Raw genomic sequence first — 72,089 nt, forward strand, 5'->3', positions numbered from 1 at the left:
GGGTGTTAACGTTGCAGTTTTATAACTAGAGTAAGCATGCCTCTGGCAAGACAGTGATGGAGTGAATGATGAAAGTTTTTCTTTTTCAGGCCACCCTACCTTGGTGGGAAATGGCCAATATGTAAATAAAAATAAATAAGGGGGGAAGCGCTAAACTCATAGGATTATACAGCACCTGTGGGGGATGTGGAAGGTATTCAGGGAACTGGAGCAGATCCAATTCCCTAGATCAAGAGCTCCTCATCAGCATCAAGGAACCTTCTTGGAGAGACTACTCATAGAAAAACAATCAGTTAGGCATCACTTGGGGAATGAATTACTCAGATGGTTGGCAGAACTTATGGATAAGCAGAGGGCCTCACGAGGAAGCTGTATGACCCCTAAAATTTACCTCTTACCCCTTGAACATAGTATATATTTATAGGGAAACACTAAACCCATAGGGGTCATAATGCTTTTGGAATTCTAAGCAGTCGGGTTTGATCCAGGGATAAGAGGTTAAGTCCAGTTCCTTGAATCAAAACTCTCCTTCCTTGAAGGGAGGGCCAAAGAAAAGATACATCCTAAGCATCCTTATATTTATGGGGAGAGCTAAACCCATAGGGCTCAGGGGCATGGGAGACATTCGGGTTCAATCCAAAGAAAAGTCAGGTCCAATTTCTTAGATCAAGAGCCCCTCACAAGCAACAAGGAGAAGGAAGTGCCAAACTGGTAAGGGTCATACAGTGCCTGGGAAACCAGAAGGCATTCAGGCTCAATTCAAGGACTTGAGCTCAGGTCCATTATTATTACTATAAACATAATTAAAGTGCTAAACCCAAGAGGGTCATACAGTGCTGCAGGGTAAGGTGTGCTAAAAGTGTAATACGCTTGATCAGAGACCAGCGAGAGGCAAATGAGTATAACAGAGGTAGAGTTAGTCAGGGAAGCGAGGAGTGCTAAAGGAAATATAATCAAAGTTAGTGTAATAAAGCTGTGGCTGACAAGTCAAGAGGAAATGTGTCAAAGGTGGGGCTGTCAGTGAGGAGGGAAGATAAAGTAATAGCATTAGAGCAGTGACAACGTCAGAGATAAATTCTGCGTGCCTGCTGGTAAACAGGACGGTCTAAGAGAATATGGCAAAATGAAACTGGAATTTAAACAATTCTCACAAAGTGGCACTGGGTGCCTTTCCATGAGTGAAGACGTGTGTGCCCAATGTGAAGACAGGAAAGCGTAGTCTCCTGACCATGAAAACCACAAATCAAAACACTGCTTGACAGAATATAATTTGTTATGAATCAGTGCAAACCAACATTTGCAAAGGTGACTAGATTATTATAATTATGGGGGAGCGCTAAACCTACAGGATTATACAGCACATGTGGGGGGGGGGGATAGAAGGTATTCAGGTTCAATTCAGGGAACTGGAGCACAGATCCAATTCTCTAGATCAAGAGCCCCTCATAAGCATCAAGGAACCTCCCTTGAGGGAAAAGGTGGCTAGAGATTACAGCAAAATAATCTGAGAATGGAATACCCTTACGTATATGAAATGTGGAGGTCATGTACAGTTGACCATGCAGCAAAGTCCACCTGTTCGTTGCCCTGAACATCCACATGACCAGGACCCAGCAGATTATTATTATTATTATAATCAAAAAGAAGCGCTAAGCCACAAGGACTATACAGCGCTGCAGGGCAGGAAGGAAGCGAGGGCATCAGGTGGCAAAAGGGAGATGGATGAGTAATAGGTTACGGATAACAGCGGGGTAGTGGATGGTGAAAGGGTAAAGGGCAGCAAGAGACTGAACTAGAAAGGGCTGAGGGGAGTGCGAAAAGTATCATCAGAGTTTGTGGAGTAAATCAGTCGTTGTCAAGAAGTCAATGAGAGAGTCAGGATTAAAGGAGGGTCCATCAGCTAGAAGGGAAGGTAAAGAGAGAGTAGTAGAACGAAGACGACGACGGAGGTAAATTCTGCGTGCTCGTTGATAGAGAGGGCAGTCTAACAGAATGTGGCTAATCGATACTGGAACTTGACACTGCTCACAGAGAGGAACAGGGTGCCTCTCCATGAGATACCCATGAGTAAGACGAGTGTGGCCAATGCGAAGGCGGGAGAGAGTGGTCTCCCAACCTCGGCACTGATGACAAGAAGACGGCCAGTAACCTATGCTCGGTTTAATAGAATGAAGTTTGTTACCGAGCAGAGTTAACCAACATTGTTGCCAACGGGTGCGAAGGTGGGTAGCTATTGCAGCAAAATAGTCCAGAAATGGAACACCTCGATAGGAAATTGGTAGGTCATGTACTGCTGACCGCGCAGCAGTGTCTGCCTGTTCATTGCCCTGTACGTCAACATGACCAGGGACCCAACAAAAAACAATATCTTTATGTTTGGTAGAGATATGGCGTAGCCAAAGTTGGATACGGAGAACTAGGGGATGAGATGTATCAAATTTTGGTATAGCCTGTAGAGCACTAAGGGAGTCTGAGACTACTACAAATGATGACACAGGCATAGATGCGATACGAATAGTGCTGCAAGAATGGCATACAGTTCAGCAGTGAAAATGCTAGCTGAAGATAGTAAATGCCCCCGCACGACGCTGTCCGGAAACACTGCTGCGAATCCGACGCCATCTGAAGACTTAGAGCCATCTGTGTACACAGCGGTGGCATGAGAATGGGAGTGGAAGTGATCAAGAAAAAGAGAGCGGGAAGCCACCGTAGGCAGTTGAGCTTTCGAGCAAGGGAGTGAGAAAGAACAGACCCGAACAGCTAGAACTTCCCAGGGGGGTAGGGAAAAGTGAGATGCTACATGAACATATAAAGGTGGTAACTGAAGGGAAGACAAGAGTGAATGTAGGCGAAGAGAAAAGGGACGGAGCAAACAGGGGCGGCGAACGAATAAATAATGTCTACTAATATCGGTGACCATTCTATAAATGGAAGGATTGTGTAGATCGTGAGAGCGTACATAGTAGTGAAGGCAATGGGCATCACGGCGATCAGACAAGGATGGAACATTCGCTTCTGTATACAGGCTCTCAACAGGGGAAGAGCGAAAAGCACCAAGGCACAAACGTAATCCTTGGTGATGGATAGAGTTAAGGCTAGAGAGAGTAGCAGGAGAGGCCGCGGAATAAATCTGGTCACCATAATCGAGTTTCGATAAAACGAGGGCTGAATGTAGGCAAAGCAGAGTTCGACGATCAGCTCCCCAGGAAAGATGAGCAAGGGTTTTAAGAAGGTTTAGCCGGCTGTGACAAGTTGCCTTCAGAGAGGTAATGTGAGGTTTCCAGGATAACCTACGTTCGGGGATACGGGACCCATAGAGATACAAAGGATGATCGGAGATAATAGAGCGTCTAGTGAAAGTAATTTGGTGAGTTTTGGTATTTGAAAATTTAAACCCATGCGTGGTGGCCCAAGTGGAAACACGGTCGACCGCATGCTGGAGAGAAACTGCAATAAGATGACAGTCAGCGCCTGCACAAGCAATAGCGAAGTCATCAACATAGAGTGATGACCAAATATTGGGGGGAAGAACAGAGGTCAAATCATTTATAGCAAGGAGAAAAAGTGTTGTGCTTAGAACACATCCCTGAGGGACACCTTCAGCTTGGACGAAGTCCGGGGAAAGAACATTATTGACTCGAACACGGAAATGCCTGTCAGTTAAAAAGTTCTTAAGGAAGGATGGTAGATTGCCTCGGACGCCTAAGGAATGGGCCTGGGCCAAAATATTATACCTCCAAGTTGTGTCATATGCCTTCTCAAGGTCAAAAAATATGGCAATAACTGAGTGATTATTCGCAAAGGCATTACGAACATACGTATCCAAGCGTAGTAAGGGGTCTATGGTAGAACGACCCTTACGAAAGCCATATTGACTAGCGGAGAGACTGTTGTGTCTCTCTAAATACCACATTAAACGTCGATTTACGAGACGTTCCATCACTTTGCAAACTGCACTAGTAAGAGCGATGGGGCGATAGTGGGAGGCATCATGTCCTGTAGTACCCGGTTTGCAGAAAGGGAGAACAATGGCAGATTTCCACAGCTGGGGAAGAACTCCTTGTGCCCAAATAAGATTGAAGAGGTGTAAGAGGACTACAAGGGCTGACCGATGTAAATGTTGTAACATACGAATATGAATGTCGTCAGGCCCAGCTGCCGATGATCGGCAAGCTGAGAGCGTTGCCTCCAGTTCTTGAAGTGTAAAAGGCACATTATACTGTTCTTCTCTGAGAGAAGAAAAGTCCAAGGGTACTAACTCTCTGGCAGACTTTGAGGAAAGAAACGAGGGGCATAGATGGAGCCCTCGGGAAATACGGACCAGATGTGTGCCAAGTTCAATGGCAACGTCGAGAGGGTTTGCTACATCAACACCAGCGTCCCGTAGAACAGGAGCTGGGTCAGGAGAGTATTTACCACTCAATTTCCTCACTTTTTTCCAGACTGCACTCATAGAAGAAGCAGAGGTGATGGTGGAAACATAGTCTCGCCAACAAGTGCATTTAGCTTCATGGATGACACGGCGAGCGATCACACGCTTCTGCTTAAAATCAAGAAGTCTCTCAGCGGTTCTATTGTACCGGTACCTGCCCCATGCAGCACGTTTCAAACGTACTGCACGAGCACAGGCAGGAGACCACCAAGGCACGCACTTCTAAGAATGCCTGCCTGAGGTTTGGGGTATAGAATGAGAAGCTGCGGTATAAACTGACGTCGAGAAGATGTGTAGGAGCTCATCAATGGAGGATGAAGAAGGAACCTCACTAAAAGCAGTGAGGTGTGAGTAAAGATCCCAATTTGCCCGATCAAATTGCCAGCGAGGGCTACGGAAAGGTGGTGAATAGGAAGGAGAAGTAAGAATGATCGGAAAATGATCGCTGTCATGTAAGTCTGGTAGAACAGACCAGGTGAAGTCTAGTGCAGTGGAGGAAGAGCAGACTGATAGATCGATGCAAGAGAGAGTATGAGTACGAGGATCAAAATGGGTGGGAGTACCCGTATTTAAAACATGGAGGGGGTGAGAGGCAAGAAAAGCCTCCAACTGAATGCCACGTGAGTCACAATGAGACCCCCCCCAGAGGAAATGGTGGGCATTAAAATCACCAAGTAACAGAAGTGGTGGTGGTAAGGATGAAACAAGAAAGGCAAAGTCTGGGATAGAAAATGCTCGAGAAGGAGAGAGATATAAAGAACATATTGTAAACCACTTATTCAAGTGGATACGGGCTGCAGTGTAATGCAGCGAGGTATGGACAAATAGTTGACAGTACGGAATATCATTGCGTAGAAGAAGGGCACTTTCATTAAAGGTCCCATCTGAGAAAGGATCCGAAGAATACAATAAATTATAGCCTGAGATAGGTTGGAAAACAGCCGAGTGTAATTTTGGTTCTTGTAAGCAAGCACCAACAGGGGAAAACCTGGAAAGCAACATCTGAAGCTCACCCCGATTACCCCTGAGGCCGCAGATATTCCACTGTAAATAGGCCATGATTGGCGATGAAGAAAATATCAGGAATCTGTAGGTAAAGGCACCTACGGACTAGAGGGGTTAGAAAAGTCAACGTGTGGTGGCATTGGAAGACGTTCAAGTAGCGAAGGAATGGAGCGTTGCGAAGAATGGGGTTGTGAAGATGGAGGAGAGGGAAGAGAAGGAACAGGAAGTGAATCAGTGTCCATTAAGGTTTAGTCTGTGCAATATATTCTGAAATGGCTTCAAGTGTTTCTGAATTCAAAGATGTATGGGAGACCATATTGGAGATAGAAGGAGGAGGGTGAGTAAAGATTGGGACAGTAATGGACTGTACCAAAGTAGAGGGGGAGGGAAGAGTGTAAGGGACTGGAGATGAAGTGTGGGGGGGGACAGAAGAGGCAGAAACCTGGGAGGTGGCAGAAGAGGGAGAAACTTGGGAGGGGACGGGGGTGGAAGGCATAGTACGAGGAGGAGGGTGAATCTCCACACTTGTAATAGAGCCAGAGAGAGGGGAAGAACTAGGTACAGAGACTGGAAAGGTAAAGTGTGGAGGTGGAAGAAGGGAAGGAAGGGGCAAAGAAGATTTGAGCAATGTGGATTTTTTGGACTTCTGAGTAGAGGGGCGATTGGTATTAGGTGTCGTACGAGGTCTTGTGTGAGAACAGACCGAGTTGTAGTCGGGACGTCAGAGCCAAGGACAGCAAAAGGATTAGATGCCGTAGTGGCTATGGGAGGGGTAACAACAGAGGAGGCTGCAGAAGATGGGACCCCAGAAGTGGGGGGATGTTTGGAAACACGAGAATAAGAAACACGGGGTAGTCTCCCTTGGAGGCGGAGATGAGTAACTGCCATAGCATAAGGGAGACCTTCTGCCTCTTTGAGGCAACGGATTTCACGTTCATTTAAGTAGACCTGGCAACGGCGGGAGTACGAAGGGCGAGCTTCATTACAATTAAGGCAAGATGGAGGTTGACTGCAAGATGTATTAGAATGGTCGTTGGCACCACAGACTGGGCATTCGGCCATAGATCTGCAATATTTCGCTGGGTGACCAAAACGCCAGCAATTTCTACATTGTTGTGGTGTAGGTATCACCTTTCGAACTTGTAACCGATGTCCCGCGACATATACAGAGGACGGGAGTTCTCGGCTGTCAAAAGTTAAACTGAGCCACATTGCAAGGGTAACGTCTCCGCCCCTGGGCAGGAAGGACATAAGTGTCTACTTTGAGGATTGGGAGATCCTAGAGTTCCAGCTGTTCAAAAATGTCATTGCCACATGACTGGAAATTCTGTTGGACTATGGTATGGGGCAGAATGACAGTACCACTACAAGAATTGAGAGAAAGATGTTTTTCAATAGTGATAGGAGTAGTATCGATATTCGAAAGGAGAGAAAGATCATGAGCTTGGGTAGCATTCTGGACAGTGACGATGCGCGTACCGCTCAAGAGCATGAAATGAAATATCTCTGCCAACATGACGCAGGAGCGCTTTGCCAATACTATGGTCAGAAAGGTAGGCAGAAGAAGTCGGTCTTAAAGTAAAGAATTTAGTCCATTGTATGGTCCGAAACTGAGCATGGAGAGGGAGTGCTTGACGTGTCGGTCTTTTCCGAGTAGAATGGGAAGGTAACAAAGGAGCATCATCAGGAGATTGACGTTGGCGTTTAGGAGTAGGACCGGAGTTGGTCCGGCGTGAAATGGGCGGGCGATTCGAAAATTGCCGTACCGTAGAGGGAGAAGCCGGAAGCATCGTCAAAGGAGAGCGGAGTTCAGACAAATTGAAGGAGTCAGTCAAAGCCCCAGTACCTGAAGCGGGTGAGGAAACAGCACCAGCAAGAGGTACAGGGGCATCAGGAGTGTCCGAAGAGTGGTCTAAACACAAGGCAGGGTCAGAATGGGGTGCGGTATCAAGAAGGGGCCTGGGGGTAGTGGGTTCATGGACTAGGGCTGCCATGGTTAGGTTACTCCTTCGCTTTTTGTTTTTAAGAAAAAAAAGAAAGAAAAGAAAATAAAAATAAAAGAAAGAATAAAAAAAGGGGGGAGCGGGAGGAATAGTTCCCAGGAGGAATGAAAGGGCTGGAAATCTCCCTCCGCGCCCAAGAGGACCTCAACACCGCTAGTAGCGCAGATGCAGCATGGAACCCGTGCCATACCCTACCCTTCATGCCAGTAAACCAGCAATCCGGGATAGCAACCTCACATCTGCCGAGCTACCTCGGTGGACAAAAGAGAGGGCGGCCGGATATCCGCCACAAAGCATACCTCCTTCGGCCACCACCCCCGGAATCCGAAAGGTGGCTTCCAGAGATACACCCGTCGCCCGAAAGACACCCAAAGCTACTCCGGGATACCGGAGAGGGATCGGGACATCCCCAGGCAATCCAGATTCCATGGCAAACTACGCCACCGCCAAGAACCTCAATGGAATGGGATGGACCCCGGTGTCCTTTCCCCTACCTAGGAACTAGCGCGCCTGTGGGAGAAATCCCAAAGGCCAAAAAGAGGAAGGGCAAAAGGGAGGGGTGAGGAGGAGGAGGAGGAATGGAAAAAAGGGGAGGATGGGGAGGATGGGATAGGGGAGGGGAGAATGGGGGGTAATTAGGTTCGGTCTGAGGAAGAAGACCGACAGGGCTAATTCATCAGACCAAGAGCCTCTTCACCACGCCAAGGAGCCCCCCTTGAAGAGGACATTCACTTTCAAATTACTCTTTTTGACATGGTGCAGCTTCTCTTTCAAAGCTCATGAGAGCACTTGCTTGAAAATTGAGATTTTAACAGTTAATAGTTGAACTATATTTAATGAGAAAAATTAAATCCATGGGGTGATATAGCACCTGAAGGGTATGAGACACAATCAGATTCAATCCAAGGGAGGACCAGGCCAATTACTTGGATCAAGAACCCCTTACTGGCACCAAGGAACTTCCCTTAACCCTTTGAGGGTCGAAAGGCCCTCTCCGAGACTTGTTCTTAGGGTCGGCCAAATTTAAAAAAAAAAAAAAAAAAATTCTTATGAAAAGATAAGAGAATCTTTTCCCAATCATAATGACACCAAAAGTATGAAATTTGATGGAAAATTTACGGAATTATGCTCTCGTGAAGTTAGCGATCTCGACATGTTTACGCATTGGCGATTTTTCCCACTTTGAGCCCTATTTTCGGCCAATTCCTGTGCACTAGTCAACAAAAACCATAACTATTTCTCTAGAACTCCATTTTTTCTGTTGAATGAGTACAAGAAACCACCCATTTACTGATTTTAACTATCCAATACAGTGGTCAGAATTTAGCAATTTTGCCAATTTCACACAAATTTCAAAAGATGCCAATTTCCAAATAGGGTCCAGAATAAACAAGAAAGACATTCCTGGCACTAAAATAACATTTCCTCTGTTTGTTAGTCACATCCCCAGGCCCCTCTTATATTTCTTTGGCTTTCCACTTTCAATTTTTATTCTTACAAAAAATAGAAGATTTACTGTTATGCAGACTACTGCATTAGTGTAGAAATGGTATAAATAATATCAGCGCACTTGTGAAAGAACATTAGACTCACCAGTTGACGTGTATTGGACGCTTGGCATGATTTGTTTACTTTTGAACTTTGATAAAAATCGAACATTTCTGCTACTTTGAGCTCAATTTCAAGGTACTTTTCATTGTAAAACCAGTGAAAATCATCTCAATTTCTGTAATATGTCTTCCATTCTATAAAATGAGACCAAGAAAACTAGAATAATAAATACCATACGAAAATACAGTGCAAAGTCGCTGTTTTATTCCAAAAACACGGTCAGTTTTATTTTTCCTCATTATGCAGTGTGCTGCAGGATTTTTTTTTATACTGCGCACAATGATCATGTAGACCCATTCTTTCATATGTATGCCTACCAGCTTTCTCCCACTAGATTTGAGAGCGCTAGAATTTAGGCGTACTAGTACGTCAAAAACCTTGGGTTGTAAGCCGTACTAGTACGGCCGAAACCCTCAAAGGGTTAAAACCAATTATTTGCACGTTAAACCAGAGTTGTCCAATGCTACAAAACAAGAGGGAAGCCAACATCAGGAGGCCCTTTAAAGGGTTACTTTGATGCTGAAGGCCTCTTGATCCAAATAACTGGAGTTATTCTCTCCTTCCTTATATTTAACCTGCCTACAAAAAAAAAAGCTCCAGAACAAAAAAAAAAAGCTCCAGAACAAAAAAAAAAAAAAAAAATATAACAAGAAGTATCTCAGGTAAATATATAATACCAGTTATGCAAATATCAGACACATTCGTGCACAATTATATTGATATTTAATTACAATAAATATATATGTATTGGGTTAATAAAAACAATAATCACTTTTATTAAAAACTTATTGAGTTCTTGTACAAAACTGCTCCAAGCTAATCTAGATACAAAGCTACACCCCTGCGTATACTAACTTCTCGTGTGGGTACCTGGGTGTGAGGAGTCGCCACAAGACACTGCCAATCTATTAACACTTTACTACTGCACTTTTTTTTCTTTTCAAACCAGTAATACCTCTGACCAAAGCAAAATTTACAGAGTAATGAGTCAGTATTACAGCCCATGGAGTTCTGATTATGCCAATGGAAATCTTTTAAACCACTAACCAAATTAAGGAGAACATGTTCATGTACTAAAGTTGACAGTGCCCTGGGGTGGTCCAAATTTGTATGGCTGGATGACCAGCAGGATAAGTACCATCAGTGAAATTCTGATGAGCTTCCACTAGAATATCTTTCATAGAACTCCAAGTAACCAATGTGTCTTACAAAATGTAGGACTTTCCAAATGATTAGGTCAGTATTAAAGTAAAACACACACACACTAAGCTCATCACTCTTCCATGAATGGTGCATACACTTTGTATTAAAATTGCCCTGTTACTCAGGAGCACATGGGGAGTGTTTTCGGGTTAAGAATTAAATTCCCCAGTCTGGTAGTTTCAATGTCGAATCCTCATGTGTTATCCCCACACAATTAACCATACAGAAACAAATATACTGAATCACCCAACTTACTACATGATAATTTTAGTTTACAAATATCAAAGCTGACCCTCCAGACATTATATTAAGAAATAAATTAATAAAAATATCTGAATTTTATCTGATAAACAATAAAAAATAATATTTACTTATTTGCATATATATATATAACAAAGATCAGAAGATTACTGCTTACATTAAGAAAACAAAACACCATCAGGATATTTAAATACTGCACTCTATTCTTAAACTTCTTACAGATTAAGAAAGGCAACCATGTAAGTTATGACAGAACATGTCATAATTTTTAAATCAAAAGGCATATGAGAGAATATTGATCCAAGTTATACAAGTTAACTAACCATCTTAATCCTCGTGGGATCTAGAGGCAACAGCCATCACAAGAGGAAGTCGCCGTAGTTTTGGCAAGTCCCTCACTATGTCTGAGTAGAGGGGTGTGCTCCCATTTGAGCTACATCTGCTTAGAACAAAGTTGAATGTTTATTTAATATACAGTATATAAATTTATATCTTATTGAAGCTTAATTCTTTAAAATACGAGTCCCCGTGTAACAAGAATTGCAAACTGGAACTCAGTTTTAAAACAAATTCACCGAGTACCCTCTTCAGGCTGTTTGGCCTTCCAGAACAAAAAAAATATTCTAAACCTGATTTAGTATTTTATAATCAATAGCTATTCCCTAAATAATAAAAGCTTGACTGCATTTAACTTGTACAAATTAAAAATTATATAGTGTATCTTGAGCAGAAGCGTCCCTGCTGTTTTTGGTGACTGGGGAAGGGGGGTGAAATTATATTAGGTCCAATACTCTGAAAGCCACTCCTGGTAAAATTTCCTGTTTTATTTAAACCATATAAACATGTGCTTTTTTTTTTTTACCACATTTAAGGACTGCATTATTAAAAAGACTTTAGGATATAACGTATTAGAATAAAATCTTAAAAATGCATTACAGTTTGGGAAAATATGTCTGATATAATATGACACAAAAGAGGGAATGTTTATGAAAATGAAGGCTATAACTAGACCTTATGTAATTTAACCTAGGCAGAAGCAAAAACTGATGGATACATTGACAGCCTCAACAGAAAGGAACTGGTACTTATTGGGGAAGGGGAGGGAACTATTCTTGAGAAAATACTATAAATTAAAAACTAAATACATGTCTGATCAATCACCATTTGTCAACACTGAGCAGTGTCCATTATTGTAATGCCATTTGAGATCATTTTTGCAAAGCAAAGGCAACCATGTAGGTTCATTTAAGAAGTGGTGTACTGTAATTCACTGAACTGCAAATTTAGATAGTGAAGCGAATTATGTACCAATATCAGCAATGTACCTATAAAATAAGATACAGAAGTGTCCTAATTGGGCCAGGAATTTTTTTTAACCCTTTGAGGGTCCAGACCCCCAACCTGAGACTCGTCCACAGGGTCCAAGAATTTAAAAAAAAATTGCTATTTTCTCTCATGAAATGGTGATAATCTTTTTCTGAAGGTAATAAAACAAAGTACAAAATTTGATGGAAAATTTACAAAATTACTCTATCGTGAATTTTGCTGTACCAGCGATATTTACACATTGGTGATTTTGCTCACTTTGATTCTTATCTTAGCCCAATTACATTGTTCCAGTCAACCAAATTATTAGCTATTTCGCTAGTTCAGTAGGGCCCCACTTATGTGGCAGGTTAGGTTCCAGGCTATCGCCGCAAAGCAGACATCGCCAGAAAGCAGAACGTCATTTTTTCCACTTATAAATTCCAGATAACAAGTTTACACTAACATATATTAAGTTAGCAATAGAACTAGGCATTAGACAACAATAAAAAGTAAAATATACACACAGTATACACTCATTATTTACCTCAAAATATTTGCAGTCTTAATGTAGGGTAAAAGGCGAGTAGCAGTTATTGTAAAAAGTCAGGTGTGGTAGGTAGCCCTCCTGGACACCCCACCCACACACAATATACTGTGATGCTTAAAGCTCCCTAGTGATAAAATGGATATACAGTACACTCATTATTTACCTTAAAATATTTGTAGTCTTAATGTAGGGTGAGAGGCGAGTAAGAGAGAAATGAATAAACGAGAGAGAAAGAACGAGTAAGACAGAGCCGCAGAGTACTTATGTAAACAAACGCGTCTGGTTATGGTTGATACACTTTCACACAAACACCTTACATTGTGTACAAGTTGTCTCCACAATGGTATTTTAGAATAAACAAAGACCAACACTTCTGTAGACTAAGCCTGAATGGCTAGTTTTTATAGTTGCCACCAGAGGGCAAGTGTGGTAGGCATGCCACTTCAACCTGCATCAGCCTGCATCACCCTGCCTCGCCCTCACCCTGGCAGCTGACTTTACTCAGTCAACAAGGCCTACTCTCCTCTCCTCCACTGGGCATGACCCTCCTGGGCCAGGTCAATTTAAACACACTACCTGTGTACCCACGATCTCGCAAATAAAGAAGCCTCTGAAGCCTATCATTCATTCCCACTACCAAGTTCACACGTAATCAATCAGAAAACATTATCATTAATCCACCGTTTGATAACCCCACACAACTATTTCATGATAACTGGTGGAAGCAGTGGTCGCAGCAGTTGTTTGCCAGAGAGGAAGAAACATGAAGTTGTCTTCACTTCATCACCCCACACAAGAAACATCAGCCTCTCAACAAGTTATCCTGAAGCTGTGTCTGCAAGTCTCAGTATCCAGACACTGGTACAAGCAAGAACTAGCCCGAAATTTGTCGAATTTCTTTGAGAAATATAAGTGACGTACGTCCTGTGACTCCACAGTGCCCCACGCTCTTCTCAGTCACGCGTTCAGTGTCATCCATACGTTTCTGCTGTTGTTGTTCAGCTCAGAATGGCTATTTCAGCAAGTCAGAGGCGAGTTTGTGGTGCTCTGCATCCAGTGTGGGCGTTTCTCCAAGTGTTCGTGGGCGAGAGGAGGAAGCGGTCAGATACTCCCTCATCTTGCACTCACCTCGCACCACCATACACTACTCTCCTCCATACAGCTCTCTCACTCTTCTCTCTGCTGTTTTTCTGTGAATGTCAGTGTGAATTCTTTGCCAGAGCTGTGTATCCCAGTGCCTGAGGTCACTCGAAGCCACATGGATCACAAAGCTAAGTGTGGATACAACTACGTGGAGCGAACCACATGGGTTACCAAGCCAGTTTGTCTCAAGCCACGTCTGCTGCCTGACATCACCTCACAACGTCACCGCTTCCCGGCATCACCTCGCAATGTCGCCCTGGACGTCTGCCTGACGTCACCTTGCAATGCCGTCACCCACAATGCTGCCCGATGTCACCCATGATGATGCCCGACGTCACCCCATGATGCCTGATGTCACCCTGGACATCTGCTTGATGTCACCTTGCAATATCACCTCACGACATCCCTCATGCCTGACATCACCACATGATGTCACATCAACAGTTAAAGTTCCACAGTGAGCAAATTGTTCAGTATTGTCAAGAAGACAGAGAATATATATGTCACGTGTTAATTAACTCCTCTCAGTCAGTGTTCTCACGTTTGTGAATGGCTTAGTGTCGATTGTTGCGCAGAAAATTGTCATTTGCTAGTGTGAGCCATGTTGAAACGCATGTGGAGTGCAGGTGTAAGTTTTCCACGTGTCCTGTGTGGTCTGAGTATAGCTGTGTGTGCAGACCACAGTATGGTCTGAGCCCTTGACCATTGACCGCTGACATTGGTCAGTCCAGGCATCAGTTATGAGCTTCTGAGTCCCTTGTACAGAAAGCTTTTAATGTTCACCGCTCGTAGATGCCTTGCCAAGTGATACCTACTACAATTCCCCATTGAGATTCATTTCACTCCACCTCCTGGCCATCAGAGTGCAGTTATTTGTAGAAAACCCAGTCTGAGGATGCTTAGACTAACCTCTGCAACGACACCAACTGTCGAGAGGATGACATTGTCAAGCCGTAGTAGCCCTGCCGGTAGGCGACTGTCTGACTCATGTCACAGCTTCAGTGAGCAGCCTGCACAATGATGATGTCACTTTGAATGCTAGCCCACTCACTGCAGTTACGGTGTATGCTGCTACGACTCTCAGATGTTTTGCCCGAGTTGTCTCTGCTACGACTCGCTTGACTCGCTGGCAGTGACATCCCCAGTGACAGCACCAGTTGAGAAATATCTTCCCGAGTCGCTTGCCAGAAAAAGTCCTGCCCAGTTGCCGAGCACTGACGACGCCTCACTCAAGGGTACCAACAGTGTGTGCCCCAGGATGAGTGAACCCAGCAGCGACTACTACGATGACTGCTGCACCATTCCAGAGGAGACCGTACCTTGTTATGTCATAGCTCAGCCACAGTGATGTCTCCTGTCTTGCAGTACATGTCTAGATGCAGGAAGGCGTGCATTGATGCCCATTGAAGCTCACTGCCTTGGACCACAATGCTTTAGCACACCCCACCTTTTTCTTCCCTCCTTGTAGGAAGTTTTTTTTTCCATGTCCATGGCTGACTTGTTAAAAAAAAAAAAAAAAAAAAATTTATATATATATATATATATATATATATATATATATATATATATATATATATATATATATATATATACACACACACCTTGGGGTGACCATAACACCGAGCACATCACCGGAGGCACACATCAACCAAATAACCGCTGCAGCATACGGGCGCCTGGCAAACCTGAGAATAGCGTTCCGATACCTTAATAAGGAATCGTTCAAGACACTGTACACTGTGTATGTTAGGCCCATACTGGAGTATGCAGCACCAGTCTGGAACCCACACCTGGTCAAGCACGTCAAGAAGTTAGAGAAAGTACAAAGGTTTGCAACAAGGCTAGTCCCAGAGCTCAAGGGAATGTCGTACGAGGAAAGGTTAAGGGAAATCGGACTGACGACACTGGAGGACAGAAGGGTCAGGGGAGACATGATAACGACATACAAGATACTGCGGGGAATAGACAAGGTGGACAGAGATAGGATGTTCCAGAGAGGGGACACAGGGACAAGGGGTCACAACTGGAAGCTGAAGACTCAGACGAGTCACAGGGACGTTAGGAAGTATTTCTTCAGTCATAGAGTTGTCAGCAAGTGGAATAGCCTAGCAAGTGAAGTAGTGGAGGCAGGAACCATACATAGTTTTAAGAAGAGGTATGACAAAGCTCAGGAAGCAGAGAGAGAGAGGATCCAGTAGCGATCAGTGAAGAGGCGGGGCCAGGAGCTGAGTCTCGACCCCTGCAACCACAATTAGGTGAGTACACACCCTGCCTTGGTGGGAGACGACCGTCAATTCCCATTTTGAATTTGATTCCCCATAATTTAATCCCACCCCTCTCCCAAACACCCTAGCATTTACTTCCTTTACAACCCCATCTATAAAATAAAACAACCATGGTGACATTACACATCCCTGTCTAAGACCTACTTTTACCGGGAAGTAGTCTCCCTCTCTTCTACACACCCTAACCTGAGCCTCACTATCCTCATAAAAACTCTTTACAGCATTTAATAACTTACCACCTATTCCATATACTTGCAACATCTGCCACATTGCTCCTCTATCCACTCTATCATATGCCTTTTCTAAATCCATAAATGCAATAAAAACTTCCCTATCTTTATCTAAATACTGTTCACATATATGCTTCAATGTAAACACCTGATCTACACATCCCCTACCCACTCTAAAACCTCCTTGCTCATCCGCAATCCTACATTCTGTCTTACCTCTAATTCTTTCAATTATAACCCTACCGTACACTTTTCCTGGTATACTCAGTAAGCTTATTCCTCTATAATTTTTACAGTCTCTTTTGTCCCCTTTCCCTTTATATAAAGGGACTATACATGCTCTCTGCCAATCCCTAGGGGTCGTCCTCGAAAGGGTTGGAGAGAGGGGGTAAAGGAGGTTTTGTGGGTAAGGGGCTTGGACTTCCAGCAAGCGTGCGTGAGCGTGTTAGATAGGAGTGAATGGAGACGAATGGTACTTGGGACCTGACGATCTGTTGGAGTGTGAGCAGGGTAATATTTAGTGAAGGGATTCAGGGAAACCGGTTATTTTCATATAGTCGGACTTGAGTCCTGGAAATGGGAAGTACAATGCCTGCACTTTAAAGGAGGGGTTTGGGATATTGGCAGTTTGGAGGGATATGTTGTGTATCTTTATATGTTTTATGCTTCTAGACTGTTGTATTCTGAGCACCTCTGCAAAAACAGTGATATGTGCGAGTGTGGTGAAAGTGTTGAATGATATGAAAGTATTTTCTTTTTGGGGATTTTCTTTCTTTTTTGGGTATATATATATATTTTTTTTTTTTTTTTTTTTTTTTTTTTCCCAACAAGTCGGCCGTCTCCCACCGAGGCAGGGTGACCCAAAAAAGAAAGAAAATCCCCAAAAAGAAAATACTTTCATCATCATTCAACACTTTCACCACACTCGCACATTATCACTGTTTTTGCAGAGGTGCTCAGAATACAACAGTCTAGAAGCATACACATATAAAGATACACAACATATCCCTCCATACATACATACATACATACATATACTATATACACGTTTTTACTCTGTGCCCTGTTCCTGAGAGAGAGACAGCGAGTTTTTTTTTCTCAGCCAATCATGGTCGAGGACGACCGTTGGTGGTAAAGCGGGGCCCTACTGTATGTCTTCCATTTTACTGAGTACAAGAGACTGCCCAATCAACTACAGTGGAACTTTGGCACTCAAACTTAATTGGTTCTAGAAGGCTGTTCGAGTGCCGATCTGTTTGAGTACAGAACAAATTTTTCCCAACCAATTTTCTTTTTGGCTGGCTGTTATCACTAACCCTCTTAGGCTCCATGGTAACTTGTTTATAAAAAAAAAAAAAAATTCAAAACACGAAATAGTTGACAGTGAAGCTCTGGCAGGTTGTGTTTGTTTTGTCGAGTGCCAAGCACACGGTCAATTAACGAGTGATTTGTTTACCAAAGTGTTCAAATACCAAATTGTTCGAGTACTGATGTTCCACTGTATTTCAACTACTCAATAAAGTGATCAGAAATTGGTAATTTTGCCAATTTCACACAAATTTTAAAAAATTTCAATTTTAAAATAGGGTTCAGAATAAACAGTGCAAGCATTCCTGGCACTAAAATAACATTTTGTTTGTTCATTAGTTACTCACCCATGCTTTACACATGAATTCCATTTTTATTTTTTATTTGCACAAAGAATTTTTATTAAAAAAAAAAATTAAACATGAAATATTGTGATAATTGCATAAATAATATCAGTGCCATTGTGAATGCATATTAGACCTACCAACTAATGTGTATTGGATGCCTGATGTGATTTACTTACTCCTGAACATTGGCAAAAATCAAACATTTCCCCTACATTGAGCTCAGTTTCAAGCTATTTTCAGTCATAATAATCAAAATCATCTCTATTTCTGTAATATATCTTCTAGTTTATCAAACAAGACCAAGAAACTGTGAATACAACCCTAAAAACAATACAAAAAGTACACCGCAAAGTCACTGTTTTACACCAAAAAAGTTTTTCTCAGTATGCACTGCATGCTGCAGCATTTTTTTTTATATGATGCACACTAACCACACAAACCCCTTCTCTTATATCTAGGCCCAAATTTACCACTCACAGCTTATCTGAGTGAGCTGAGCTCACGCCGTAGAAGAGCACAGACCCTGGCTTCAACAGCACAAACCCTCAAGTGGTTAGTATCAATAATCTTAAACATCAAGTTACATATATATTGTTGTTGTTGTTGTTTGTCTGTCGATTTTCCATTTTACAAGACACTGTGGAGCATCAGACACCCTAAATTTGTTTTTAACTATTTTATCAATTTGTGCTATCCTTTCCCTGTACTTTGTTTACTAACAAACCAGCTGAATACTGCAGCATTCTTTGATCACCCACTATATCCACCCTCAAAACTAAAATATGTATGTATTTTTAAACTGCCTGTAAAGTTTTTAAGTGAATCACTGGTAACATATGATAATGTAAACAAATACTGATATTGAACCTACATTAATAATGACCTCAATGGAAAAATGACATTAATTTAAAAATAGTGCCACCTAGTTTGGCTGAAGAGAAATGTCTGGCAACACTTCGAAAGGCACCTCAGTGCCACCTACCCTGGGCATAAATATTGTAAGAGATTACATGTAGCCACATTTTGCTTTAGAATTTAATATACTGCCTACATTTGGGCATTTTTTTTTTTTTTTTTTAGAATTGTAGATTACCTATGAATTTGTGGACAGGAGGGCTGCCATGTGGTTTTGACAAAGTAATACATGTACCATACCTGTTTAATTCTGCTGTGAACAACTTTATACAATATAATGCCTATATACAGAATATAATGACAAATACAAAGAAAATTAAGACCCCCCCCCCCAAACAGCCTTTCAGCTTATTATAACACCCAAACCCCATTAAGTACTGTACTGGTTTTATTAAGCCCTCCAATCACCACAGTCCTGACACCCAACAACAAACATCACTAAATGCAAATGGCTGTAAAAAATACTCTGCATTTCCTTTACGGTTTTAGATGTATTTTCTCATCTTTCCCAAGAAATAATTTTTACGTTGGCCTGAGATGCAGTGCAACTTTTGGACTATTAAAAAATAAGTCTTATGATAGAAACTACAGTATATGTTGTACACATGCACAGCCAATGAATCTAAAAATTTCTGAATAATCAATGAATAATGTGGGGAATGAACTTGGGTCCACTTGACTATAAAGCTCACACACTATCAATCATGCCACTGACAGGTATATAAGCACTGGAATAGATTTTACTACTCCAACTGGATTACAGCAATACCTAATGGCTGCCCCATTATTTTCACATAACATTCCCTTCCCATTTTGATGTCTGGCATTGCGAGCCATAGTCTCCTACATTCCAATACATGCAAACAAATTCACAATGGCATTTATATGCATATATACATTTTTATTTATATGTATGTGTGCATGTGTGTATGTGTGCGTGTGTATATGCATGCATGTACACGAGCCTACATATATGTATGTATATGCATATATATAAATAAAACCAAAACTAGAAATTTTTAACCTTACTCCTTGTGACTAGCAACTCTCTGTACCTATGTTCAGGTAGCAATTCTTCCTGGTATGTCTTACTTGCCAAAGTGATCTCAAGCAACATTCCAGGTGAAACATTTGTATTTATGAACCTAAGATGAAGGAAGGGAAGGGAGGGGGAGGGGGGTAAGAAGACTCAGTTGGAAAGAGTCCTTATTCACAGTAATGCAATCGTACGCTCTATTTAAATGACTATCTTGAGGTTCAAAATTGTAGACCAAGTTACTAAGAAATTGAGCCAAAATGAACTTCTAAGGCTCTAGATGGTCTATCAAGTCACAAGAGTGGCCAGAGAGGCTGGAAAAGCAGGTGTCCTGGTAACTGCAAGAAGTACAGAGGAGTTTGGAGGGAAGTGAGAAGCAGAGGGATGAGGAGACAGCAGAAATGGCTTTGGCTTCTCTGACGACCCGTTTCCCAAGCCTCCCTTGACCTGAAATATAATATATGGTGTATGTATACATAGTTTATACATGTGTATCTGTGTATGCTAGTGTATTTGAATGGCCATATGTAGTTGCAGGAGCAAAACTATTCTTACTGTCCAGTCATCAGTCCTCAGTTTTTGAACATAAGAGCAAGTGTAGTCACATGTGATTACCTATTTGTAGCTGTTAAAAAAAAAAAAAAAGTTCTGAAAACACTATGATCACCCTAAAAGTTTCACTATGAGAATGAGCAGGAAAACTGAAGTACAGTACTGTATTAAACTTGAAAAACTGAACTGAAGCAACTTTCGCTACCGCACACAATGTATACGTTTTGATGATAGGCATCTTGGTAGAATTTTCTCAGGAAAAGATGAACACAAAAGTCAGAGAGATCATGAAATATGCAAAAGAACACTAACACTACTTTAGAAATATATATTCCTTCCATTCAAGTGTGAAATGATGCGACAAACAGCAAACACACTGCAGGAAATTAAAGGAACAGTCATCTAGGAAATTATAAAATTAAAGTAAAATGAGAATGAAGGAAAATACAAACTAGCATAAGCAACCAAAATGTACTGTAATTAAGGAAGAAATGTGAAAACCATTACTAATGATAATCACAGAGGCCTAAACACGTGCTTCCAGATGCTGGGAGAAGACCCAGGGTGAATAAATACACTAGAAAGAATTCCTTTTTTATTATTGGATACCTCATATTAAAAACCAATTAATTATTTTATTGAAGTGAAAAAAATAATTACAGTAAATTATGTTACAAACCTGAGCAGTATTTCAGCGATCTTGCCGTTCATTTTGATTAACTTCGGCTAGACCCTTAACTTTGAGTCTCTCTGCTGTCTTTAGGAAATTTGGGAGGTCAGCCTGAGCCACATTGACTTCACCAGCATACATGTACTCTAGGATGGCTTGCAAATGAGTGAATGGAACATCCTTCAAGATTATGATGGGGTGCTTTGATGGGTTCTCCTGGAAAGCAAAACCTGAGATAAATTTACACAAAGATGCATACACAAACACAAAACACTCACATACACAGAGGTTATTTACCTATACAGTATAGGTCCTTAAATACAAAACTTTAGGGTTCAGAAGTTCTCCCCCCCCCCCCCAACAAGTCGGCTGTCTCCCACCGAGAGAGGGTGATCGAAAAAGTAAGAAAATACCCAAAAAGAAAATACTTTCATCATCATTCAACACTTTCATCTTACTCACATAATCACTGTCTTTGCAGAGGTGCCCAGATACAACAATTTAGAAGCATATATGACATACCCCTCCAAAATGCCACTATCCCAAACCCCTCCTTCAGAAGTATTTAACCCTTTCAGGGTCCGTCCCGTAGATCTACGGCTGGTCGGTGAGTGTCCAAACCGTAGATCTACGCCAAAATTCTAGCGCCGTCAAATTTAGCGCGAAAGCGCTCATAGGCCTACATATGAGAGAATGGGTCTGCGCGGTGGGTGTGCGCCGTAAACAAAAAATCTAGGCGCCTGCATAGCATTGTGGGAACGCCTGCTCAGTCACCCTTGTTCACCATGTCTCGTCGCAAGTCAGCTCTGACTCCCCGGAAAATTGGGACTCTCCTCTTCCTGTCTGATAGTTCTGACACTGATGGAAGTGGAAATGAAGACGAATTCTACGGCTTTGATGAGTTAGTGACCGAAAATAATGACCAGGATATCGATAATAGTGCAGAAAACCCCGACGATCCTCGACCTTCTACCTCTGGTGTGGGCACTCGTGACTCACGGTCGGTTGTTCCTAAACGTAAGAGAAAACTAATATTTTCCCGTGGCCTGGCCTCTGACTTCAGTAATGACGATGATTCTGACGTGGATTGTGATTTTATTGCGCTCGACGATCATTCGAGTAGTGATAGTGAGGAAACATATTCACCAGTGAAGCGTCGGTATGTGCGCCGCCGCATGCGCTCGGGTAGTGTACCCTATGCTATGCCCAGGGGACGGAGTACATCCCGTAGTACATCCCGGAGTACATCCCGTGGCCCTACACCCGTTTTAGGTAGTGATAGTGAGGATGATGTGGCTACACTTGGCATGGATGGGCCACAGACATCAGTGGATGGTGTTAGTGGGGCTGGTGGTGGTAGTGGCACCGCCATGCGTGACTCGCTGTGCCACGCGGGAACCCACACTGCTGACTCGTCAGTTCAAGGACAAAGCGGAGCGTCACCCACCAGCCCGCCACAACCACCCGTACAACCAGCCTATGATGTCCAGTATCCACCAGCAAACCGTATCTGGGATTGGCAGCAAAATCCCAATTTTGTTCCCAGCCCTCACCACTTTGATGACTCGCAAAGTGGAATTCTACCTACCTGTCCCCTTGGAACCACGGCCAATGAACTGGAATTCTTTGAATTATTCTTTGACCAGCCATTGATGGAAACTATTGTCAGGGAAAGTAATAAGTATTTTCAGTACACCATGGCAAATACGATCTTATCACCACAGTCAAGACTACACAGGTGGAAAGAGACGACTGTTGCAGAAATGTATTTGCTTTTTGCAACAATAATGCTTATGCCTCACGTCTATAAGCATAATATAAAAGCATACTGGTCCACAGATCGGCTAATTTGTACCCCATCCTTCAGTGAAATAATACCAGTGAACAGGTTTATCTTACTCTTACGTATGTTGCACTTCTCTGACAAAACCAGGCCTGACAGAAGTGACAGGTTATACAAGATTAGAAATGTTTTCATGTATCTCAAACAAAAGTTCAGGATATACTTTTATCCATTCAAGAATCTTGTAATTGACGAGTCTTTGATTTTGTTCAAAGGTAGACTGTCATTCAAGCAGTATATACCGAGCAAGAGGAACCGCTTTGGTATAAAATTGTTTGTACTCTGTGATTGTGACAGTGGCCTGGTGTTGGATATTGTTGTATACACGGGTAGTAAAACATTGAAAGATACCAAGATGTTATTGGGTATATCAGGTGATGTAGTGAGAAACATGATGGCACCTTATCTTGGTAAGGGCCATACATTATATACCGATAACTGGTACACAAGCCCATTACTCAGTGATTTCATGCGAGTGAACAAGACAGATGTGTGTGGCACAGTGCGTTCTAATCGTAAACATATGCCCAGGCTCAACGCAGGTGTTCGTGGTGATGACGTGCAGGTGTTTACTGCCAATGACATCATGGCATTACGGTGGCATGACAAACGAGATGTCACATTGTTGACAACCATTCACCGTAATGAAATGCAAGACAGTGGCAAAGTTGATCGAGTGACTAATGAACGTATTCAAAAACCAGTGACAGTGATTGATTATACACAAAACATGCGCTTGGTTGACAAGTGTGACATGCAGATTGGTTTTGTTGACTGTGTTCGTAAGAGTTACAAGTGGTACATGAAACTTTTCTTCCATCTCATGGACATTTCAATGCTGAATGCATATAATATGTACCAAATAAAGACTGGTAACAGACCACCGTATGGTGAATTTTGTTTGTCTGTTGTCAGACAACTCATAATGAAGTACCAGGTAACAACACCTGCAATACAACATGGTCCTCGAATTCATCACAATATACCCAAGCGTTTGAGAAGAGAAGGTGATCATTTCATAATACAGCTTCCTTCAACTCAAAAGAAATTTGCTCAGAAGAGATGCATTGTCTGTGCACAAACAAAACGACGGCAACAAAGACGCAAAGACACTCGGTTTATGTGTGAGGAATGTAAGGTGCCTCTGTGCATGGTGCCTTGTTTCAAGGAGTTCCACAAGCTCCAGCAGTTCTAAAACCATGTCCAGTGATTGTAAATATGTAAATATATGATAGAACATTAGTATTATACAATATTTGTGCATGTTTATTGTAATAAACAACAGTGGTAAACAATAATATGATAATAACTTTAGTGCGGTTATTGTGTTCAATACAGTGAGTTTATATATATAAATTATATACAGTATTGGTCTCTCAGGCCCCAAATGTTAGTAGGAATAGAAAAAAATTGGAAAAGAAAAGAAAAAACAACTAAAACAACAAAATAATATAATACGCGTATGTGGAATTCGTCGATGTTGCCGCCACCACATCATTTTCTACAAACTTCTTGGCACTGTATCTCGGTAAGTACTGATCAGATTCTAATTTTTTTTGTTTTATTACCTTCACAAAAATATGCTCTTTAATTCTGTAAGAAAAAATAATTTTTTTTTTTTTCAAAATTTCTTGGACACTGGTGCGTGACTTCAGATTTTGGCCTTGGACCCTGAAAGGGTTAAATGAAAAAAAAAAAAAGTTATAATACTGTTAAACTAAGGAAAGGAAGTTTGGAACTAAAGATATTAACGAAGATGTAGCGACAACTACATTACTACTGGAGCTAGTGTTAGAATGAACATGACAGCTAAGCTTAACAGCAATAAAAGCTCATATTCTGGGCATAAATTTAAAATCTACAAAGAATATACCTTAACATATTGTGAATACTGCCAGCAAATCAGCCAAGAAGCTTACAGCACTATTTCATTAAATACTTTCAACAACAATTGCTTCAAAATTCTGTGGCAATAGCTTACTCTCACCTCAGGTATGCACCACCCTTGACTAGCCAGCTCTCCACATTTCAAGCCACTTGAGCCTTAACCCAGCCCGAAGAAAATTGTCATTTCAGACCCTTCAACACAAGACATGTTAGTGAATCTAGATTTTTACAGGGCCAATATTCTTAAAATCCCTAACCTGCCCAACATTGAGGACAAAAACTATTATACCTCAAGATGGGTAACATTCAGCACCTTCATATGGTTGTACCTTACTGATATTAAGATGATATCCTTATTCCTCAACTGCTTTGCATTTAGAAAAATGTTCCCCTCCCTGCTGACATACCCAGAAATTGGGTCCACTGACTTTGCTAAATGAAAGCTTTGTCCAACAGGTGTGCTCAACTTCACCTTATTCTCTATGTATATTGCTTAATGTAATATACATATCTGTTAACTCCAATAAAACTTTGCAAGGGCCAGATTTTGAAATGACCTGGAGTTATGCCTTACAGTTTGTAAAATGTGTATAGGAAACCTTTGCCAAGCTACCTGTAGAACTCTTAAGAATTTAAAAAATACAGAGAAGACTCCAAGGGAAGAGAAGTGAAATACAAATAGAAGACAGGAAACAATGGAGCTTAACCTACCTCTAATAAGGCTTTGAAGTATGGAGAACATGCAGAGAGCACCATTTTGTGTGCCTTACACGTCTGTCCATCACATGCCAGTGTCACATCAGTAAAGCTCTTTTCTTCTCTTAAGTGTTTGAAAGATGAGACCATATTACTTTGGAACTCATTCCAACGTAAACAGAATTGTTGATCATCGGCCATCCTTTATGGTGTTATATTAGCCTGACAAAAAAAAAAATCATGCAATAATTACCAAGGCATCCAAATTCAAAGGTTAAATAAGCCAGGTGTCATTTTTAAGGTACAGTATACCCAAGGAAATTATTTATTTAGAAAAATATATGCCGGATAAACTAGAAATTCCTAAAAGAAATTGCAAGCCAACTCTTAGACAACTTTAAGCAGCAGCAGTGCAATCCAATGGTACTTGGCAGCAGGACAGTAGCATATCTGAGTAGTCAAACTCTCGAAGCTCTTCAAAGGTATATGTTCCCGACTGCCTCACATACTGGAGAATACATACCAAGTGTGCACGATTCATTCATTATTATAATACTGTATGCTAAAAAGTACATGAGGGCAATATGTAACAAAGGTGTTTAAATGCATATGAACCCTTTCTCCTCCTTCCTACTTTTCTCAAGCTGGGTCACCTTTATATGGTGGTAGGACTTGTGCCATGATGTTCAGCCATGACATGCACAATGGTGTTTTGCTGGGACCTGTTTTATGTTGAAAGAATACAGTGGACCCTCGACCAACGATGGCATCGTCTAACGTTAAATCTGACTAGCGATACATTTTAACGCAAAAATTTTGCCTCGACTAGCACTAAAAAACTCGACCAACACGATTCATTCCGTCTGAGATGCGTCCACTTGTGGCCAGTGTTTACAAGCCAGCCAGCCACCGCGGTCCCATCCAAACATACAATCGGAACATTTCATATTATCACAGCGTTTTTAGTGATTGCACCTGCAAAATAAGTCACCATGGGCCCCAAGAAAGCTTCTAGTGCCAACCCTACAGCAAAAAGGGTGAGAATCACTATGGATATGAAGAAAGAGATCACTGCTAAGTATGAAAGTGGAGTGTGTGTCTCCAAGCTGGCCAGGTTGCACACAAAACCCCAATCAACCATCACTACTGTGGCCAAGAAAATGGCAATCAAGGAAGCTGTTCTTGTCAAAGGTGCAACTGTTTTCGAAACTGAGATCGCAAGTGATAGATGTTGAGAGACTGTTATTGGTGTGGATAAACGAAAAACAGATAGCATCTCTCAAGCGATCCTATGTGAAAAGGCTAGGAAGTTGCAGGAGGATTTAATTAGGAAAATGCCTGCAACTAGTGGTGATGCGAGTGAATTTAAGGCCAGCAAAGGTTGGTTTGAGAGATTTAAGAATCATAGTGGCATACATAGTGTGATAAGGCATGGTGAGGCTGCCAGTTTGGACCAAAAAGCAGCTGAAAAATATGTGCAGGAATTCAAGGAGTACATAGACAGTGAAGAATTGAAACCAGAACAAGTGTTTAATTGTGACACTGACAATGTTGTGAAACACTTTAGGAATGTCATAAAGGAACGGGAGGTACAGGCCTCTATGGACAGATATGTTGTGCGACAGAGGTCCAGTGACTCAAGCTGGTCCTAGTGGCATTAAAAGAAGAAGGGAAGTAACCCCGGAAAAGGACTTGACACCAAGTCCTAATGGAAGGGGATTCCCCTTCTAAACACTAACACCATCCACAGTCTCCCCTCCTCCCATCCCATCAATCATCCCCAGATCTTCAATAAAGGTAAGTGTCATGTAACTGTACATGTCTTCAGTTTGTGTGTATTAAAATTAATATTTCATGTGGCAAAAAAAAAAAAATTTCAATACTTTTGGGCGTCTTGCACGGATTAATTTGATTTCCATTATTTCTTATGGGGAAAATTAACTCGACTAACGATAATTTTGATTAATGACGAGCTCTCAGGACCGGATTAATATCGTTGGTCGAGGGTCCACTGTATATACAAGCTTGCTTACCACCATTCATGTAATACTGTGCACGAAAAATTTCCAACAAAAAAAAACCTAGAAAAAAAAAAATTCTGACAATTTCACGAGGTATCAGGTGGATGTACAAGGAGTCAAAGTCAGTTTCCACTGCCATTATTTTGTTTTTACAAATTGTTAAGCTAGGATTTCATTCAAATGTGCTCAATGAATTTCCCATGCTTCACTCCCTCCTTCAAAGGATTTCTTTAATGTGAAATGTCAATATTAACAAGACTAGAGCAATTTTGAAAACATATCATAGACAATGTGGCCTCTGAAACACGCAGACCAAATCTGAAACAACATGGATATGGACAAAATTTCTGGCAGCATTTCCCTAATCTGAAGTCACAGGTACCAATAGGATGGTAACCCCTGCAAATGAGGGGCTGCAATGTGTAGCATAACTGTATCAAGCATTACATGAAATAACTCACAATTACTGTGGTTAGTAGTATGATTGCAGTCGGTGTTTGTAGTCACTGTTGCTCTGGACAGTACTTGCCAGCTTAAATTGAAAATCTGGAAATATTTACTGAAAAAAAAAAATTATATATATATAAATACGTATACATGTACATAGAAAATCCAGGTGATTATTTTGTCATTTTGTGTATATTTGCAAACTCTTCAACAATGTTGAACTTAACTTACAAAATCCATTTATTTTTAATGAATTAAAGATACGCATACTTTTTTTTTTACCCATTAGTATTAAATGTATAGCAAATATTTCAAAAGATATGGGGTATCTGCTTTACGAGTTGTAGGTCTGCTTCAGGCCAAAATGTGCAAGTATTAAAATCAAGAGGATTTTGAAAAATACAAAAAGTATAAGTAAATTTACAAAACTGTCACACTGGAATACAATACTGTATATTTTATAAAGTTACAGTAAGAAAGGAAGGTTGGCAATATTGACAAAAGCAACAGGAGATACAGAAAATTAAAATCCAACATAAAAATGCAATGTTGATATTCTAATGGCAGAAATAAACAAATTAGAAATCCAGTCATCAATACAGATAATCTAAAATTTTGGTAGATGAGAACACATCAGTCACAGTAGCAGCAACTGACATTACAGATGTATGAAAAAATAACCTTACCTGATCTAAGCATAACCCTAATTCATTTGTAAAAAAAAAAAAAAAAAAAAAGTGATAGATAGTCAAAATACAGAGATGTGTCTGCAATTATTAACCCATAGTCAGGCAAAGCCTGACTATGGGTTAATAATTGCAATAGGCTATAGGGTGCAGGGTCTATGATTTGTTAAAAATGAAAAGTATGTTAGGTTTATGCTTGCTGTTAGTTAAACTAAGTTTATGTATGTATGGTATAACATCTCGCTGGTAGACAAATATCAGACTTCTACTGATCAATCAACAATTTAGTAACATTGGGGAGATTACTTGCATTCATTCAACAATGTCTGCTGAATTTTGCAATGCCTAAATGACTCTCAGGTTTAAATATACAAGCGACTGTTTCCATGGTTACTGTGGAAGCAGCATCTAAAGCTGTTTCAAAGGGTACAAATAGGGGTGGTTAAAACAAACTACTGTAGTGATCAACAAAGTATGGGAGCAGATAAAAACACAAGGATTTCAGGGTAACTGCATTTTCTTTATGCTTTGGTAAGTGTATGGTAAGTGTATGCTAAGCTAGACTGAACTTAGTCATCAGAACACAAGAACAAGAATGAAGCATTGCTGCAATAGGCCTATCTGCCCATACTAAGCAGGTCCAACTCACACCCAACCACCCTCACTCTTATATCTGTCTAACCTGTATTTGAAGTACTCAAAGTTCTCACACCAGTGACACCTTCAAGGTGGCTTCAAATGGCATATGCAATTACCGATTCTCTCAACTTCCCCACAAGTGAGATTAAGCATTATTTCCACCTCGGCATGATGGGATGTGAAGATAAGATCTTGTTCGCATTTTATCCCAGAGGATTACCCACCCAGGATAACCCAAAAAAGTTAGTGCATCATTGGGGACTGTCTAATTTCCACTGGGGCCCTTTAAGCTTGTCCCCTAGGATGCTACCCACATCAGTTGACTGACATCCAGGTACCTACTTACTAGGCTAACGGAGACAGCAAGCATAAGGAAACATGCCGGGGATCGAACCACAGACACTGTACGAGGCAAGAGCTTTGCCTACCATGCCAATATTTCAATAAAGAACAAGACTAGCACAACAATCCACCATAGCTATTGCAAAAGTTTTAACATTAGTTCTGTGGAACCAACAAAATAGTCATGTTAATATATTTTACCTTCAAAGATCTACAAGATTAAGTCCATCTTATTTGAGGAATATGTCAGGGAAGAAGAGAATGGAGGCGCCATTACAATGACCCCAATGGAAATAAGTCATTTTGACTTTTTGGGTTATCTTAGGTAATTTACACATACTACTATATATGATTAGTAAATAAGTAAGTTTATTCAGGTATACACAAATACAGTTACATAGAATTATCATACATAGCAGCATATGTGTAGAGAACCTAGGATAACCCAAAAAAGTCAGACAGAGTGACTTATTTCCATTGGGGTCCTTAATTATACTTATGTAGACCTGTACCTAAATAAACTTACTTACGTCAATGAGTTCCTCCTACATCCAGCAATTATTCTAGATCAATTATTTATTTAAAATAAGAGTCGTAAGACACTAATCTTCAAAATTCATACAACTGTCACTTCGCCGATTTCCAGGAGAGTCTTTCTGATATTCTACTAATATACACACTAGAAATGAGTGTAGCACGGGGTGTCACCTCCACACTAACTGGGAGAAAACTTTGTTAAGGAAGGTAACCATCGGAAACTAATGCTAATAAAAAAAATCAGAAAAAAAAAAACATTCGCGACTTATGGGTCAGCTGGCGCCAATGCCAGCAGTTGTTATCTGGCGCCAGCGTGGGGCACCTGATACACCTCACAGCCTCCTACCCAGCTTCTCTCACACTCCATAACCTTCATTCACAAGCCAGTCTTCACCGGAGGGACAGAATAATAGCAGAAAATACTAGTTACCGGCGTTCACAGTTCTCCCCGGACAATGTTTACAGCAACACAGGTTAGGAAGCAAGCTCCTCGCTGATTGGTCTCTCGCTGCCGCTTACTCTACAACTATGATTCTGATTGGCTGGTTACTATAGACGACTTAAGAAATACTTTAAGGAATGTAAGCAACTTATTAGTTAATTTTATTTGACTTTAAGCGCGATTAATCTCCAAATCTCTCTCACCATATATGAAAGTCTTCCTGAAGCTATACCGAATTATATTTTTACCTTTATAATTTATTTTCTTTGTACCGTTTATTAATATTATTATTTATACTATGATCTGAATACAATACTACAGATGTTTTTATTTGCTACAAAGGAAATGTCATAATTTCATTGAGTAAGATTTTATTTACGTTTCATGCATAAGTTTAAAGTTTTACAATGGTGCTGAGGGCAAACACGCATTCACACAGTAATCACACATACACAAGACCAGGAGCTGTGACTCGACCCCAGCAACCACATATAAGTGAGAATATAGCAATAGCATTCAACACCGGCAAGTTTTTAAGTAAGACATGTGCGACAGTTAGGTATTACGTTGTTCCAGACCAGGGAGGGACTGACCACCTCAGTACTGCGCCTTCAAGGGTGATGGACTGATTACATGGTTATAACATCTCTACTGTTGCTGCCTTCACTGTATTCGACTGAAGCCTACTGTGCAGGCGATACGTTTCGGAATAAAGATACCTGCACCCAACATCTTGCTCCTGGGGGATTTCAACTTAAGGCACCTAAAATGGAGGAATATAGCAAATAATATTGTTGCAGTAATAACACCAGGAGGCAGCTCTGATGAAAACTCACACTCACACGAGCTTTTAAATCTCTGCACAAAATTCAATTTAAACCAGCAAATAATAGAGCCTACTAGACTGGAGAATACACTAGACCTCATCTTCACTAACAATGATGATCTGATAAGAAATGTCACCATATCAAAAACAATATACTCAGATCACAACATAATTGAGGTTCAGACATGTATGCGTGGAGCCCCAGACCGACAAAATGAGACTAGTCACGAGGGAGCATTCACCAAATTCAACTTCAATAACAAAAACATAAAGTGGGACCAAGTAAACCAAGTCCTAACCGATATAAGCTGGGAAGATATACTAAGCAACACAGACCCAAACTTATGCCTAGAACAGATTAACTCGGTGACACTCGATGTATGCACAAGGCTTATTCCTCTAAGAAAAAGGAGGAGTAGATGTAAAATAGAAAGAGACAGGCGCTCCCTTTACAGGCGACGGAAAAGAATAACAGAGCGGCTAAAAGAGGTCAATATATCTGAAATGCGCAGGGAGACACTGGTCAGAGAAATAGCAAGCATCGAACTTAAGCTAAAAGAATCCTTTAGGAGTCAGGAATCGCGGGAAGAACTAAAAGCCATAAATGAAATCGAGAGAAACCCAAAGTATTTCTTCTCCTATGCCAAATCAAAATCGAGAACAACGTCCAGTATTGGGCCCCTACTTAAACAAGATGGGTCCTACACAGATGACAGCAAGGAAATGAGTGAGCTACTCAAGTCCCAATATGACTCAGTTTTTAGCAAGCCGCTAACCAGACTGAGAGTCGAAGATCAAAATGAATTTTTTATGAGAGAGCCACAAAATTTGATTAACACAAGCCTATCCGATGTTATCCTGACGCCAAATGACTTCGAACAGGCGATAAATGACATGCCCATGCACTCTGCCCCAGGGCCAGACTCATGGAACTCTGTGTTCATCAAGAACTGCAAGAAGCCCCTATCACGAGCCTTTTCCATCCTATGGAGAGGGAGCATGGACACGGGGGTCGTCCCTCAGTTACTAAAAACAACAGACATAGCCCCACTCCACAAAGGGGGCAGTAAAGCAACAGCAAAGAACTACAGACCAATAGCACTAACATCCCATATCATAAAAATCTTTGAAAGGGTCCTAAGAAGCAAGATCACCACCCATCTAGAAACCCATCAGTTACACAACCCAGGGCAACATGGGTTTAGAACAGGTCGCTCCTGTCTGTCTCAACTACTGGATCACTACGACAAGGTCCTAAATGCACTAGAAGACAAAAAGAATGCAGATGTAATATATACAGACTTTGCAAAAGCCTTCGACAAGTGTGACCATGGCGTAATAGCGCACAAAATGCGCGCTAAAGGAATAACAGGAAAAGTCGGTCGATGGATCTATTATTTCCTCACTAACAGAACACAGAGAGTAGTCGTCAACAGAGTAAAGTCCGAGGCAGCTACGGTGAAAAGCTCTGTTCCACAAGGCACAGTACTAGCTCCCATCTTGTTCCTCATCCTCATATCCGACATAGACAAGGATGTCAGCCACAGCACCGTGTCTTCCTTTGCAGATGACACCCGAATCTGCATGACAGTGTCTTCCATTGCAGACACTGCAAGGCTCCAGGCGGACATCAACCAAATCTTTCAGTGGGCTGCAGAAAACAATATGAAGTTCAACGATGAGAAATTTCAATTACTCAGATATGGTAAACATGAGGAAATTAAATCTTCATCAGAGTACAAAACAAATTCTGGCCACAAAATAGAGCGAAACACCAACGTCAAAGACCTGGGAGTGATTATGTCGGAGGATCTCACCTTCAAGGACCATAACATTGTATCAATCGCATCTGCTAGAAAAATGACAGGATGGATAATGAGAACCTTCAAAACTAGGGAGGCCAAGCCCATGATGACACTCTTCAGGTCACTTGTTCTATCTAGGCTGGAATATTGCTGCACTCTAACAGCACCTTTCAAGGCAGGTGAAATTGCCGACCTAGAAAATGTACAGAGAACTTTCACGGCGCGCATAACGGAGATAAAACACCTCAATTACTGGGAGCGCTTGAGGTTTCTAAACCTGTATTCCCTGGAACGCAGGAGGGAGAGATACATGATTATATACACCTGGAAAATCCTAGAGGGACTAGTACCGAACTTGCACACGAAAATCACTCACTACGAAAGCAAAAGACTTGGCAGACGATGCACCATCCCCCCAATGAAAAGCAGGGGTGTCACTAGCACGTTAAGAGACCATACAATAAGTGTCAGGGGCCCGAGACTGTTCAACTGCCTCCCAGCACACATAAGGGGGATTACCAACAGACCCCTGGCAGTCTTCAAGCTGGCACTGGACAAGCACCTAAAGTCAGTTCCTGATCAGCCGGGCTGTGGCTCGTACGTTGGTTTGCGTGCAGCCAGCAGCAACAGCCTGGTTGATCAGGCGCTGATCCACCAGGAGGCCTGGTCACAGACCGGGCCGCGGGGGCGTTGACCCCCGAAACTCTCTCCAGGTAAACTCCAGGTACAAGCCTCCGGATGCAACGTCCCAGCAATTCCAGGAACAGCTGTTAAAAATTGACCAGTGGAAAATCTTCCAGCTCCTATAACCCAACATCTTGCTCCTGGGGGATTTCAACTTAAGACACCTAAAATGGAGGAATATAGCAAATAATGTTGTTGCAGTGATAACACCAGGAGGCAGCTCTAACGAGAACTCACACACACACGAGCTTTTAAATCTCTGCACAAAATTCAACTTAAACCAGCAAATAATAGAGCCTACTAGACTGGAGAATACACTAGACCTCATCTTCACTAACAATGATGATCTGATACGAAATGTCACCATATCAAAAACAATATACTCAGATCACAACAAAATCGAGGTTTAGACATGTATGCGCGGAGCTCCAGACCGACATAATGAGATTAGTCATGAGGGAGCCTTCACCAAATTCAACTTCAATAACAAGAGCATAAAGTGGGACCACGCAAACCAAGTCCTAACCGATATAAGCTGGGAAGATAGACTAAGCACCACAGACCCCAACTTAGGCCTAGAACAGATTAACTCGGTGGCACTCGATGTATGCTCAAGGCTTATTCCTTTAAGAAAAAGGAGTAGATGTAAAATAGAAAGAGACAGGAGCTTCCTTTACAGGCGACGGAAAAGAATAACAGAGTGGCTAAAAGAGGCCAATATATTGTAGGGAGACACTGGTCAGAGAAATAGCAAACATCAAACTTAAGCTAAAGGAATCTTATAGTAGTCAGGAATCGCGGGAAGAACTAAAAGTCATAAATGAAATCAAAAGAAACCCAAAGTATTTCTTTTCTTATGCCAAATCAAAGTCGAGAACAACATCCAGTATTGGGCCCCTACTTAAACAAGATGGGTCCTACACAGATGACAGCAAGGAAATGAGTGAGCTACTCAAGTCCCAATATGATTCAGTTTTTAGGAAGCCGCTAATCAGAATGAGAGTCAAAGATCAAAATTAATTTTTTATGAGAGAGCCACAAAATTTGGTTAACACAAGCCTATCCGATGTTATCCTGACACCAAGTGACTTCGAACAGGCGATAAATGATATGCCCATGCACTCTGTCCCAGGGCCAGACTCATGGAACTCCGTGTTCATCAAGAACTGCAAGAAGCCCCTATCACGAGCTTTTAACATCCTATGGAGAGGGAGCATGGACACGGGGGTCGTCCCACAGTTACTAAAAACAACAGACATAGCCCCACTCCACAAAGGGGGCAGTAAAGCAATAGCAAAGAACTACAGACCGATAGCACTAACATTCCATATCATAAAAAACTTTGAAAGGGTCCTAAGAAGCAAGATTGCCACCCATCTAGATACCCATCAGTTACACAACCCAGGGCAACATGGGTTTAGAGCAGGTCGCTCCTGTCTGTCTCAGTTACTGGATCACTACCACAAGGTCCTAGATGCACTAGAAGACAAAAAAAATAAAAATACAGATGTAATATATACAGACTTTGCAAAAGCCTTTGACAAGCGTGACCATGGCGTAATAGCGCAGAAAATGCGTGCTAAAGGATCTATAATTTCCTCACAAACAAAACATAAAGAGTAGTGGTCAACAGAGTAAAGTCTGAGGCGGCTACGGTGAAAAGCTCAGTTCCACAAGGCACAGTACTCGCTCCCATGATGAAACTGAGACACATGTGCAACATCTGGGTATCTTTATTGTAGACGTTTCGCCATCCAGTGGCTTTATCAATACAAATTCCAGGACATAACTTGAAGACAGGAGAACTATGTACAGATGAGGTAATCAGTCCCTCAACCTAGTAGTAGGTGCGAAGAGCACCGTAGTCGTGGAGATTCTGAACATCTACACGACTACGGTGCTCTTCGCACCTACTGCTAGGTTGAGGGACTGATTAGTGTGTCTGAATTTCATCTTGTCGGTATTGTATACCATTCTAGTACACACTCGATCCCATCTTGTTTCTCATCCTCATATCTGACACAGACAAGGATGTCAGCCACAGCATCGTGTCAGCCTTTGCAGATGACACCCGAATCTGCATGACAGTGTCTTCCATTGCAGACACCGCAAGGCTCCAGGTGGACATCAACCAAATCTTTCAATGGGCTGCAGAAAACAGTATGAAGTTCAACGATGAGAAATTTCAATTACTCCGTATGGAAAACATGAGGAAGTTAAAACTTCATCAGAGTACAAAACAAATTCCGGCCACAAAATAGAGCGAAAAACCAACGTCAAAGACCTGGGAGTGATCATGTTGGAGGATCTCACCTTCAAGGACCATAACATTGTAACAATCGCATCTGCTAGAAAAATGACAGGATGGATAATGAGAGCCTTCAAAACTAGGAATGCCAAGCCCATGATGACACTCTTCAGGTCACTTGTTCTATCAAGGTTGGAATATTGCTGCACACTAACAGCACCTTTCAAGGGAAATGAAATTGCTGACCTAGAAAATGTACAGAGAACCTTCACGGTGCGCATAACGGAGATAAAACACCTCAGTTACTGGGAGCGCTTGAAGTTCCTGAAGCTGTACTCCCTGGAATGCAGGCGGGAGAGATACATGATTATATACACCTGGAAAATCCCAGAGGGACTAGTACCGAACTTGTACACGAAAATCACTCACAACGAAAGCAAAAGACTCGGCGGACGATGCAACATCCCCCCAATGAAAAGCAGGGGTGTCACTAGCACGTTAAGAGACAATACAATAAGTATCAGGGGCCAGAGACTGTTCAACTGCCTCCAAGCATTCATAAGGGGAATTACCAATAGACCTCTGACTGTCTTCAAGCTGGCACTGGACAAGCACCTAAAGTCGGTACCTGACCAACCGGGCTGTGGCTCGTACGATGGATTGCGTGCAGCCAGCAGTAACAGCCTGGTTGATCAGGCTCTGATCCACCATGAGGCCTGGTCACAGACCGGGCCACGGGGGCGTTGACCCCCGAAACTCTCTCCAGGTAAACTCCAGATACAAATGGACGACATGACTAAATCAATGGAAATAAATAACGTACAAAAAATATCGAATTCAAGACAGGACTCGTAACAATAAATTCAAAATGAAAAAAAAAAAAATAGATTTGGTTCTGTAAAAGTTGTGATGAAAGAAGCAAACTCCTAAGTAGCAGCCTGGACCAGTAAACCTGTTGCAGTGTTCCTCCATATATATATGTATATATATATATATTATATATATAATATGAAATATATATTTATATATATATATATATATATATATATATATATATATATATATACATATATATATATATAAATGTATGTATATATACATATATATAATATAAATATATATGTATAGATACATATATATAATATAAATATATATGTATATATACATATATATAATATAAATATATATATATATATATATATATATATATATATATATATATATATATATATAATGTGAAATATGATCACAGTAAACAGGTGATTTCAGAATATGCAAAACAACCACTGGAGCTCATTACCTTTGTAACTTGGTCATGATTATGACCAGATCTAGTTCATTACCTTTGTAACTTGCTCAGCTATCAAAACTTTGGAGTCCAGTCCCTGGACCAATTATGTACCTCTGTAATCTTTTGACTACCGCCCACAGGATGGGTATGGGGTGCATAATAAACTAACTGATAGATAGATAGAAAGAATAGAGAAGTTCCAAGCGCATTCGTGACTACTCACATTATCAAGGAACAATGAAAGTAAAGCATCAAAGGAAGGTATATAAAGGGGTAGCCCGCACCTCACTATCAGATCCCACAACAAAGAAACACCTGATGCGAGACAGCAGGCCCGCCGGCCGAACTAGACAGGTCCTTCATACAACCCACCAACAAACTATTCTACCCAATAAATAAGAAATTTAAAAAATTATTATTTGTCCAATTTATTATTAAATTCTTCCCAAATTCTATTAATTATAAATGGATCTAATTTATATAAACCAAAGGAAATATTCATATTATTGTCAAAACTGCTTTTTATGAAACAAGATTCAATTATATTTCTGTCGACCATGGACTTGCTTGATACTACTTGGAGTTTACCTAGAGAGAGTTCCGGGGGTCAACGCCCCCGCGGCCCGGTCTGTGACCAGGCCTCCTGGTGGATCAGAGCCTGATCAACCAGGCTGTTACTGCTGGCTGCACACAAACCAACGTACGAGCCACAGCCCGGCTGGTCAGGAACCGACTTTAGGTGCTTGTCCAGTGCCAGCTTGAAGACTGCCAGGGGTCTGTTGGTAATCCCCCTTATGTATGCTGGGAGGCAGTTGAACAGTCTCGGGCCCCTGACACTTATTGTATGGTCTCTTAACGTGCTAGTGACACCCCTGCTTTTCATTGGGGGGATGTTGCATCGTCTGCCAAGTCTTTTGCTTTCGTAGTGAGTGATTTTCGTGTGCAAGTTCGGTACTAGTCCCTCTAGGATTTTCCAGGTGTATATAATCATGTATCTCTCCCGCCTGTGTTCCAGGGAATACAGGTTCAGGAACCTCAAGCGCTCCCAGTAATTGAGGTGTTTTATCTCCGTTATGTGCGCCGTGAAGGTTCTCTGTACATTTTCTAGGTCAGCAATTTCACCTGCCTTGAAAGTTGCTGTTAGTGTGCAGCAATATTCCAGCCTAGATAGAACAAGTGACCTGAAGAGTGTCATCATGGGCTTGGCCTCCCTAGTTTTGAAGGTTCTCATTATCCATCCTGTCATTTTTCTAGCAGATGCAATTGATACAATGTTATGGTCCTTGAAGGTGAGATCCTCCGACATGATCACTCCCAGGTCTTTGACGTTGGTGTTTCGCTCTATTTTGTGGCCAGAATTTGTTTTGTACTCTGATGAAGATTTAATTTCCTCGTGTTTACCATATCTGAGTAATTGAAATTTCTCATCGTTGAACTTCATATTGTTTTCTGCAGCCCACTGAAAGATTCGGTTGATGTCCGCCTGGAGCCTTGCAGTGTCTGCAATGGAAGACACTGTCATGCAGATTCGGGTGTCATCTGCAAAGGAAGACACGGCGCTGTGGCTGACATCCTTGTCTATGTCGGATATGAGGATGAGGAACAAGATGGGAGCGAGTACTGTGCCTTGTGGAACAGAGCTTTTCACTGTAGCTGCCTCGGACTTTACTCTGTTGACGACTACTCTCTGTGTTCTGTTAGTGAGGAAATTATAGATCCATCGACCGACTTTTCTTGTTATTCCTTTAGCACGCATTTTATGCGCTATTACACCATGGTCACACTTGTCGAAGGCTTTTGCAAAGTCTGTATATATTACATCTGCATTCTTTTTATCTTCTAGTGCATTTAGGACCTTGTCGTAGTGATCCAATAGTTGAGACAGACAGGAGCGACCTGTTCTAAACCCATGTTGCCCTGGGTTGTGTAACTGATGGGTTTCTAGATGGGTGGTGATCTTGCTTCTTAGAACCCTTTCAAAGATTTTTATGATATGGGATGTTAGTGCTATTGGTCTGTAGTTCTTTGCTGTTGCTTTACTGCCCCCTTTGTGGAGTGGGGCTATGTCTGTTGTTTTTAGTAACTGTGGGACGACCCCTGTGTCCATGCTCCCTCTCCATAGGATGGAAAAGGCTCGTGATAGAGGCTTCTTGCAGTTCTTGATGAACACGGAGTTCCATGAGTCGGGCCCTGGGGCAGCGTGCATGGGCATGTCATTTATCGCCTGTTCGAAGTCATTTGGCGTCAGGATAACATTGGATAAGCCTGTGTTAACCAAATTTTGTGGCTCTCTCATAAAAAATTCATTTTGATCTTCGACTCTCAGTCTGGTTAGCGGCTTGCTAAAAACTGAGTCATATTGGGACTTGAGTAGCTCACTCATTTCCTTGCTGTCATCTGTGTAGGACCCATCTTGTTTAAGTAGGGGCCCAATACTGGATGTTGTTCTCGACTTTGATTTGGCATAGGAGAAGAAATACTTTGCGTTTCTTTCAATTTCATTTATGGCTTTTAGTTCTTCCCGCGATTCCTGACTCCTATAAGATTCCTTTAGCTTAAGTTCGATGCTTGCTATTTCTCTGACCAGTGTCTCCCTACGCATTTCAGAAATATTGACCTCTTTTAGCCGCTCTGTTATTCTTTTCCGTCGCCTGTAAAGGGAGCGCCTGTCTCTTTCTATTTTACATCTACTCCTCCTTTTTCTTAGAGGAATAAGCCTTGTGCATACATCGAGTGCCACCAAGTTAATCTGTTCTAGGCATACGTTGGGGTCTGTGTTGCTTAGTATATCTTCCCAGCTTATATCGGTTAGGACTTGGTTTACTTGGTCCCACTTTATGTTTTTGTTATTGAAGTTGAATTTGGTGAATGCTCCCTCGTGACTAGTCTCATTATGTCGGTCTGGGGCTCCACGCATACATGTCTGAACCTCAATTATGTCGTGATCTGAGTATATTGTTTTTGATATGGTGACATTTCTTATCAGATCATCATTGTTAGTGAAGATGAGGTCTAGTGTATTCTCCAGTCTAGTAGGCTCTATTATTTGCTGGTTTAAATTGAATTTTGTGCAGAGATTTAAAAGCTCGTGTGAGTGTGAGTTTTCATCAACTTTTTGAAAATCAATTGGATGGTTAAAATCTCTTACATGAATAAGTAGAGCATTGGAATCTTGTCCAGTTCTAATGCTATATATATGTTGTTTTAATCTTAGTTCGAGATTTTTACCAGTTTGACCGTAATAAACTTTATCGGGCTGTGGCTTGTACATTGGTTTGCGTGCAGCCAACAGTAACAGCCTGGTTGATCAGGCTCTGATCTACCAGGAGGCCTGGTCACAGACCGGGCCGCGAGGGCGTTGACCTCCCGAACTCTCTCCAGGTAAACTCCAGGAATCTTACAGACACATCCATCAGCATTTTGGGGGGATTTTTTTATCAAAAGTTTTTTTACTGTATCAAGATTTTTGAATACAACTTTAATATTAAAAGTCTTAAGAAGAGAAGGCATATCAACCAAGTTTTCATGGTAAGGGAGAACCAACATATTTTTAGTTGAATAAGGCTGGTTGTCCCTTTTTGGATTGTAAAAAGTATTTCTAGCAACTTTAAAAGATTTATCAGTTACATTTCTTGGGTATTTCAAATCATTACCTATTTCATAAATTTTGGATATTTCCTCATCTATGAACTCTGGACTACAAATTCGTAAAGCTCTCAAAAACATTGATGAAAAAACAGACATACCAATATTTAAATTTCTTATTTCTTGGGTAGAATAGTTTGTTGGTGGGTTGTATGAAGGACCTGTCTAGTTCGACCGGTGGGCCTACTGTCTCGCATCAGGTGTTTCTTTGTTGTGGGATCTGATAGTGAGGTGCGGGCTACCCCTTTATATAACTTCCTTTGATGCTTTACTTTCATTGTTCCTTGATAATGTGAGTAGTCACGAAAGCGCTTGGAACTTCTCTATTCTTTCACAGTGGTTGTTTTGTATATATATATATATATATATATATATATATATATATATATATATATATATATATATATATATATATATATATATATATATATATATATATATATATATATATATATATATATATACAAAGAGGTCGACCGTACGTCATTGTAGGAGCTGCCAGATATCACCGGCTCTTCAACACGCAAGTTATACTTTTGTATCAGTCAAATCACATATTACTCGGGTAGATAATTTCCAGTAGACCCTTCATGTGTTAGCTCAAATCACCGACCAGTATGTTTTAAATAAGTGACCCACTGATCAGAGCAGATCGACTGGTCCGAACCCTTGACTGGTCCGAACCCTTGACTGGTCCGAACCCGGGACTGGTTTCAAACAGTTTCGTTGGACAATAAAGCAGACTGTAAACGGATGGGTTTGTAGGCGCCCTTATAAACACAAACATTAAAAGTCAGGAACGTGACGGTAAGCTGTCCAATATACAAAAAGAGTTAGAAACAGAAATACAAATAGCTAGAGCTTCATTTAAGGTTATTAATACAATATTCAAGAGGTTGCTAGTAGAATTGCAGTAAATCAACCATTCAAATCATTATGAAGCTGTGTGTAGTCTGTGGTCAGTCAAACAAACGGGCTTCCACATGGATAAATTGTCATTTTTGTGGAAATTGGTGTCACGCCCCTTGTGCAGATATCCCAGAACTAGCTACAAGCAGTATTAAAACAGAGAAGTGTTTTTGGGTATGCCCAAATGAGGAAAATCTGTGGACTAAAATCACAAGGGTATTAAAAGAGGATAACATCAAAGCTGCTTTCATAGAAAACCTGGAAGCTTTCTACAACAGATGGGAACATAAAAAGTCTGGGCTGAATGGTACTGTCCTTGATACTGGCCATGTAGTCACAAACTGTAAGGCTGGAGGTGATGTCCTGGTAGTCAGTAAATGTGGGGCTGATAGTGCTGTCCTGGTAGACAGTAATGGTGAAGCTGGAGGTGCTGTCCTGGGAGACAGAAATGGTGAAGCTGGAGATACTGTCCTGGGAGACAGTAATGGTGAAGCTGGAGGTGCTGTCCTGGGAGACAGTAATGGTGAAGCTGGAGATTTTGTCCAGGTAGTCGGGAATTATACGCAGGAAGGAATACATATAAATGACCTCATAGGGGACAGGAGCCATAGTAGGGAAACAAGTGTAGTCAAAGATAAGATAAAACCAATATTGCAAACTAGAAATACCGCAGGAAATAGCAAACAAGAGGACTCCAATAGCAATAGTGAGGATAAATTACCAAAAACAACTGGTGGGAGCTCCATTGTTGGTGCTAGGGAGGATAGGAATAAGACAGGGAAACATGCACCAACAGGGAATACAGTCACAGAAACCCAAGGCAAACGGAAACCAAGCCTGTGCACATACTATGCACTTGGTATCTGCTGGCATGGGAAATCTGGAAAAACAGATGGGACATGCAACTATGACCACCCTAGAAAATGCCATGCCCATATGACAACAGGAAAATGCAAACTCCCTTCCTGTAAGCTTTTTCACCCTGAAATGTGTACCTCTTCAGTACAGGAAAGACTGTGCTATAACTTAAATTGCCAGGCATACCATCTAAAGGGGACAAAAAGATACAAAACATCCAGGCCATGGGAAAACCTGGGTAGCCACAGCCACTCAAGAGGGAGAGGTTTTTTAGTGCCAGGAAGGAAAAAAAACTGGCAGGAAATGGCAGAAATCGTACACCAAATCCAGTCATTCCTGGAGTGGAACCACAGTCGATGGCCTCCACTCCAAACCAACAGATACAGATACTAATGCCGGAAAAAAAATATCCCCCCAGTACCAACAATACCACCAGTCCGATAACATTCTTCTTTGCAAATATACAGGGTCTAAAGCCAGCAACAAACAACAAAATACCTTTCATCCGTGGACTGCTTGCAGAGGCAAAGGCAATGTTCGCGGCTTTCACTGAGACCCACATAAAGGATCACTTGGACAACGAAATATGGATCCCAGGTTACAACCTATACAGATGTGACAGAGTGAACAGGCAAAAGGGGGGGGTTGGCCTGTACATTGCAGAGTCACTTGTTTGCACAAAACTGCTTAATGCCTCAAATGACGTAGTGGAAGTTTTAGCAGTAAAGGTCGAGAACCAAAACCTAGTCATTGTGGTAGTCTACAAGCCTCCGGATGCAACATCCCAGCAATTCCAGGAACAGCTGTTAAAAATTGACCACTGTCTGGAAAATCTTCCAGCTCCTGCACCCAACATCTTGCTCCTGGGGGATTTCAACTTAAGGCACCTAAAATGGAGGAATATAGCAAATAATATTGTTGCAGTAATAACACCAGGAGGCAGCTCTGATGAAAACTCACACTCACACGAGCTTTTAAATCTCTGCACAAAATTCAATTTAAACCAGCAAATAATAGAGCCTACTAGACTGGAGAATACACTAGACCTCATCTTCACTAACAATGATGATCTGATAAGAAATGTCACCATATCAAAAACAATATACTCAGATCACAACATAATTGAGGTTCAGACATGTATGCGTGGAGCCCCAGACCGACAAAATGAGACTAGTCACGAGGGAGCATTCACCAAATTCAACTTCAATAACAAAAACATAAAGTGGGACCAAGTAAACCAAGTCCTAACCGATATAAGCTGGGAAGATATACTAAGCAACACAGACCCAAACTTATGCCTAGAACAGATTAACTCGGTGGCACTCGATGTATGCACAAGGCTTATTCCTCTAAGAAAAAGGAGGAGTAGATGTAAAATAGAAAGAGACAGGCGCTCCCTTTACAGGCGACGGAAAAGAATAACAGAGCGGCTAAAAGAGGTCAATATATCTGAAATGCGCAGGGAGACACTGGTCAGAGAAATAGCAAGCATCGAACTTAAGCTAAAAGAATCCTTTAGGAGTCAGGAATCGCGGGAAGAACTAAAAGCCATAAATGAAATCGAAAGAAACCCAAAGTATTTCTTCTCCTATGCCAAATCAAAATCGAGAACAACGTCCAGTATTGGGCCCCTACTTAAACAAGATGGGTCCTACACAGATGACAGCAAGGAAATGAGTGAGCTACTCAAGTCCCAATATGACTCAGTTTTTAGCAAGCCGCTAACCAGACTGAGAGTCGAAGATCAAAATGAATTTTTTATGAGAGAGCCACAAAATTTGATTAACACAAGCCTATCCAATGTTATCCTGACGCCAAATGACTTCGAACAGGCGATAAATGACATGCCCATGCACTCTGCCCCAGGGCCAGACTCATGGAACTCTGTGTTCATCAAGAACTGCAAGAAGCCCCTATCACGAGCCTTTTCCATCCTATGGAGAGGGAGCATGGACACGGGGGTCGTCCCTCAGTTACTAAAAACAACAGACATAGCCCCACTCCACAAAGGGGGCAGTAAAGCAACAGCAAAGAACTACAGACCAATAGCACTAACATCCCATATCATAAAAATCTTTGAAAGGGTCCTAAGAAGCAAGATCACCACCCATCTAGAAACCCATCAGTTACACAACCCAGGGCAACATGGGTTTAGAACAGGTCGCTCCTGTCTGTCTCAACTACTGGATCACTACGACAAGGTCCTAAATGCACTAGAAGACAAAAAGAATGCAGATGTAATATATACAGACTTTGCATAAGCCTTCGACAAGTGTGACCATGGCGTAATAGCGCACAAAATGCGCGCTAAAGGAATAACAGGAAAAGTCGGTCGATGGATCTATAATTTCCTCACTAACAGAACACAGAGAGTAGTCGTCAACAGAGTAAAGTCCGAGGCAGCTACGGTGAAAAGCTCTGTTCCACAAGGCACAGTACTAGCTCCCATGAACATTAAAATGGTATAAAATACCGACAGATTGTTAGGTAAGACACATATGCAACAGTTAGGTATCTTTATTTCGAAACGTTTCGCCTACACAGTAGGCTTCTTCAGTCGAGTACAGAAAAGTTGATAGAAGCAGAAGATACTTGAAGACGATGTAATCAGTCCCTCACCCTTAAAGTTTTGAGGTGGTCAGTCCCTCAGTCTGGAGAAGAGCATTGTTCCGTTGACTGAAACAATATGAAGTTGAAGTGACAGGATGGCACTATATAAAGGCTCCATCCTGTCACTTCAACTTCATATTGTTTCAGTCAACGGAACAATGCTCTTCTCCAGACTGAGGGACTGACCACCTCAAAACTTTAAGGGTGATGGACTGATTACATCGTCTTCAAGTATCTTCTGCTTCTATCAACTTTTCTGTACTCGACTGAAGAAGCCTACTGTGTAGGCGAAACGTTTCGAAATAAAGATACCTAACTGTTGCATATGTGTCTTACCTAACTAGCTCCCATCTTGTTCCTCATCCTCATATCCGACATAGACAAGGATGTCAGCCACAGCACCGTGTCTTCCTTTGCAGATGACACCCGAATCTGCATGACAGTGTCTTCCATTGCAGACACTGCAAGGCTCCAGGCGGACATCAACCAAATCTTTCAGTGGGCTGCAGAAAACAATATGAAGTTCAACGATGAGAAATTTCAATTACTCAGATATGGTAAACATGAGGAAATTAAATCTTCATCAGAGTACAAAACAAATTCTGGCCACAAAATAGAGCGAAACACCAACGTCAAAGACCTGGGAGTGATTATGTCGGAGGATCTCACCTTCAAGGACCATAACATTGTATCAATCGCATCTGCTAGAAAAATGACAGGATGGATAATGAGAACCTTCAAAACTAGGGAGGCCAAGCCCATGATGACACTCTTCAGGTCACTTGTTCTATCTAGGCTGGAATATTGCTGCACTCTAACAGCACCTTTCAAGGCAGGTGAAATTGCCGACCTAGAAAATGTACAGAGAACTTTCACGGCGCGCATAACGGAGATAAAACACCTCAATTACTGGGAGCGCTTGAGGTTTCTAAACCTGTATTCCCTGGAACGCAGGAGGGAGAGATACATGATTATATACACCTGGAAAATCCTAGAGGGACTAGTACCGAACTTGCACACGAAAATCACTCACTACGAAAGCAAAAGACTTGGCAGACGATGCACCATCCCCCCAATGAAAAGCAGGGGTGTCACTAGCACGTTAAGAGACCATACAATAAGTGTCAGGGGCCCGAGACTGTTCAACTGCCTCCCAGCATACATAAAGGGGATTACCAACAGACCCCTGGCAGTCTTCAAGCTGGCACTGGACAAGCACCTAAAGTCAGTTCCTGATCAGCCGGGCTGTGGCTCGTACGTTGGTTTGCGTGCAGCCAGCAGCAACAGCCTGGTTGATCAGGCGCTGATCCACCAGGAGGCCTGGTCACAGACCGGGCCGCGGGGGCGTTGACCCCCGAAACTCTCTCCAGGTAAACTCCAGGTATATATATATATATATATATATATATATATATATATATATATATATATATATATATCTATATATATATATATATATATATATATATATATATATATATATATATATATATATATATATATATATATGCGCAAAACAACTACAGGGAGACTTGAATGATAGCCCTAGCCTCTAAGCCTTACGCGTTGCTATCAATACATCATCAGGAGCTTGTAACGTTGCAGAAATGAGTAGGAAGTTCAGGAGAAAGGTTTTGCTCGAGATAGAACGTTTTTCTGAACGAATCTGCTCGAACTTTCTACTTGTGGAGAAAATTATTATTTCTCCATCCTAGGCACATGGGTGCCCCCTGGGGACATAGATGCCCCAGGGGGTTGGATGCCCCTTGGGGAGCAGGCCACCCCTCTCAGCTGGGATCTGAGAACTCTCTGGTTTTCACCCTCTCTTTTACCTAAGGTCACAAAAGGGCACATGGGCCAAAGACTGTCTCTGGCTTGCCATTAGCGAGATGGGAAGGATCACGTTACTTGCAAACATTGCAGCCTGTCTAAGCAGTTTTAAACTAGAGCAAGATTATATGATCTTCAACACATTCGCACTGAACAGTGAATACCAACATTTTCCCACACTCTGAGGGTGAAAGGGATCATGCCCTGCATCCTTCTGCACCAGCAGATCCAATTTTCGCATTCCATAACGTCCACTTATCTTCCCACGTGATTCTGAATGTGCAGAATCTAATGGGTATTAGATTCAGGGTAGATAACAGTGACACATGAGTCGCTGGTGGGTACACAGGATTTACCCTGATGAAGTGATCTCTGCTCAAATTAAAAGGAAGACGTTTGTCTGGAAAAAAATGGCTCTTTCCCCAGGTAAGTAACAATCAGAGAAAACGTACCTGTGCACTTCACATGCACTCAAGATCTCATTAATCTAGCCGACATCTTAAACTAGAGGAGTCACTCCTCTCTGACTATCATGAATAGTCACAGTCTGCATCCATGCCTGTCAACCCTGCATCAACAAATATCCGTCCATGAAAGAGGACGAGGCGGTAGCAACAGGCAGATTGCAGTGAGTTTTCGGAGAGTGAAAGATGAGATAAATGCTACAGGCCATCGGGCCATACTGTGTTGAAACGCGGACATTCGTGGCCGTATTTCATGTACATCAGAAAACCTTAGCCACATTGACAGTCTCCAGGAAGGCATAACACTCCTCGACGCACTAACGCCAATCCTTCCTGCTATGAATCGTTACAAACTTGTCGGAGAGTCAGTTGAGAATCAGATTGCACTTTGACGAGTGAGTGCGTGTGTAAGATGGCCAGGCCGGCCACCTGGCCACTTGACATAGAAACATTCGTGACCAACGTGCGCGTGTTTTGTGTCGTATTCGTCAATGGGTATAGCAAGTACCATGAGGGTGTTACCTCGTGTCACCCACCTCTGACAGTCATCAGGCGACGCCCAACAGATGACGAACTGAGGTTTCCAGACTCGAATCTTCTCACCTCTAAAATCAAGACATCGTTTTCGGCCTCAGTAACATCAACAGCGTCACAGGCTCCAGTTACATGAGCTAGGTAGGTGCTATTCTATCTTACATCCGCCATCTTACAGTACTGCAGTACCTAGGTCGATGTTAGAAGAACATGACTGACCATTTCGAGGTCATTGTGGAAAATTACATTTATCTGAATGTATCATTATGTACATAACAGTAAATGAACAGATAATTATTATTTATCAGTTAGACAAGTAGGAATTTGGGACACCTAGGTCGCAAAAAATGTCCCCCTTCGATACCTACCACTGTCATATCCAGAAGTTGCTCTAGACCTATTAATTATAAATAAAAGATACATCACCAGGAATGCTGGTAAATATATAAATTTGTGGACTGTATATTAAAATTAATAAATGATTATACACACACACACACACACACACACACACACACAACCGGTGAAGAGGCGGGGCCAGGAGCTAGGACTCGACCCCTACAACCACAAATAGGTGAGTACACAGAGGGGCCAGGAGCTAGGACTCGACCCCTGCAACCACAAATAGGTGAGTACACACACACACACACACACACACACACACACACATATATATATATATATATATATATATATATATATATATATATATATATATATATATATATATATATATATATATATGTCGTGCCGAATATGTAAAACTGGTCAATTAGCAAGAACTCATTTAAAATTAAGTCCTTTCTGAAAATTTCTCTTATACGTTTAAAGATATATTTTTTCATTAATGTTAATGTAAAAATTTTTAATTTTGCACCAATAGAATCTTAGAAAACTTACCTAACCTTGTTATAACAAGAGCAATTTATTTTAGCCTAACCCAACTAAATATATTTTAGATTTGTTTACAGTAATTTAATACTAAACAAACAGTGAAATATATTTTTTTCGTTAGGTTCAGAATGATTTTGGCGAAATTATTGCATACACAAATTTTGACTTGTCCTATATGGCAAGATGAACGTTGATATTTAAGCCAAGATCGCAAGTTCTGCCTACTCGGCACGACATATACAGTGGTCCCTCGCTTTTCGTAGTTCTCGGCAATCGTAAATTTCGCCAATCATAGGGGTATTTTCGTATAAACATGGACTCGCTTTTCATAGGTTGACTCACGAATAGTAGTTCGTCCAGGACGCTTACGCACAGTGTGAGCAGGGGCAGCCTCCCTACCCAGCCAGTCTGGCATTGTTTACCAGTGAGTGAAGGTCCCCTCAAGTGCTCCTATGAAATATTTCATAATATTCCACTCATTTTAGTGCTTGCAAGTACTAAATAAGCTACCATGGCTCCAAAGAAAGCTCCTAGTGCCAAGCCTGTGGTAAAGAAGGTGAGAAATATGTACAGTGACAAAGTCTTGTACCATTTTAGGGAAGTGTTAAAAAGACACCAGAAACAGAGCTCTCTCCACAGTTACTTTGCAACACAGGACTAGAGTGACTCTCAAGGTGGTCCTAGTGGCATTAAGAAACAGAGAAGAGAAGCAACCCCAGAGAAGCAATTGGTACCTGAGGTGTTGCTGGAAGGGGATTCCCCTTCCAAACTGTAAACAATCCAATCTCTCTCCTCCTCCAGTCTCCCATACACTAAGAAGAATCTCCAATAAAGGTAAGTGTTATGCTGTTAACGTTTCATTCATCATTTCCCATTGTATTGTTTATGTACTACATGTATATTTCATGTAAAAAAATTTTTTGTTTTAATACTTCTGAGTGTCAGAAACGGATTAATTGTATTTACATTATTTCTTATGGGGAAAATTGATTCGCAAATCGTAAATTTCGTTTATAGTAGCTCCTCCAGGAACGGATTAATTACGAAAAACGAGGGACCACTGTATATATATATATATATATATATATATATATATATATATATATATATATATATATATATATATATATATATATATATATATACAGTGGACCCCCGCATAACGATGGCATCACATAGCGATTTTTCCGCATAACGATTACTTTTATCGCAAAATTTTTGCCGCGCATACCGATTAAAAACCCGCTTACCGATTTTCGTCCGAGACGCGTCCAATGTGCCCTCACATGTGCCGGCCGTCCCATTGTTTACCAGCCAGCCTCCGCGGTAACATCCAAGCATACACTCGGAATATTTCGTATTATTACAGTGTTTTCGGTGCTGTTTCTGGAAAATAAGTGACCATGGGCCCCAAGAAAGCTTCTAGTGCCAACCCTGTGGTAAAAAGGGTGAGAATTAGTATGGAAATTAAGAAAGATTTTGAAGGGTTTGGGGCTAACCCTGAGAAGCCTATGCCAGTTGTGGAATCCATTGTGCCTACTTCAAAGATTAAGGAAATGTGTGCACAGTGGGTTGAACTGCAAACCTTTATAGATGAAAATCACCCTGACACAGCTGTTGCAAGCCGTGCTGGTGACTATTTCAATGACAATGTTATGGCCCATTTTAGGAAAGTCTTGAAGGAACGGGAGGTACAGAGCTCTATGGACAGATTTGTTGTGCGACAGAGGTCCAGTGACTCTCAAGCTGGTCCTAGTGGCATTAAAAGAAGAAGGGAAGTAACCCCAGAAAAGGACTTGCTACCTCAAGTCCTAATGGAAGGGGATTCCCCTTCTAAACAGTAAGAAGATAATGCTCTCCCCTCCTCCCATCCCATCAATCATCACCAGATCTTCAATAAAAGTAAGTGTCATGTAATTGTGCATGCCTTTTTCAGTTTGTGTGTATTAAAATTAACATTTCATGTGGTAAAAAAAAATTTTTTTCATACTTTTGGGCGTCTTGCACGGATTAATTTTATTTCCATTATTTCTTATGGGGAAAATTCATTCGCATAACGATTATTTCGCATAACGATGAGCCCTCTTGCACGGATTAAAATCGTTAACCGGGGGTCCACTGTATATATATATATATATATATATATATATATTTTTTATTATTTTTATTATCACACCGGCCGATTCCCACCAAGGCAGGGTGGCCCGAAAAAGAAAAACTTTCACCATCATTCACTCCATCACTGTCTTGCCAGAAGGGTGCTTTACACTACAGTTTTTAAACTGCAACATTAACACCCCTCCTTCAGAGTGCAGGCACTGTACTTCCCATCTCCAGGACTCAAGTCCGGCCTGCCGGTTTCCCTGAATCCCTTCATAAATGTTACTTTGCTCACACTCCAACAGCACGTCAAGTATTAAAAACCATTTGTCTCCATTCACTCCTATCAAACACGCTCACGCATGCCTGCTGGAAGTCCAAGCCCCTCGCACACAAAACCTCCTTTACCCCCTCCCTCCAACCCTTCCTAGGCCGACCCCTACCCCGCCTTCCTTCCACTACAGACTGATACACTCTTGAAGTCATTCTGTTTCGCTCCATTCTCTCTACATGTCCGAACCACCTCAACAACCCTTCCTCAGCCCTCTGGACAACAGTTTTGGTAATCCCGCACCTCCTCCTAACTTCCAAACTACGAATTCTCTGCATTATATTCACACCACACATTGCCCTCAGACATGACATCTCCACTGCCTCCAGCCTTCTCCTCGCTGCAACATTCATCACCCACGCTTCACACCCATATAAGAGCGTTGGTAAAACTATACTCTCATACATTCCCCTCTTTGCCTCCAAGGACAAAGTTCTTTGTCTCCACAGACTCCTAAGTGCACCACTCACTCTTTTTCCCTCATCAATTCTATGATTCACCTCATCTTTCATAGACCCATCCGCTGACACGTCCACTCCCAAATATCTGAATACGTTCACCTCCTCCATACTCTCTCCCTCCAATCTGATATTCAATCTTTCATCACCTAATCTTTTTGTTATCCTCATAACCTTACTCTTTCCTGTATTCACCTTTAATTTTCTTCTTTTGCACACCCTACCAAATTCATCCACCAATCTCTGCAACTTCTCTTCAGAATCTCCCAAGAGCACAGTGTCATCAGCAAAGAGCAGCTGTGACAACTCCCACTTTGTGTGTGATTCTTTATCTTTTAACTCCACGCCTCTTGCCAAGACCCTCGCATTTACTTCTCTTACAACCCCATCTATAAATATATTAAACAACCACGGTGACATCACACATCCTTGTCTAAGGCCTACTTTTACTGGGAAAAAATTTCCCTCTTTCCTACATACTCTAACTTGAGCCTCACTATCCTCGTAAAAACTCTTCACTGCTTTCAGTAACCTACCTCCTACACCATACACTTGCAACATCTGCCACATTGCCCCCCTATCCACCCTGTCATACGCCTTTTCCAAATCCATAAATGCCACAAAGACCTCTTTAGCCTTATCTAAATACTGTTCACTTATATGTTTCACTGTAAACACCTGGTCCACACACCCCCTACCTTTCCTAAAGCCTCCTTGTTCATCTGCTATCCTATTCTCCGTCTTACTCTTAATTCTTTCAATTATAACTCTACCATACACTTTACCAGGTACACTCAACAGACTTATCCCCCTATAATTTTTGCACTCTCTTTTATCCCCTTTGCCTTTATACAAAGGAACTATGCATGCTCTCTGCCAATCCCTAGGTACCTTACCCTCTTCCATACATTTATTAAATAATTGCACCAACCACTCCAAAACTACATCCCCACCTGCTTTTAACATTTCTATCTTTATCCCATCAATCCCGGCTGCCTTACCCCCTTTCATTTTACCTACTGCCTCACGAACTTCCCCCACACTCACAACTGGCTCTTCCTCACTCCTACAAGATGTTATTCCTCCTTGCCCTATACACGAAATCACAGCTTCCCTATCTTCATCAACATTTAACAATTCCTCAAAATATTCCTTCCATCTTCCCAATACCTCTAACTCTCCATTTAATAACTCTCCTCTCCTATTTTTAACAGACAAATCCATTTGTTCTCTAGGCTTTCTTAACTTGTTAATCTCACTCCAAAACTTTTTCTTATTTTCAACAAAATTTGTTGATAACATCTCACCCACTCTCTCATTTGCTCTCTTTTTACATTGCTTCACCACTCTCTTAACTTCTCTCTTTTTCTCCATATACTCTTCCCTCCTTGCATCACTTCTACTTTGTAAAAATTTCTCATATGCTAACTTTTTCTCCCTTACTACTCTCTTTACATCATCATTCCACCAATCGCTCCTCTTCCCTCCTGCACCCACTTTCCTGTAACCACAAACTTCTGCTGAACACTCTAACACTACATTTTTAAACCTACCCCATACCTCTTCGACCCCATTGCCTATGCTCTCATTAGCCCATCTATCCTCCAATAGCTGTTTATATCTTACCCTAACTGCCTCCTCTTTTAGTTTATAAACCTTTACCTCTCTCTTCCCTGATGCTTCTATTCTCCTTGTATCCCATCTACCTTTTACTCTCAGTGTAGCTACAACTAGAAAGTGATCTGATATATCTGTGGCCCCTCTATAAACATATATATATATATATATATATATATATATATTTTTTTTTTTTTTTCAACAAGTCGGCCGTCTCCCACCGAGGCAGGGTGACCCAAAAAAGAAAGAAAATCCCCAAAAAGAAAATACTTTCATCATCATTCAACACTTTCACCACACTCGCACATTATCACTGTTTTTGCAGAGGTGCTCAGAATACAACAGTCTAGAAGCATACACATATAAAGATACACAACATATCCCTCCAAACTGCCAATATCCCAAACCCCTCCTTTAAAGTGCAGGCATTGTACTTCCCATTTCCAGGACTCAAGTCCGACTATATGAAAATAACCGGTTTCCCTGAATCCCTTCACTAAATATTACCCTGCTCACACTCCAAAAGATCGTCAGGTCCCAAGTACCATTCGTCTCCATTCACTCCTATCTAACACGCTCCCGCACGCTTGCTGGAAGTCCAAGCCCCTCGCCCACAAAACCTCCTTTACCCCCTCTCTCCAACCCTTTCGAGGACGACCCCTACCCCGCCTTCCTTCCCCTATAGATTTATATGCTTTCCATGTCATTCTACTTTGATCCATTCTCTCTAAATGACCAAACCACCTCAACAACCCCTCTTCTGCCCTCTGACTAATACTTTTATTAACTCCACACCTTCTCCTAATTTCCACACTCCGAATTTTCTGCATAATATTTACACCACACATTGCCCTTAAACAGGACATCTCCACTGCCTCTAACCGTCTCCTCGCTGCTGCATTTACCACCCAAGCTTCACACCCATATAAAAGTGTTGGTACTACTATACTTTCATACATTCCCTTCTTTGCCTCCATAGATAACGTTTTTTGACTCCACATATACCTCAACGCACCACTCACCTTTTTTCCCTCATCAATTCTATGATTAACCTCATCCTTCATAAATCCATCCGCCGACACGTCAACTCCCAAGTATCTGAAAACATTCACTTCTTCCATACTCCTCCTCCCCAATTTGATATCCAATTTTTCTTTATCTAAATCATTTGACACCCTCATCACCTTACTCTTTTCTATGTTCACTTTCAGCTTTCTACCTTTACACACATTCCCAAACTCATCCACTAACCTTTGCAATTTTTCTTTAGAATCTCCCATAAGCACAGTATCATCAGCAAAAAGTAACTGTGTCAATTCCCATTTTGAATTTGATTCCCCAAAATTTAATAACACCCCTCTCCCGAACACCCTAGCATTTACTTCCTTTACAACCCCATCTATAAATATATTAAACAACCATGGTGACATTACACATCCCTGTCTAAGACCTACTTTTACCGGGAAATAGTCTCCCTCTCTTCTACACACCCTAACCTGAGCCTCACTATCCTCATAAAAACTCTTTAGAGCATTTAATAACTTACCACCTATTCCATGTACTTGCAACATCTGCCACATTGCTCCTCTATCCACTCTATCATATGCCTTTTCTAAATCCATAAATGCAATAAAAACTTCCCTACCTTTATCTAAATACTGTTCACATATATGCTTCAATGTAAACACTTGATCTACACATCCCCTACCCACTCTGAAACCTCCTTGCTCATCCGCAATCCTACATTCTGTCTTACCTCTAATTCTTTCAATTATAACCCTACCGGATACTTTTCCTGGTATACTCAGTAAACTTATTCCTCTATAATTTTTACAGTCTCTTTTGTCCCCTTTCCCTTTATATAAAGGGACTATACATGCTCTCCGCCAATCCCTAGGTACCTTCCCCTCTTTCATACATTTATTGAACAAAAGTACCAACCACTCCAACACTATATCCCCCCCTGCTTTTAACATTTCTGTCATGATCCCATCAGTTCCAGCTGCTTTACCCCCTTTCATTTTACGTAATGCCTCACGTACCTCCCCCACACTTACATTCTGCTCTTCTTCACTCCTAAAAGATGGTATACCTCCCTGACCAGTGCATGAAATTACTGCCTCTGTTTCTTCCTTAACATTTAAAAGTTCCTCAAAATATTCTCGCCATCTACCTAATACCTCCATCTCCCCATCTACTAACTCCCCTACTCTGTTTTTAACTGACAAATCCATATTTTCCCTTGGCTTTCTTAACTTGTTTAACTCACTCCAAAATTTTTTCTTATTTTCATTAAAATTTCTTGACAGTGCCTCTCCCACTCTATCATCTGCTCTCCTTTTGCACTCTCTCACCACTCTCTTTACCTTTCTTTTACTCTCCATATATTCTGCTCTTCTTATAACACTTCTGCTTTGTAAAAACCTCTCATAAGCTACCTTTTTCTCTTTTATCACACCCTTTACTTCATCATTCCACCAATCACTCCTCTTTCCTCCTGCACCCACCTTCCTATAACCACAAACTTCTGCCCCACATTCTAATACTGCATTTTTAAAACTATTCCAACCCTCTTCAACCCCCCCATTACTCATCTTTGCACTATCCCATTATATAACAGAAGGAGAATATCTTCATAACACTCACCAATTTAACTGGAGATTAATATGTCATGTACAGGACCCCCCCCCCCTTTTGCCTACATTTATGAAAAATTACTGGCCAGAATTTAAACATAAATTAGACAGCTTATCTGAGGTTCCTGGAGTTGTCCTGTCCTGTCGCCTGATATCTCAAGTTATGCAGAAATGCACATCCAACAATTTCGCCTCCTATTTGAGAGGTGTCATCCCAATTTTAACCTCTAGAGCACGAAAAATTCTTCCCATTACACAATGTCTGTTACTCCAATTCAAAACAATGGCGACTCTTCACCTCTGTGCAGGCGCCGGGTTTCCCATTTTCCATAATATAATTTTTATTAAATACAATATAGGCCATGTATTTACCTATAAATTACCGTATTTACGGAAAATATATACAGTATTTTCCACAGTCATCATATGTGGGCTATTGCCCACAACTAGGTAATATTTTTGGCCACGACCTTGCATGTGTTAAACATGAAACAGTGGCATATGTAATCTACAGTCATGTGCTAACAATATGTACATACCTTACACAGCCTAGTAGGTGTACTTACCAGACAGAACACTCACAAATTATTTACGTCGATGGTTCTGTTCACCAGTCCACTGGTGCAGCTGGTAGTGCTGCTGTTGTCACACAGAGTGATGGCTCTCATAAAGAAATTGGAGCACGCATCAATAACTGGGCCTCTACCCTTCAAACAGAACTGTTTGCCATACTCCTTGCACTCAAATGTGTCCATGTATCTAAGGTTGACACTTTAATTGTAACTGATTCTCTGTCATCCATAAATGCTCTCAACTCATTAAGTATAAATTGTGGCATGCTTGTGTCAGAAGCCAGACATAGATATGGTAAGATTGTGGACAGTGGAGTCAGAGTGCACATGCTGTGGATTCCATCTCACATTGGTCTTCAGATGCATGATAGAACTGATAAATTGGCTAAGCTGTATGCTTTCAAAGAGGGGGTAGATTACAATCTTGGGTTGTCAGTTAGCAGTTTGAGAACAATAATACGAAAAGAACTTCAAATGAACTTTATTGACTTAAGACTTAGGGAGATTGACACAAGTCAGTCCATCAATTATCATTCCATCATGCAGGAGGAGCCACATGTCTATGGTGCATCCAACAAGATAAGCAGACTCTTGGATGTCACTACTGCCCGGCTCCGGCTGGGTTACAAGTATCTTTGGCAGGTTAAATCACCACCACCAGATGTAGACCAAACGAAATGTAAACTTTGCCAGATAGACTATTGTCACACATTGCGTCATTATGTACTGGAGTGTGATCAAATTAATGAATTTAGAAACAACTCACTCAGAAATGTTCAAGAAATGGCAAAGTATTTTATCCACAGTGGTATATTGCAGACCATTCTGGAGAAATACCCTGACTTTGCTAGCTGTAAATAAAGCATTACCACATGTGTGCATGTGTGTGTGTGTGTGTACTCACCTATTTGTGGTTGCAGGGGTCGATTCTTAGCTCCTGGCCCCGCCTCTTCACCGGTTGCTACTGGGCCCTCTCTCTCCCCGCTCCATGAGCTTTATCAAACCTCGTCTTAAAACTGTGTATGGTTCCTGCCTCCACTACGTCATTTTCTAGGCTATTCCACTGCCTTACAACTCTATGACTGAAGAAATACTTCCTACTATCTCTCTGACTCATTTGTGTCTTCAACTTCCAATTGTGGCCTCTTGTTTCTGTGTCCCCTCCCTGGAACATCCTGTCTTTGTCCACCTTGTCTATTCCACGCAGTATTTTATATGTCATTATCATGTCTCCCCTGACCCTCCTGTCCTCCAGTGTCGTCAGGCCGATTTCCCTTAATCTTTCTTCATAGGACATTCCCCTTAGCTCTGGAACTAACCTTGTCGCAAACCTTTGTACTTTCTCTAGTTTCTTGACGTGCTTTATCAAGTGCGGGTTCCAAACAGGTGCTGCATACTCCAGTATGGGCCTGACATACACGGTGTACAGTGTCTTGAATGATTCCTTACTAAGGTATCGGAATGCTGTTCTCAGGTTTGCCAGGCGCCCATATGCTGCAGCAGTTATCTGATTGATGTGTGCTTCCGGAGACATGCTCGGTGTTATACTCACCCCAAGATCTTTCTCCTTGAGTGAGGTTTGCAGTCTTTGGCCACCTAGCCTATACTCTGTCTGTGGTCTTCTGTGCCCTTCCCCTATCTTCATGACTTTGCATTTGGCAGGATTAAATTCGAGAAGCCATTTGCTGGACCAGGTGTCCAGTCTGTCCAGGTCTCTTTGAAGTCCTGCCTGGTCCTCATCAGATTTAATTCTCCTCATTAACTTCACATCATCTGCAAACAGGGACACTTCTGAGTCTAACCCTTCCATCATGTCGTTCACATATACCAAAAATAGCACTGGTCCTAGGACCGACCCCTGTGGGACCCCGCTCATCACAGGTGCCCACTGTGATACATCATTATGTACCATGACTCGTTGTTGCCTCCCTGTCAGGTATTCTCTGATCCATTGCAGTGCCCTTCCTGTTATATGCGCCTGATGCTCTAGCTTCTGCACTAATCTCTTGTGAGGAACTGTGTCAAAGGCCTTCTTGCAGTCCAAGAAGATGCAATCAACCCACCCCTCTCTCTCGTGTCTTACTTCTGTTATTTTATCATAAAACTCCAGAAGGTTTGTGACACAAGATTTGCCTTCCGTGAATCCGTGCTGGTTGGCATTTATACTCTTGTTCCGTTCCAGGTGCTCCACCACTCTCCTCCTGATAATCTTCTCCATAATTTTGCATACTATACACGTCAATGACACAGGTCTATAGTTTAGTGCCTCTTTTCTGTCTCCTTTTTTAAAAATGGGAACTACATTTGCCGTCTTCCATACCTCAGGTAGTTGCCCAGTTTCCTGGGACGTGTTGAAGATTGTGGTAAGTGGCACGCACAACATATCTGCTCCCTCTCTAAGGACCCACGGGGAGATGTTGTCCGGTCCCATTGCCTTTGAGGTATCGATGTCCCTTAGCAGTTTCTTCACCTCCTCCTCATCTGTATGTATGTCGTCCAACACTTGTTGGTGTATTCCTTGCTGGTGTCCCCATCTGGTCTGTCCCCCCAGAGTCCTTCCTGTCTCTACTGTAAATACTTCCTTAAATCTCGTGTTGAGCTCCTCACATACCTCTTGATCGTTTCTTGTGAGTTCTCCACCTTCTTTCCTCAGCCTTATCACCTGGTCCTTGACTGTTGCCTTCCTCCTAATGTGGCTATACAGCAGTTTCGGGTCAGATTTGACTTTCGATGCTATGTCGTTTTCATACTGTCGCTGGGCCTCCCTCCTTATCTGTGCATACTCGTTTCTGGCTCTTTTACTAATCTCCTTGTTTTCCTGGGTCCTATGCCTCCTGTACCTTTTCCATTCTCTGTTGCACTTAGTTTTTGCCTCCCTACAACTTCGGGTAAACCAAGGACTCGTTTTGGTCTTCCTATTATTTCTGTGTGTGTGTGTGTGTGTGTGACTCAACAATCAATATTTGCACCAATAACTCATTACAGTTGTGACCGGGTGTGGAAGTGTGAATTGCTCATTACTCTATAATTTGTTCATGATTGTAGCCATATATAAACGTAAGTAACCATTCTACAGAATTCATTACCTTTGTAACTTGTGAGCTCATTACCTTTGTACCTAGTTCAGCTATCAAAACTTTGGGGGCCCAGTCCCTGGACCCATTACGTACCTCTGTAATCTGTAAATACCTTTGTAACTTGTCATGATTGTGACCAGACCTACCTGGAGTTCATTACCTTTGTAAATTGTGAGTTCATTACCTTTGTAAATTGTGAGTTCATTACCTCTGTAACTTGCTCAGCTATCAAAACTTTGGAGTCCAGTCCCTGGACCAATTATGTACCTCTGTAATCTTTTGACTACCGCCCACAGGATGGGTATGGGGTGCATAATAAACATATTAAACTAAAAAACAGACGGTGCTAAGAAGGCGTAACCTTCGGGAGAGGCTACAAGTAGTCATCATCAAAAGATTAGTACAAGCCCTCTGTGGTTCTTTATTGTGTGGGATTTGGGGTAAGATGAGTACATAAAATGATAAAGAACTACAAAGGGATTGTATTCATCTTTTGATGTTGAAGACTCGTAGCCTCTCGCAGCTTCTCCCGAGGGTTACGCCTTCTAAGTACCCAACAGGGCTGTGTAGAAGGTATGTACATATTGTTAGTACAGTCAGGAGAGACCTGCTCTGCCCTGGGTTATGCAGTTGATAGGTATCCAAGTGGTTGGCGATCTTGCTTCTTAGAACCCTTCCAAAGATTTTTATGATGTGGGGACGTTAGTGCTATCGGTTTGTAATTTTTTGCAATTGCCTTACTGCCACCTTTGTGAAGTGGGGCTATATCTGTTGTTTCTAATGACTATGGAATGACCCTTGTGTCTTTGCTCCCTCTCCATAGAATATTTAAGGCAGGTGAAAGGGGCTTTTTGCAGTTCTTGATGAACACGTAGTTCCATGAGTCTGAGCCTGGAGCAGAGTCCATGGGCATGTCATTCATTGCCTTTTCAGTCTTGTGGTGTTAGGATTATATCAGAAATTCTCGAGTTAACCAAATTTTGGGTCTCGGCCGTAAAAAAAAAATTTAACTTAGACCGTCGACCCTTAGTCTGATTAACAGCTCACTAAACGCTGAGTCAAATTGGAACTTTAATATCTCACTCACTTCTTTCCTGTCAAGGTGAATGATTGGGAGGAGGATCAAGGTGAGTGATTGGGAGGAGGATCAAGGTGAGTGATTGGGAGGAAACTTAAAGAGAATGATTGGGAGAAGGATCAAAATGAATGACTGGAGGGAGGATCAAGGTGAATGATTGGGAAGAGGATCAAGGTGAGCGAGAGGGAAGAATCAGGGTCGGAGAGTGAGAGGACGAGGATCAAGGTGGGAAAGTGAGAGGAGAATCAAGGTGAGAGAGAAAGATCAAGGTGGGAGAGTGAGGAGATCAAGGTAGGGGAGTGAGAGGGGAGGAGGATCAAGGCGGGAGAGTGAGAGGGGAGGAGGATCAAGGGGGAAAGAGAGAGAGGGGGATCAAGGTGGGAGACTGAGAGGGGAGGAGGATCAAGGTAGAAGTGTGAGAGAGGCGGATCAAGGTGGGAGAATGAGAGGGGAGGAGGAGGATCAAGGTGGGAGACTGAGAGGGGAGGAGGAGGATAAAGGTGGGAGAGTGAGAGGGGAGGAGGAGGATCAAGGTGGGAGAGTGAGAGGGGAGGAGGAGGACCAAGGTGGGAGAGTGACAGGGGAGGAGGATCAAGTTGAGAGGAAGATCAAGGTGGGAGAGTGAGAAAAGATGAGGATCAAGGTGGGAGAGTGAGAGAGGAAAAGATCAAAGTGGGAGAGTGTAAGAGGGCGAGTAACAAGGGGGAAGAGTGAGAGAGGAGGAAGAGGATCAAGGTGGGAGAGTGAGAGAGAAGGAGATCAAGGTAGGAGAGTGAGAGAGGAGGATCAGGGTGGGAGAGTCAGAGGGGAAAATGATCAAGGTGGGAGAGTTAGAGATGATGAGGATCAAGGTGGGAGAGTGAGAGGAGGAGGATCAAGGTGGGAGAGTGTAAGGGGGCGAGTATCAAGGGGGAGTGTGAGAGAGGAGGAAGAGGATCAAAGTGGGAGAGTGAGAGAGAAGGAGATCGAGGTAGGAGAGTGAGAGAGGAGGATCAAGGTGGGAGAGTCAGAGGGGAAAAGGATCAAGGTGGGAGAGTTAGAGATGATGAGGATCAAGGAGGGAGAGTGAGAGAGGAGGAGGATCAAGATGGGAGAGTGAGAGAGGAGGAGGATCAAGGTGGGAGACAGAGGGGAGGATGATCAAGGTGAGAGAGAGAAATGAGAAGGATCAAGGTGGGAGAGTGAAAGAGGAGGAGGATCAAGGTAGGAGAAAGAGGGGAGGAGAATCAAGGTGGGAGAGTAAGAGATGAGAAAGATCAAGGTGGGAGAGTGAGAGAGGAGGAGGATCAAGGTGGGAGACAGAAGGGAGGATAATCAAAGTGGGAGAGTGAGAGGAGGAGGATCAAGGTGGGAGAGTGGGAGAGGAGGAGGATCATGGTGGGAGAGTTAGAGATGATGAGGACCAAGGTGGGAGAGTGAGAGGGGAAGAGGATCAAGGCGGGAGAGTGAGAGGGGAAGAGGATCAAGGTGGATGAGAGAGATGAGGAGGATCAAGGTGGTAGAGAGAGAGAGAGAAGGAGGAGGAGGATCAAAGTGGGAGAGTGAGAGAAGAGGAAGATCAAGGTGGGAGAGTGAGAAAGGATGAGGATCAAGGTGGGGGAGTGAGAGAGGATGAGGATCAAGGTGGGAGAGTGAGAGAGGAGGAGGATCAAGGTAGGAGAGTGATAGAGGAGGATCAAGGTGGGAGAGTGAGAGGGGGGAGGATCAATGTGGGAGACAGAGGGGAGGATGACCAAGGTGGGAGAGTTTACCTGGAGTTTACCTGGAGAGAGTTCCGGGGGTCAACGCCCCCGCGGCCCGGTCTGAGACCAGGCCTCCTGGTGGATCAGAGCCTGATCAACCAGGTTGTTGCTGCTGGCTGCACGCAAACCAACATACGAGCCACAGCCCGGCTGATCCGGAACTGACTTTAGGTGCTTGTCCAGTGCCAGCTTGAAGACTGCCAGGGGTCTGTTGGTAATCCCCCTTATGTGTGCTGGGAGGCAGTTGAACAGTCTCGGGCCCCTGACACTTATTGTATGGTCTCTTAACGTGCTAGTGACACCCCTGCTTTTCATTGGGGGGATGGTGCATCGTCTGCCAAGTCTTTTGCTTTCGTAGTGGGTGATTTTCGTGTGCAAGTTCGGTACTAGTCCCTCTAGGATTTTCCAGGTGTATATAATCATGTATCTCTCCCTCCTGCGTTCCAGGGAATACAGGTTTAGGAACCTCAAGCGCTCCCAATAATTGAGGTGTTTTATCTCCGTTATGCGCGCCGTGAAAGTTCTCTGTACATTTTCTAGGTCGGCAATTTCACCTGCCTTGAAAGGTGCTGTTAGTGTGCAGCAATATTCCAGCCTAGATAGAACAAGTGACCTGAAGAGTGTCATCATGGGCTTGGCCTCCCTAGTTTTGAAGGTTCTCATTATCCATCCTGTCATTTTTCTAGCAGATGCGATTGATACAATGTTATGGTCCTTGAAGGTGAGATCCTCCGACATGATCACTCCCAGGTCTTTGACGTTGGTGTTTCGCTCTATTTTGTGGCCAGAATTTGTTTTGTACTCTGATGAAGATTTAATTTCCTCATGTTTACCATATCTGAGTAATTGAAATTTCTCATCGTTGAACTTCATATTGTTTTCTGCAGCCCACTGAAAGATTTGGTTGATGTCTGCCTGGAGCTTTGCAGTGTCTGCAATGGAAGACACTGTCATGCAGATTCGGGTGTCATCTGCAAAGGAAGACACGGTGCTGTGGCTGACATCCTTGTCTATGTCGGATATAAGGATGAGGAACAAGATGGGAGCGAGTACTGTGCCTTGTGGAACAGAGCTTTTCACCGTAGCTGCCTCGGACTTTACTCTGTTGACGACTACTCTCTGTGTTCTGTTAGTGAGGAAATTATAGATCCATCGACCGACTTTTCCTGTTATTCCTTTAGCACGCATTTTGTGCGCTATTACGCCATGGTCACACTTGTCGAAGGCTTTTGCAAAGTCTGTATATATTACATCTGCATTCTTTTTGTCTTCTAGTGCATTTAGGACCTTGTCGTAGTGGTCCAATAGTTGAGACAGACAGGAGCGACCTGTTCTAAACCCATGTTGCCCTGGGTTGTGTAACTGATGGGTTTCTAGATGCGTGGTGATCTTGCTTCTTAGGACCCTTTCAAAGATTTTTATGATATGGGATGTTAGTGCTATTGGTCTGTAGTTCTTTGCTGTTGCTTTACTGCCCCCTTTGTGGAGTGGGGCTATGTCTGTTGTTTTTAGTAACTGTGGGACGACCCCCGTGTCCATGCTCCCTCTCCATAGGATGGAAAAGGCTCGTGATAGGGGCTTCTTGCAGTTCTTGATGAACACAGAGTTCCATGAGTCTGGCCCTGGGGCAGAGTGCATGGGCATGTCATTTATCGCCTGTTCGAAGTCATTTGGCGTCAGGATAACATCGGATAGGCTTGTGTTAATCAAATTTTGTGGCTCTCTCATAAAAAATTCATTTTGATCTTCGACTCTCAGTCTGGTTAGCGGCTTGCTAAAAACTGAGTCATATTGGGACTTGAGTAGCTCACTCATTTCCTTGTTGTCATCTGTGTAGGACCCATCTTGTTTAAGTAGGGGCCCAATACTGGACGTTGTTCTCGATTTTGATTTGGCATAGGAGAAGAAATACTTTGGGTTTCTTTCGATTTCATTTATGGCTTTTAGTTCTTCCCGCGATTCCTGACTCCTAAAGGATTCTTTTAGCTTAAGTTCGATGCTTGCTATTTCTCTGACCAGTGTCTCCCTGCGCATTTCAGATATATTGACCTCTTTTAGCCGCTCTGTTATTCTTTTCCGTCGCCTGTAAAGGGAGCGCCTGTCTCTTTCTGTTTTACATCTAATCCTCCTTTTTCTTAGAGGAATAAGCCTTGTGCATACATCGAGTGTTACCGAGTTAATCTGTTCTAGGCATAAGTTGGGGTCTGTGTTGCTTAGTATATCTTCCCAGCTTATATCGGTTAGGACTTGGTTTACTTGGTCCCACTTTATGTTTTTGTTATTGAAGTTGAATTTGGTGAATGCTCCCTCGTGACTAATCTCATTATGTCGGTCTGGGGCTCCGCGCATACATGACTGAACCTCAATTATGTTGTGATCTGAGTATATTGTTTTTGATATGGTGATATTTCTTATCAGATCATCATTGTTAGTGAAGATGAGGTCTAGTGTATTCTCCAGTCTAGTAGGCTCTATTATTTGCTGGTTTAAATTGAATTTTGTGCAGAGATTTAAAAGCTCGCGTGAGTGTGAGTTTTCATCAGAGCTGCCTCCTGGTGTTATTACTGCAACAATATTATTTGCTATATTCCTCCATTTTAGGTGCCTTAAGTTGAAATCCCCCAGGAGCAAGATGTTGGGTGCAGGAGCTGGAAGGTTTTCCAGACAGTGGTCAATTTTTAACAGCTGTTCCTGGAATTGCTGGGATGTTGCATCCGGAGGCTTGTAGACTATCACAATGACTAGGTTTTGGTTCTCGACCTTTACTGCTAAAACTTCCACTACATCATTTGAGGCATTTAGCAGTTCTGTGCAAACAAGTGACTCTGCAATGTACAGGCCAACCCCCCCCTTTTGCCTGTTCACTCTGTCACATCTGTATAGGTTGTAACCTGGGATCCATATTTCGTTGTCCAAGTGATCCTTTATGTGGGTCTCAGTGAAAGCCGCGAACATTGCCTTTGCCTCTGCAAGCAGTCCACGGATGAAAGGTATTTTGTTGTTTGTTGCTGGCTTTAGACCCTGTATATTTGCAAAGAAGAATGTTATCGGACTGGTGGTATTGTTGGTACTGGGGTGGAGTGAGAGATTAGGAGGATCAAGGTGGGAGACAGAGAGAGGAGGAGGATCAAGGTGGGAGACAGAGGGGATGAGGATCAAGGTGGGAGAGTGAGAGGGGAGGAGGATCAAGGTGGGAGAGAGAGAGATGAGGATCAAGGTGGGAGTGTGAGAGAGGAGGAAGATCAAGGTGGGAGAGTGAGAGGGAGAGGATCAAGGTGGGAGAGTGAGAGGGGAGGAGGATCAAGGTGGGAGAGAGAGAGGGGGATCAAGGTGGGAGAGTGAGGGAGAGGATCAAGGTGGGAGAGTGAGAGAGGAGGAGGATCAAGATGGGAGAGTGAGAGGGAGAGGATCAAGGTGGGAGAGTGAGAGGGGAGGAGGATCAAGGTGGGAATGAAAGGAGAGACCAAGGTGGGAGAGTGAGAGGGGAGGAGGATAAAGGTTGGAGAGTGAGAGGGGAAAAGGATCAAGGTGGGAGGAGATGGAGGATCAACGTGTGAGAGAGAGAGGAAGATTATTAAGGTGGGAGAGAGAGTGGGGAGGAGGATCAAGGTGGGAGAGTGAGAGTAAGAGGATTAAGGTGGGAGAATGAGCAGGGAGGAGGATCAAGGTGGGAGAGTGAGAGGAAGAGGATTAAGGTGGGAGAATGAGAAGGGAGGAGGATAAAGGTGGGAGAGTGAGAAGGGAGGTGGAGGATCAAGGTCGGAGAGTGAGAGAGGAGGAGGACGATAAAGGTGGGAGAGTGAGAGGAAGAGGATCAAGGTATGAGAATGAGAGGGGAGGAGGATCAAGGTGGAAGAGTGAGAGAGGAGGAGGATCAAGGTGGGAGAGTGAGAGAGGAGGAGGATCAAGATGAAAGAGTGAGAGAGAAGGAGGAGGAGAATCAAGGTGGGAGAGTGAGAAAGGAGGAGAATCAAGGTGGGAGAGTGAGAGAGGAGAAGGATCAAGGTGGGAGAGTTAGAGATGATGAGGATCAAGGTAGGAGAGTGAGAGAGGAGGAGGATCAGGGTGGGAGAGTGAGAGAGGAGGAGGATCAAGGTGGGAGAGTGAGAGAGGAGGAGGAGGAGGAGGATCAAGGTGGGAGAGTGAGAGTGGAGGAGGAGGGGGATCAAAGTGGGAGAGTGAGAGAGAACTAGGATCAAGGTGGGAGAGTGAGAAAGGAAGAGGCTCAAGGTGGGGAGTGAGAGGAGGAGGATCAAGGTGGGAGAGTGAGAGGGGAGGAGGATCAAGGTGGGAGAGTGAGAGGAGGAGGATCAAGGTGGGAGAGTGAGAGGGGAGGAGGATTAAGGTGGGAGAGTGAGAGAGGAGGAGGACCAAGGTGGGAGAATGACACAGGAGGAGGATCAAGGTGGGAGACAGAGGGGAGGAGGATCAAGGTAGGAGAGTGAGACGGAAAGAGGAACAAGGTGGGAGAGAGGCAGGAGGATGATGGTGGGAGAGTGAGAGAGGAGGAGGAGGATCAAGGTGGGAAAGTGAGAGAGGAGGAGGATCAAGGTGGGAGAGTGAGAGGAGGAAAAGGAGGAGGATCAAGGTGGGAGAGAGAGAGGAGGAGGATCAATGTGGGAGACTGAGAGGGGAGGAGGATCAAGGTGGGAGAGTGAGAGAGGAGGAGATCAAGGTGGGAGAGTGAGAGATGAGGAGGATCATAATGTGAGAGTGAGAGAGGAGGATCAAGGTGAAAAAGTGAGAGAGGAGGAGGATCAAGGTGGGAGAGTGAAAGGGGAGGAGGATCAAGGTGGGAGTGAGAGGGGAGGAGATCAAGGTGGGAGAGTGAGAGAGGAGGAGGATCAAGGTGGGTGAGAATAAGATCAAGGTGGGAAAGTGAGAGGGGAGGAGGTTCAAGGTGGGATAGTGAGAGGAAGAGGATCAAGGTGGAAGAGTGAGAGAGGAGGAAGAGGAGGATCAAGGTGGGAGAATGAGAGAGGAGGATCGAAGTGGGAGAGTGAGAGAGGAGGAGGATCAAGGTGGGAGAATGAGAGGGGAGGAGGATCAAGGTGGGAGAGAGAGAGATGAGGAGGATCAAGGTGGGAGAGTGAGAGAGGAGGAAGATCAAGGTGGGAGACTGAGAGGGAGAGGATCAAGGTGGAAGAGTGAGAGAGGAGGAGGATCAAGATGGGAGAGTGAGAGGGAGAGGATCAAGGTGGGAGAGTGAGAGGGGAGGAGGATCAAGGTGGGAATGAAAGGGGAGATCAAGGTGGGAGAGTGAGAGGAGAGGAGGATAAAGGTGGGAGAGTGAGAGGGGAAGAGAATCAAGGTGGGAGAGAGGAGATGGAGGATCAATGTGGGAGAGAGAGAGGCGGATTATTAAGGTGGGAGAGAGAGTGGGGAGGAGGATCAAGGTGGGAGAGTGAGAGGAAGAGGATTAAGGTGGGAGAATGAGAGGGGAGGAGGATCAAGGTCGGAGAGTGAGAGAGGAGGAGGACGATCAAGGTGGGAGAGTGAGAGGAAGAGGATCAAGGTGGGAGAATGAGAGGGGAGGAGGATCAAGGTGGGAAAGTGAGAGAGGAGGAGGACCAAGGTGGGAGAGTGAGAGAGGAGGAGGATCAAGGTGGGAGAGTGAGAGAGGAGGAGGATGAAGATTCGAGAGTTAGAGAGGAGGATCAAGGTAAGAGAGTGAGAAAGGAGGAGGATCAAGGTGGGAGAGTGAGATAGGAGAAGTATCAAGGTGGGAGAGTTAGAGATGATGATGATCAAGGTGGGAGAGTGAGAGAGGAAGAGGATCAGGGTGGGAGAGTGAGAGAGGAGGAGGATCAAGGTGGGAGAGTGAGAGAGGAGGAGGAGGATCAAGGTGGGAGAGTGAGAGTGGAGGAGGAGGGGGATCAAAGTGGGAGAGTGAGAGAGAACTAGGATCAATGTGGGAGAGCGGGAAAGGAAGAGGATCAAGGTGGGGAGTGAGAGGAGGAGGATCAAGGTGGGAGAGTGAGAGGGGAGGAGGATCAAGATGGGAGAGTGAGAGGAGGAGGGTCAAGGTGGGAGAGTGAGAGGGGAGGAGGATCAAGGTGGGAGAGGGAGACAGGAGGAGGATCAAAGTGGGAGACAGAGGAGAGGAGGATTAAGGTGGGAGAGTGAGAGAGGAGGAGGATCAAGGTGGGAGAGTGAGAGAGGAGGAGGATCAAGGTGGGAGAATGAGACAGGAGGAGGATCAAGGTGGGAGACAGAGGGGAGGAGGATCAAGGTGGGAGAGTGAGACGGGAGGAGATCAAGGTGGGAGAGAGGCATGAGGATGATGGTGGGAGAGTGAGAGAGGGGGAGGAGGAAGATCAAGGTGGGAAAGTGAGAGAGGAGGAGGATCAAGGTGGGAGAGTTAGAGATGAGGAGGATCAATGTGGGAGAGTGAGAGAGGAGGAGGATCAATGTGGGAGAGTGAGAGAGGAGGAGGATCAATGTGGGAGACTGAGAGGGGAGGAGGATCAAGGTGGGAGAGTGAGAGAGGAGGAGATCAAGGTGCTAGGCTGAGAGATGAGGAGGATCATAGTGGGAGAGTGAGAGAGGAGGAGGAGGAGGAGGAGGAGGAGGATCAAGGTGAAAGAGTGAGAGAGGAGGAGGATCAAGGTGGGAGTGAGAGGGAAGGAGATCAAGGTGGTAGAGTGAGAGGGGAGGAGGATCAAGGTGAGAGAGTGAGAAAGGAGGATGATCAAGGTGGGTGAGAGAAAGATCAAGGTAGGAAAGTGAGAGGGGAGGAGATTCAAGGTGGGATAGTGAGAGGAAGAGGATCAAAGTGGGAGAGTGAGAGGGGAGGAGGTTCAAGGTGGGAGAGTGAGAGTGGATGAGGAGGAGGAGGAGGATCAAAGTGGGAGAGTGAGAGAGGAGGATCAAGGTGGGAGAGTGAGAGAGGAGGATCAAGGTGGGAGAGTGAGAGAGGAGGATCAAGGTGGGAGAGTGAGAGAGTAGGAGGATCTAGGTGGGGGAATGAGAATTGGAGGAGGATCTAGGTGGGAGAGTGAAAGAGGAGGAGGATCAAGATGAGTGTGAGAGAGGAGGATCAATGTGAAAATGAGAGAGGATGATCAAGGGGGAGTGAGAGAGGAGGATCAAAGTGAGTGAGAGAGGAAGTTCAAGGTGAGAGTGAGAGAGGAAGATCAAGGTGAGAGTGAGAGAAGAGGATCAAGGTGAGAGTGAGAGAGGATGAGGGTCAAGATGAGGGTGAGAGAGGAGGATCACGGTGAGAGTGAGAGAGGAGGATCAAGGTGAGAGTGAGAGGATGAGGATCAAGATGAGGGTGAGAGAGGAGGATCAAGGTGAGAGTGAGAGAGGATGAGGATCAAGATGAGGGTGAGTTTTTCCTGGAGTTTACCTGGAGAGAGTTCCGGGGGTCAACGCCCCCGCGGCCCGGTCTGTGACCAGGCCTCCTGGTGGATCAAAGCCTGATCAACCAGGCTGTTACTGCTGGCTGCACGCAAACTAACGTACGAGCCACAGCCCCGCTGGTCAGGAACCGACTTTAGGTGCTTGTCCAGTGCCAGCTTGAAGACTGCCAGGGGTCTGTTGGTAATCCCCCTTATGTATGCTGGGAGGCAGTTGAACAGTCTCGGGCCCCTGACACTTGTATGGTCTCTTAAAGTGCTAGTGACACCCCTGCTTTTCATTGGGGGGATGTTGCATCGTCTGCCAAGTCTTTTGCTTTCGTAGTGAGTGATTTTCGTGTGCAAATTCGGTACTAGTCCCTCTAGGATTTTCCAGGTGTATATAATCATGTATCTCTCCCGCCTGCGTTCCAGGAAATACAGGTTCAGGAACCTCAAGCGCTCCCAGTAATTTAGGTGTTTTATCTCCGTTATGCGCGCCGTGAAGGTTCTCTGTACATTTTCTAGGTCAGCAATTTCACCTGCCTTGAAAGGTGCTGCTAGTGTGCAGCAATATTCCAGCCTAGATAAAACAAGTGACCTGAAGAGTGTCATCATGGGCTTGGCATCCCTAGTTTTGAAGGTTCTCATTATCCATCCTGTCATTTTTCTAGCAGATGCGATTGATGCAATGTTATGGTCCTTGAAGGTGAGATCCTCCGACATGATCACTCCCAGGTCTTTGACGTTGGTGTTTCGCTCTATTTTGTGGCCAGAATTTGTTTTGTACTCTGATGAAGATTTAATTTCCTCGTGTTTACCATATCTGAGTAATTGAAATTTCTCATCGTTGAACTTCATATTGTTTTCTGCAGCCCACTGAAAGATTTGGTTGATGTCCGCCTGGAGCCTTGCAGTGTCAGCAATGGAAGACACTGTCATGCAGATTCGGGTGTCATCTGCAAAGGAAGACACGGTGCTGTGGCTGACATCCTTGTCTATGTCAGATATGAGGATGGGGAACAATATGGGAGCGAGTACTGTGCCTTGTGGAACAGAGCTTTTCACCGTAGCTGCCTCGGACTTTGCTCTATTGACTACTACTCTCTGTGTTCTGTTAGTGAGGAAATTATAGATCCATCGACCGACTTTTCCTGCTATTCCTTTAGCACGCATTTTGTGCGCTATTACGCCATGGTCACACTTGTTGAAGGCTTTTGCTAAGTCTGTATATATTACATCTGCATTCTTTTTGTCTTCTAGTGCATCTAGGACCTTATCGTAGTGATCCAATAGTTGAGACAGACAGGAGCGACCTGTTCTAAACCCATGTTGCCCTGGGTTGTGTAATTTATGGGTTTCTAGATGGGTGGTGATCTTGCTTCTTAGGACCCTTTCAAAGATTTTTATGATATGGGATGTTAGTGCTATCGGTCTGTAGTTCTTTGCTATTGCTTTACTGCCCCCTTTGTGGAGTGGGGCTATGTCTGTTGTTTTTAGTAACTGTGGGACGACCCCCGTGTCCATGCTCCCTCTCCATAGGATGGTAAAAGCTCGTGATATGGGCTTCTTGCAGTTCTTGATGAACACGGAGTTCCATGAGTCTGGCCCTGGGGCAGAGTGCATGGGCATGTCATTTATCGCCTGTTCGAAGTCATTTGGCGTCAGGAGGAGGATCAAGGTGAGTGAGAGAGGATGATCAAGGTGAGAGTGAGAGAGGAGGATCAAGGTGAGTGAGAGAGGAGGATCAAGGTGAGTGAGAGAGGAGAATCAAGGCGAGAGTGAAAGAGGAGGATCAAGGGGGAGTGAAAGAGGAGGATCAAGGTGAGAGTGAGAGAGGAGGATCAAGGTGAGAGTGAGAGAGGAGGATCAAGGTGATTGAGAGAGGATGATCAAGGTGAGAGTGAGAGAAGAGGATCAAGGTGAGAGTGAGAGAGGAGGATCAAGGTGAGAGTGAGAGGAGGATCAAGGGGAGAGAGGAGGATCAAGGTGAGAGTGAGAGAGGAGGATCAAGAGGGAGTGAGAGAGGAGGATCAAGGTGAGTGAGAGAGGAGGAGCAAGGGGAGTGAGAGAGGAGGATCAAGGCGAGAGTGAGAGAGGGGGATCAAGGTGAGTGAGAGAGGAGGATCAAGGGGGAGTGCGAG

At 42.9% G+C, this 72,089-nt stretch overlaps 1 protein-coding gene across 6 annotated transcripts; it reads right to left on the reverse strand.

The window, feature by feature from the left end:
- Positions 1-9,819: 9,819 nt before the first annotated feature.
- On the reverse strand, positions 9,820-30,537 carry lolal (lola like). 6 transcript variants are annotated; one of them, XM_070084108.1, is made up of 5 exons: positions 30,385-30,537; positions 27,765-27,862; positions 25,298-25,504; positions 20,866-21,072; positions 9,820-10,954 (listed from the first exon to the last, which is right to left on the reverse strand). In XM_070084108.1, exons 3-4 carry the CDS (start codon positions 25,481-25,483, stop codon positions 20,878-20,880), a joined length of 381 nt encoding a protein of 126 aa, XP_069940209.1. In that variant the 5' UTR covers positions 25,484-25,504; positions 27,765-27,862; positions 30,385-30,537; the 3' UTR covers positions 9,820-10,954; positions 20,866-20,877. The 6 variants fall into 6 exon arrangements, with proteins under 6 accessions (XP_069940209.1, XP_069940213.1, XP_069940211.1 ...); XM_070084112.1 differs by lacking the exon at positions 30,385-30,537 and adding an exon at positions 30,325-30,345; XM_070084110.1 differs by lacking the exon at positions 30,385-30,537 and adding an exon at positions 30,301-30,323.
- Between the last annotated feature and the right edge of the window lie 41,552 nt (positions 30,538-72,089).

The sequence above is a fragment of the Cherax quadricarinatus genome, chromosome 11, assembly GCF_038502225.1.
Source record: "Cherax quadricarinatus isolate ZL_2023a chromosome 11, ASM3850222v1, whole genome shotgun sequence".
Lineage (NCBI taxonomy): Eukaryota > Metazoa > Arthropoda > Malacostraca > Decapoda > Parastacidae > Cherax > Cherax quadricarinatus.

Coding starts and splice junctions, on each gene's coding strand:
- lolal (XM_070084108.1), bottom strand. CDS start 25,483: ATGGCCGATGATCAACAATTCTGTTTACGTTGGAATGAGTTCCAAAGT. Junction 21,073..25,297: donor ACTTCAAAGCCTTATTAGAG/GTAGGTTAAGCT, acceptor TTTGCTTTCCAG/GAGAACCCATCAAAGCACCC.